The sequence below is a fragment of the Dasypus novemcinctus genome, chromosome 19, assembly GCF_030445035.2.
Source record: "Dasypus novemcinctus isolate mDasNov1 chromosome 19, mDasNov1.1.hap2, whole genome shotgun sequence".
NCBI classification, from domain to species: Eukaryota; Metazoa; Chordata; class Mammalia; order Cingulata; family Dasypodidae; genus Dasypus; species Dasypus novemcinctus.
The window spans coordinates 19,612,498-19,669,973 of NC_080691.1; the positions used below are offsets into that span (position 1 = coordinate 19,612,498).

The 57,476-nt window shown below is 43.3% G+C and overlaps 1 protein-coding gene across 3 annotated transcripts; it reads left to right on the forward strand.

Moving 5' to 3' along the window:
* The first annotated feature begins 363 nt into the window (after positions 1–363).
* ANAPC5 (anaphase promoting complex subunit 5) lies at positions 364–49,008 on the forward strand. Of its 3 annotated transcripts, none has more exons than XM_004475468.5 (17): positions 364–720; positions 3,800–3,879; positions 4,308–4,417; positions 5,264–5,456; positions 15,423–15,489; positions 18,188–18,289; positions 19,005–19,195; positions 23,689–23,770; positions 25,120–25,209; positions 26,701–26,882; positions 27,906–28,041; positions 33,558–33,632; positions 35,845–35,966; positions 37,215–37,322; positions 37,404–37,551; positions 48,005–48,167; positions 48,566–49,008. In XM_004475468.5, the coding sequence occupies exons 1-17, from the start codon at positions 514–516 to the stop codon at positions 48,775–48,777; spliced, it is 2,268 nt and encodes a 755-aa protein (XP_004475525.1). In that variant the 5' UTR covers positions 364–513; the 3' UTR covers positions 48,778–49,008. The 3 variants fall into 3 exon arrangements, with proteins under 3 accessions (XP_004475525.1, XP_071065884.1, XP_071065885.1); XM_071209783.1 differs by having other exon boundaries at positions 416–720; positions 4,308–5,132; XM_071209784.1 differs by lacking the exons at positions 364–720; positions 3,800–3,879; positions 4,308–4,417 and adding exons at positions 4,626–4,791; positions 4,922–5,132.
* The last annotated feature ends 8,468 nt before the right edge of the window (positions 49,009–57,476 follow it).

Sequence of the window (57,476 nt, forward strand, 5' to 3'; positions counted from 1 at the left end):
TTAAAAAAAAAAAAAGTTAAATGACTTTTGAGTTTAAAATTAATGTAATGAATGAAACACAAGATTTCAAGGTGCAAATTTAACTTCATTGCTTTTAAACACAATCATTAAAAAAAATTATTTTATAATTGTTTTCAAATTAAATGGAAAAAAAAAAAAAGGGCAGCGCCTCTGGCCCTTCAGCTCCGGCCCCCAAGTGTCACCAGGGCGAGTCCACGCCGCCCAGGTACCTCTTCTCCTCGGGCAAAAGTTTCTGTAGGGAATCAGTCTTTGGGAGCACTAACATTGCTCCACCCCTCACCGCACTTCTTGACATTTTCATTGGTCAATGCTCTCCTATGTGCTCCTCCTTGGGTGCTCTGATTGGCCGACGGCATGCGGCGCGCGCGAGACCCTTCCTTTCCTGGGATGCGGCGCGGGTAGGTGGAGGCCTAGAACGGGTCTCGTATTTTGCCGCGAGGTGGAACCTGGGCGTCGCGGGCGGTGGCCACCTGGGGTTTCCTCCCGGCCGCCATGGCCAGCGTCCACGAGAGCCTCTACTTCAACCCCATGATGACCAATGGGGTAGTCCATGCCAACGTGTTCGGCATCAAGGACTGGGTGACTCCGTATAAGATCGCGGTGCTGGTGCTGCTGAACGAAATGGGCCGCACGGGCGAGGGCGCCGTCAGCCTCCTGGAGCGGCGCAGGCTCAACCAGCTGCTCCTTCCGCTGCTGCAGGTGAGGCGCCCCCGCTGGCTCCCGCTGGCTCCCGCTCGTCCCGGCTCACTCAGCAAACCCTGACTGAGCCCCGGCGCTGTGTGCGACACCCGCCTGAGCCTGGGGACGGACTTCATCAGACACCCTCCCTGCCCTGGAGGACCAGCAGCTGACACTCATTGAGCACTTACAATCGGGCGAGCGCAGTGCACGCATTTTCTCAGATCCCCCATCCTCTGTACAACACACAGTGCTTAACGTTGGAGACACAATAGTAATAATAATGTCATAATAGTCATAATGACATCAGACTAAAAGCTAAGGTTGATTAGTAGGCACTTAACGACTGCTTACCACTTCCCAGTGTTGTCTTTAATTTTGCACACTTAGTTCCTAGCTCTTCCAATTAACTAGCGACTTTCTTAACCTCTTTGGATCGCAACTTTCTCTACTTAAAACAAATGCTTTCATTGGTTGGCCGTGTTCAGTTAGAAGCTCCATATAAAGCATTTCACGGTGCCTGGCACATAATGTATGCCCAATCAGTGTTAACTATTATTTTCATTATATTGGTTCCTGTAGGCCATATATCGGGAGTGGTTTTTCCATTTATTTGTGTGATGATGTGGTTGATGTTTCTCTCCTCCACTAGAGTGTAGCCTCCATAAATTGTCCTGTTTATGTTCACCCTTGCAGTCTCAAAGCCCCAAAAGTGCCTGGTAAATATGTGTGTGAGAAATGAAGTGTAATATGCCCTCCCAAAGGTGAATGGGTGTATTCAAGTGAATGGGGAGGATTTCTCAGAAGAGGTGCAGGGTGAAGGTGGGGTTTGAAGGAGGAGCAGTCGTCGGTTTTAAGAACAGTGGCAGCAGAGAGGAGGAGCTCAGGTCCTGGGCCCCCAAACAATGGGATTTGAAGAGGTACCCTTGGTAAAATTATTACCCAGACTTGCATTTCTGCAACTCCGTCTAGTTTATGAAGGGCTTTATTTTTATTCCATCATCTGTATTTGAGGGGGGTGGAGGGGGGTGGGCAGACATTGAGGCCCAAGAGTCTAAGTGACTTGCCCAGTTAGTTAAAGGGGCCATGGTCTCTAAACACTCTTAGTCCTGTCCCCATTTCTATTATTTTAAGTGCATTTCCACCTTATTCAAATAAAAGTCACAATACTAAAAATTTGGAAAATAGAGAAAGGAGCCAAAACAATAATTCTTGTGTCTTTGTGCTGTTTTTCCTGTCCGGAATTTTCTTTTCTGGTTCTTTGCCTGGCTATATACTATATGGTTTCCATAGAGTATATATAGAATTTGTTTAGAGATATTCCAACCAGACCTGAATTCCTTTGACTTATTGTTTGACTTTAAAAATTATTTTTTAAACAAAACTACATAGACAAAGATTCATCAAACACTTCAAATAATACAAAAATTGATAGAAGGAAATGTTATTGGTCTTCTGTAATCCCATTCCCTCCCGGAGATTATCACTGTTGATAATCATTGATTCAGCAACTATTTATTGAGTAACTGTTTGAAATGGATCTTTCTAGACCTTTTCCTATATGTGTGTGTTTGTGTATATAGATAGGTGCATATGATTATAGGTATGCATATATGTATGCTTTTAATTTAATCTGGCTTTGTTCATATAAATGCTGCTTACATTCCACAACTTGCTCCTTTCATTTAATATGTCCTGTAGATCTTTCCATGTTACTACTTTTGAACAGATCTGCTTCATTCTTCTTTTTTTTTTTTTTTAAAGATTTATTTATTTATTTAATTTCCCCCCCTCCCCCGGTTGTCTGTTCTTGGTGTCTATTTGTTGCGTCTTGTTTCTTTGTCCGCTTCTGTTGTCGTCAGCGGCATGGGAAGTGTGGGCGGCACCATTCCTGGGCAGGCTGCTCTTTCTTTTCACGCTGGGCGGCTCTCCTCATGGGCGCACTCCTTGCGCGTGGGGCGGGGGACACCCTTGCGTGGCACGGCACTCCTTGCGCGCATCAGCGCTGCGCATGGCCAGCTCCACACGGGTCAAGGAGGCCCGGGGTTTGAACCGCGGACCTCCCATGTGGTAGACGGACACCCTAACCACTGGGCCAAAGTCCGTTTCCCTGCTTCATTCTTCTTAACAGCTGCATTATATTCCACAGTAAGAATAAACATACCTTTTTTTTTTTAAGATTTATTTATTTACGGCCCTTGGTTGTCTGCTCTCTGTATCCATTCTGTGTTCTTCTGTGACTGCTTCTATCCTTATCAGCGGCACCGGGAATTTGTGTTTCTTTTTGTGTGTCAGCTCTCTTGTGTGTTAGCTCTCCGTGTGTGCGGCGCCATTCTTGGGCAGGCTGCACTTTCTTTCACACTGGGCGGCTCTCCTTATGGGGTGCACTCCTCATATGTGGGACTCCTCTACACGGGGCATACCCCTGTGTGGCAGGGCACTCCTTGCGCGCATCAGCGCTGCTCATGGGCCAGCTCCACATGGTCAAGGAGGCCCGGGGTTTGAATCGCGGACCTCCCATGTGGTAGACGGACGCCCTAACCACTGGGCCAAGTCTGTTTCCCTAAATACACCTTGATAGCTGAGGTTGCATACTCTGCTCTAACAGGACTTTCTAATGGACTTTGGCACAGTTTCCCTTGCAGGGTTTTGGGAAGGATCAAATGACATTATGGTTGTGAAAAATAAAACACCTGCATTTGTATTGTTTTACAGTTACAAAAGCACTTCACGGTTTTTTACTTAATCTTTGACACAAGCTAGGGGTATGGTTATTTCAGCTTCACTGATAAAAGAGACCAGGGCTCAGTTTCCTTTGCCATGCCTCCCAAACAGAAAAGGAAGGAAGCGTGGAGTGCTCTGACTATAAATGCTGTGCTTTTTTCCCCCCATTTAAAACTATCCCACCCACTAGATGAAAATGGTATGCCAATGTGAAGTGTTAATTTCGTTTTTCAGGTAGCTTTTTCCCTTCCTGATTTGAGATTTGGAATGATTGTTAAAGCAGAGCGGTTGACTAAGTGAATCATGTTTGCAATTCTTTCTCAGTCTCCAGTTTTTAAAAATTTATCCATAACCTCCCTCTCTTTTCTTTACCCAGGGCCCAGATATTACACTGTCAAAACTGTACAAGTTAATTGAGGAATCTTGCCCTCAGCTGGCAAATTCGGTACAGATCAGGTAAATTTCATTTTCTTCTTTTCTTTATGAAAAGATGCCAGAGTAGATGAAAATTTCAAAGGGCACATGGTAATTAATTATTGAAAAAATATGTCATTATTATTCTAGGTTTTTACCCAAGTATCTTGACTTTATATATATATATTTAATGAATAACATTAGACCTATTATGCACCATTTTTTTGGTCAAAATTTCTTAATATCTATGAATCTGCCTTGTTTTTAGTGATACTATTATAAATGTTTTGGTTAAGAAATGTGAGAATGACATTTTAAAATAATAAATTTATTTTATATACCACAATTTTATGTGAACCTCTGAATTGCTTTTAACATAGATTCATTTTAGATGATAATTGTGAAATATAAAATGTAAGAAGCTGTTCAAAGGGTGCTACTAAATTGTATACCTCAATTTTCTCATTCAGAATCAAACTTATGGCAGAAGGCGAGTTGAAGGATATGGAACAGTTTTTTGATGATCTTTCAGATTCTTTTTCTGGAACCGAACCAGAGGTTCACAAAACCAGTGTAGTAGGTATGAAACACTTCTAAGAAGAGCAGAGAGCATTTTCATTCACATCCATAGCTGTGTAAATCCCATGTATCATTACTCTGCTATATTTGTCAACAAGCACAGTGGAAGGGCTGGCTGTGTGATAGTTTACATTTATTGCCTTGCCATTTTGATCTCTGTTTAAATAATTGCCTTGTGCAAGAGCACCTTCTGTTTTTGTCTCCATTAGCTGGAGTTTTAGTCTGGTCCCTGGGAGCTTTTAGCGTTTCCCAGCTCCTGCTCACAGTCCTCTGGCCCACTTGACTGCATTGTTTTACTCTGCTCACTGTGAGAGTCACCAACCCGACATAGCACAGGGACGAGAATGAAGACCAATTATTGATGGGGGATGTAAGGTGAGAGCATACAAGACATTTCTGGACACTCTTCCATTAGCTTTATATCATGCTCCTGTCCATCTGGTGGTTTTGCATGGTAACTTTTATGTTATTCAATATCAGTTACTTATTGGTCTTTATGTGCCAGGCTCTGGGCTTACCAGCTAGACACAGACCTTACTTTTATGAAGATTACATTCTGATGGGGAAGCCAGATGATAAAAAGTCAACAAATAAGACAATCTCAGGTAGTTAACACCTGGAGGCTGTGATGGTTAATGATGCTGTCATGAGGGTGGGAGGACTGAGCTTTGCATCAGAAGAAACCAACTCATAAAGGACGGCAAAGAACATTCCAGGTAGAGAGAACAGCAACTGGAAGTGTCTCGTTTTTATTCTTTTGAAGGAAATATAGTGACAAACAGTCACTGCCATTGTGTTGCCTGGATTTCACTTAATGACTTGACCTTGTCTGTGTCTTACTTTGTAGGCTTGTTTCTGCGCCACATGATCTTGGCCTATAGTAAGCTTTCTTTCAGCCAAGTGTTTAAACTGTACACTGCCCTTCAGCAGTACTTCCAAAATGGTGAGAAAAAGACAGTGGAAGATACTGATATGGAACTAACCAGTCGGGAAGAGGGTGAAAGAAAAATGGAAAAGGAAGAACTTGACCTATCTGTCAGGTAACTTCTTTTTTTCTGACGGGGGTCCCTTTCTTGTCCCATAGCATTGTTTCAAGCCCAGTTAAATCCTCATTCCATTCTCTACCCTGCTCTATGCTCCCAGAAGTTGACCCATATGAGCTGCATTGGTGGGCTCCTTCCCCTCGACTTCTGATTGGCCAGTGAGAGGCACTGGCAGGAAATCTGGAGTGCAGAGAGTGAGGTCAGGGTGTTGATTGGCCAGCTGCCTTTCTTCAGGGACCTGGTTGGCTGGCTGCACCTGGTAGTGCTGCGGCTCGCTCTGCACAGCTCTGGGGTCTGATTACTAGGAAGGGGTCTTCCAGGCCTAGGGTGTAAAGGACTCCACAGCCCTTAGCACCATAATGTCCCTTACGGCTTCCCTATTCTCTGCCTCTCTTTTGTATAGTGTCTTTTATTTAACTCTTCTCAAATTACCCAATTCATACATCCGAGTGAATTAAAATTGATCCAGTCATTGAGAACTTATTGAGTGCCTGCTAAGGTCTCCACAAAACTCACACCTCGTTGTTCCTCCCTCCCCTTCACTCGTCTCCAGCCCTTCAGCAGATGGGGCAGCTCTTCCTCTAGAGTATATTTGGAATTTGTTCATTTCTCTCCATTGCCGCTGCTAGCCCATTGTCTAAGCATCAGATCTCTTCCCTGGGTGACTGCTCTGGCCTCCTCACCAGTCTCCTTGCCTGCACTCAGTTGTTCTTCACGCAGTATCAGTTGAACTTTTAAACATGTAAATCCTGTCGTGGCGCACTTCACGCCAAACCCTCCGGCAGCTCTCCTTGGGCTTTAGACAGAAATCCAGGTTTGCTGTGCCTTGGTGCCTGTGAGACCTGGCCCCCTCTTCTTCTCTGGCCCCTTTCTCATGAACTTGCCCGTTCATTCACAGCCGTCCAGCTGCTTTGGTTTTCTTTCAGTTTCTGGAATGCTCCAAGCTAATCTCTGCCTCAGGTCACCTGGAGTGCTCTTCACCTAGCTTGCTGTTAGGATCTCAGCTCCAGAGTCCTCAGACAGCCCTTCCCCAATCTGAATAGCCCCCACCCCAAATACCTCCAGCTTCTTTATTTCCTTCATAGCTGTCATCACCAAGTAGCCTTTTAAATGTATTTACTCGTGTCTGCCTGTTTCCTCTGTGTTGGCATCCTTTGAGAGCTAAGCCTCTTCTCTGTCTTATTTCCCTGCGTTATCTCTAGTGCTTCGTACGTGCTCCCTGGTAATCTGCTGTGCTCCTTCAGTTTGTGTGGGATGAGTGAATGCAGGGAGTCAAAGTTCGTAGCCTTTTGCCCACGCTGGTCGCTGTCTCACTTCCCCTCTCCCCACCTGCTGTTACCCAGTAAACTCCTCAGGCTTGGGGGTAAAACATTTTTGTGTGTGTGTTTGTATAAATAGTATTCATATTCCCTGTCCATAAATCGATCGTTACAGTACAGCGTGTTCAGAGCCAGGAGAAGTAAGCCCCCTGCCCTAAGTGGGCTCGCCAGTCCCGCCGAGGCAGGTGGTATAACATCGTTGTGTATACCCTGGGAATGCTTCCCTGCGGTTCCAACGAGTGCCGTTGTCCTGCTTTTGAAGAAAGGATTTGTTCAGCACAAAATGGGGGCAAGATTATAGAAACATGGAGTTCTTCCAAAAACCTAGTTATTTACAGTTGCTTACCATGCTTCTTATTAGTGGAAAAGTAGTACATTGTAGTACATTGTGGGGTTGAGTCTGGCCCTGGGGTCAGACCACTGGGTTCGAGGACCAGCTCCTTCCCGTTTTATTTTTATTTATTTATTTATTTGTTTGTTTATTTATTTATTTATTTATTTCTCTCCCCTTCTCCCCCCCACCCTGGTTGTCTGTTCTCTGTGTCTCTTTGGTGCGTCTTCTTTGTCCACTTCTGTTGTCAGCGGCACGGGAATCTGTGTTTCTTTTTGTTGCGTCATCTTGTTGTGTCAGCGCTCCGTGTGTGCGGCACCGTTCCTGGGCAGGCTGCACTTTGATTCGCGCTGGGCGACTCTCCTTACGGGGCGCACTCCTTGTGCGTGGGGCACCCGTACTCGGGGGACACCCCTGCGTGGCACAGCACTCCTTGCGCGCATCAGCACTGCTCATGGACCAGTTGCACACGGGTCAAGACCCGGGGTTTGAACCCTGGACCTCCCATGTGGTAGGCGGACGCCCTAACCACTGGGCCAAGCCCGCCGCCTCCTTCCCTTATTACCTGTGAGGCCATGAGCAAGTTTCTCACACTCAGTGCTTTGGTTTCCTCATCTGCAAAAGGGGATCAGGCCATCTCCTCGGAGGGTCGTTGCGAGAATGAAATGATAAATTCCTATAAAGTATTTAGAACAGTGCCTGCTCTGGAGAACATGTTCAGCAAGTGTTAGGTATTGTCATCGTCTATTTTCTTGTCTAGCTAATTCTTGAAGGAACATGTCTACGACAGTGTGGCTCTTGTCCCTCTATATGCTTAGGTAGCAAACAGTCACTTCTTCAGAAATATGTTGTAATTTGGACTTCTTTTATTTTGGTTTGATTTCTCCTATATTAATTTTGTTTTAATTCAGCTTATCTGCATCTTTTTGGGGTTTTTAATCTATTTTAAGAATTCATTTGTGTTTAATCTGGTATATTTAACTGTAAAAATAAATGGTTTTGGAAAATAGTGTACATTTAGTGAATGGAATTTCATCAAATTAAGAAATATATCATTTAAATGTAATTTTACCTCATATTTTTCAGGATATATTTACAAACATTTTTAAAAAGGAATTTTTAAAAAGGAAATTTTTGTTTTTTCCTTTTTTGGTCTTGTCCATTGTTCTACTGTATTATAAGAAGCCTCTTTCTTCTTTCTCTTTCTTTTTTCCTTTCTTCCTTTTTTTTCTCTATTTCTTTTCCTCTTTCTCTTTTTTTAGCTATTAGAATGCTTTTAGCTTTCTTTTTTTCAGGGAAAGTATTTTTCTTGCTCTGGAAATTCCTACTAAAATTAGAATATTACAGTAAGTAATATTTCATAGCTTGCAAATATCTCATCCAACAATGGAATTATACCTATTTAAAAATGTGTACCTGGGAGCAGATGTAGCTCAAGTGGTTGAGTGCCTGCTTCCCATGTATGAGGTCCTGGGTTCAGTCCCTGGTACTGCCTTAAAAAAAAAGGAAAGTGGGTACCCAGTTGTTGATTTAGAAGGGAAGAAATAATCAACAAATTTTTGCCAAGTGTTTTGTTGTTGTTGATTTAACCCAGTGACAGAGGAGGAATATCTGTGAAATTTTGCTTCAGCTTTCAGTGGCTTGCTATGGCAATGTGAGCCCAGACAGCGCTGTAAGATTACACCTCGTGCGTTTGCAGTGGAGGCAGCTAGACTGTGAGCTGCTTGAACTACTCTGTTTTCCAAAGGCGCTAACAAAAGTGGAAATCCTCTGATATTTCTTCACTTCCCAGTGATTTAATATAAATCTCCCACGCTCTTACTGTGTGCCAGGCACTATGCTAGGTGCTGTGCTCTCAGTGAAGAAGACAGAGCCCCTGCCCTCACAGAGCCATGTGGGAGGGACAGATAGTGGAGAGGTAGGAAATTAATAAGTCACGTCACTTCAGAGAGGGATCAGCGAGCAGAGGAATGAAATGGGGCCCAGGGATCAAGAGTGCCAGGCATGGGCTGCTGTTGCCTCTCCAGACTGAGGGCTGGGCGAGGAGCCAGCTCAGAAGGGCTGCTCGAGAGCGTTCCTGCCGGAGGGCATGGCAGACGCAGAGCTCCCAAGTCACGGCCAAGTTGACGCATTGGAGGGACAGAGAGGAGGAGGAGCCTGTGGCCTGCGCACAAGAGGTTGGGGAGGACAGCAGGGTCCGGGTCACCCCTTCTGGTCTCACTCCACAAACAGGTCCAGGTCCTTACGGCCTCGGTTGGTGGTTACTAACCCTTTTCCCCTGCTTTTGTCACCCCAGCTTAACAGTCTTCAGCAGTCCCACGAATTCTCCTCCAGGTGGCATTTGAGACCTCCTGCAATTGACCTTTCTGACCTGGTCTACTGCTTCTCAGCAGCCAGGTCTGCTCATCTCCTGCCAGCATGCCACGCCTTTTCCCATTCTGTGTCGTTTTCCTTTCCAGGAATGCCACCTTCCTTCCTCCTCATTTTTCTCCAGTCCTTCCCAACTTTCAAATGCCTGAAATGATCGCTCCTTTTTCTGAGTACAGACTTCATATTCATATTGGCATTTATCTTTTGCTGTCGTCTTTTCATTTAGGCTGGTCTTAGCCTTCTTAAAGACTCTCTGCCCAATAAGGTGTTATTTTTCCTCCCAGGATCTAGACTGGTGTTTTATACGTTAAAAATGCTCACAAAATCTTTGTTGATTGACCGTATACTATATTTTAAAATTTTGACTATGGCAGTATAGCTTTTCAGGGGAATTTCCAGGTTCCTTTTGAGAATGTGTTGAATGCCATGGACTCTCTCCCCATTAAAAATGCACAGCCACACAAACGTGTGCATGTGATTTTAAAAGGTTCACAGACTCCTTAAGGCCTACCCACGGACTGCAGGTTAAGGTCCCTTAACGTAATAAGTCTACAGTTTTGTTTCAGCTGATAACTGGATGTATAAGCAGAGTATAGGGGAGTGGATGTGACTCAAACAGTTGAGTGCCTGCCTCCCACATACGGGGTCCTGGGTTCAGTTCCCAGTGCTTCCTAAAAAAACAAAAAAAGCAAACAACAGGCAAAACAAACGAAAAAACAACTCAGGGAAGCCGATGTGGCTCAGTGGTTGAATGCCGACTTCCTGCATATGACTTCCTGGGTTGAATTTCTAGTCTCCAGTACCTCAAAAAAAAAAATTATTGATAGTGTTTAAAAAAAAAATATATATATATTCTAACTCTCTTCCTAAATTGAATACCTTTTATATGGTTTTTTTTTTTTTTGAGTTACTCTTATCTGTGTTCCTGAGGCCCTGAGGATGCAAAGAGTGGTGTCAGTAAAGGATGAGTTGGACCATGATAATTTTACTTGCTCTTCCTACACTTGGAGACGTCAACCATGGCTGCTACTATGGAAGCCATAGGCAGTTTAAAAACAATTTTTTAAAAAAGTAGTTTTATTGAGTTATATTCACATATCTAAAGTGTATAATCAACAGCTTTTAGTGTAATCACAGTGTTGTGCATTTATCACCACAGAAAATTTTAAAACAATTTCATTATTCCAAAAAGAAAAACTCCATAACCCTTAGCAGTCTCCTCTCAATCCCTCTATCCTTCCCCAGCCCTACATAATCACTAATTTAATTCCATCGTTATAAATTGATTTATGTTTACATTTTATATAAATGGAATCATATAATATGTAGTATTTTGTGTCTGGTTTCTTTCACTTTAGCATAACGTTTGTGTGGATTTTTGTTTTGTTTTGTTTTTTGTTTTGCCTGATATTAACATCTTGTAACATTTACATATGTTTGCTCAGTTTCAGAGAAAAACAGTCTTATATATGCAATTATTACCCATATTCATATTTCACTTATTCATGTTTCACAATGCTATACGTTCCATGTTACATTTTTTGCTTTCCTTCTAATAATATACATGACCTTAGACTTACCCTTTCAACCATTGTCATACCCCAAAAATAGCATTGCTAGTTATAAACACTATGAATTGCTTTTACCTTTTCTCTTCATTTCCAAAGATGAACAACCTTTTTACCAATTCTGTATAAGTTAACCCTCAGCTTTCCATTCTCTAACCTCAGTTTATTTTCTGATGACCTATGTTCTAGTTATTCTATGAGTTTACACAGTATATTTAGTTCATTATAGTGCAATAATACAGGATTTGTCCTTTTGTATCTGGCTTGCTTCACTCAGCATAACACGTCCTCCAGGTTCATCCGTGTTGTCATATGCTTCACCACTTCATTTCTTCTTAAAACTATGTAATTAAAAAAAATTCTATGAGTATATATACAACCCCAAAAATCCCCTTACCCACATTCAAATGTATATTTCAGTACTGTTAATTACCTTCACAATGTTGTGCTACCATGACCACCATCCATTAACAAAACTTTTCCATCATCCCAAATAGAAACTGTGCAATTTAAGCATTAACTCTCCATTCCCTACCCCTACACCATCCCCTGGTAACCTATATTCTAGATTTTAACTCTATGAATTTACTTGCTCTAATTATTTCATATCTGTGAGCTCATATAATATTTGTCTCTTTGAGTCTGGCTTATTTCACTCAGCGTGATGTCCTCACGGTTCATCCGTGTTGTTGCATGTAACAGAACTTCATTCCTTTTTTACAGCTGAGTAATATTCCATTATGTGTATTTACCACATTTGGTTTATCTGTTCATCAGCTGATGGACACTTGGATCGCTTCCTTCTTTTGGCAATTATGAAAAATGTCACTATAAACATTAATGTGCAAATGTTTGTTCAAATCCCTGCTTTCGATTCTTTTGGGTATATACCTAAAAGTGACATTGCTGGATCATATAGAAATTTTGTTTTTAGCTTTGTGAGGAACTGCCAAACTGTGCCATGGCGGTTGCCCCATTTTACATTCCTCCCAGCAGTTAATGAGTATTCCTATTTCTCCACACTCTCTGCAACCCTTGTAATTTTCTATTTTTTTTAATGGTGGCCTTTCCAGTGGATATGAAATGGTGTCTCATTGTGGTTTTGATTTGTATTTCCCTCATGGCTAAGAATGTTGAGCATCTTTTTCATGTTCATTTGTGCATTTTAGAATTGGATTCTTTGTCTTTTTGTTGTTGAATTGTAGAATTTCATTATATATTCTAGATATTAAACACTAGATGTATTTTCCAAATATCTTCTCTTATTCTGTAGGTTGTTTTACTTTCCTGGTAAAGTACTTTGATGCACTAAAGTTTTTAATTTTGATGAGGTCCCATTTATCTATTTTTTCTTTTGTTGCTTATGCTGCCAGTATAAAGTCTGAGAAGCCATTGCCTAATCCAGTAGGTCCTTATGATGTTTTTCTATATTTTCTTCTGGCAGTTTTGTCGTTCTGGTTCTCATATTTAGGTCTCTCATCACTTTGAGTTGATTTTTATGTATTATGTGAGATAGGGGTTCCACCTTTGTTCATTTGCATATAGACTCCTAGTTTTCCAGCACCTTTTGTTGAAGAGACTATTCTTTTCCAATTGTGTAGACTTAGTACCCTTGTCAAAAATCAGTTGACTGTAAATGTGAGGGTGCCATAGCCAAATTTGATCTTCTTTTACAGTAACTATATTTCCCTTCATTTGTAGCTTTTTTATTTTGCATGATACTGATGTTTTCTTTATCTTTTATGAACTCTTGCTCCTATGTCCTTTATTATAAGCTACCTCAAATCCTTTTTTTTGGAAAGGGTTTTTATATAAATAATGCATTTGATAACAACGAGTGTCATAAACTTCAGAGAAGATTGAGACTAGTAGTGGTGTGCCCACTTTCATCCATATTCTCATTTGTCCATAGATTTTTTTGTGTACAACCATATTTAGTTTAAGCTGTAGACTTACTTTGTTTAAAGGACATTTTAAGAGGAGAGGACTTCTTACCTGTTTTCCCTTTGGGAATTTGGTCCTGTAAATTTTTTTCCATTTCCCTGTAGGTCCCTGTTGCATCACTGACCTCTGTTTGGCCTGGGTCCGGGCTGGCTATTGGCAGTGCTCCAGTAGTTGCAGAGTCTGATACATGGCCTTGGGGATTATTAGATAATTTGTTTCTGGAACAAAACCAAGAAAATATTAGAGCAGATCTTACCAAAGTGTTCCCTCTAGAACAGTAGTGCCTCTTGAGAGATGTGAGGAGAGGATTCTTTGGTCTAATCAGCTTGATAGCAAAGGTAAACAAAATTTCTTTCTGTTACATTTCTTTAATGTGCATTATGAATCTCCAAAAAGCGTAGAGGATACAGCTTTTCCCAAATTATTCAACCTCGGAAGCATTTTTCCCCCTTAGAATACCTGCTTATATATTGTTCAAGTGAACAATTCGAGAACTGCTGTATTAGACCCACAGTGCCTAAAGAAGGTTCTTTGTGAGTAAATATTGATTTTTATACTTATAATAATCCTATTTAGAGAAATGTTTTTTTTCAGGCTCATATGGCAAAAGGATATCATTCAAATTTTGCTCTCAAAATAAGATTTTTTTTTATGAGACACTCTAAGTTTTTTTTTTTCCTCTCCCCTTCCCCCCTCCCCCAGTTGTCTGCTCTCTGTGTCCATTCACTGTGTGTTCTTCTGTGACCACTTCTATTCTTATCAGCAGCACCGGGAGTCTGTGTTTCTTTTTGTTGTGTCATCTTGTTGTGTCAGCTCTCCCTGTGTGCGGCACCATTCTTGGGCAGGCTGCACTTTCTTTCGCACTGGGCAGCTCTCCTTACGGTCGCACTCCTTGTGTGTGGGGCTCCCCTATGCGGGGACACCCCTGAATGGCATGGCACTCCTTGCACACATCAGCACTGCACATGGACCAGTTCCACACAGGTCAGGGAGGCCTGGGGTTTGAACCGCAGACCCCCCATGTGGTAGGCGGATGCCCTATCCATTGGGCTAAGTCTGCTTCCCTCAAAATAAGATTTTATATTTATCCATATATAGATTTCTTAAGTCTAGGTTTATATTAATACATTTCTTATTAATTGGTTCTGTGTAATCTAAACTTCTAGGTAAATGTTATTTCTTAGATGAAGCCTCTTTTTCCTTCTCTTGAATACAGCACCATGTTGTGTTTGTAGCAAGGAGAGAGAAACTTCATTCATTCCACAAACCGTGAGTGCCTGCTGTGTGTGTGGGCACAGTACTAGGTATTGGCATATAAGTGCAAGGAAGGACCGACAAATGTGGTAAAGCATAGGTGCTATGATAAGCATCTCTAGGAGACAGATGGAGCTCTAATAAGAGACGTCAGAAAAAGTTCATGGAGGATGTGACACTTGAGTGAGTCTTGAAAGACGGATGGTGGGAAGCAGATTTGGCTCAATTGATAGAGCATCCACCTACCATATGGGAGGTCCAGGGTTCAAACCCAGGGCCTCCTAACCTGTGTGGTGAGCTGGCCCACACGCAGTGCTGCCGCGCACAAGGAGTGCCATGCCACGCAGAGGTGTCCCCCACATAGGAGTGTCCCACGTGCAAGGAGTGCGCCCTGCAAAGAGAGCTGCACCCCACACGAAAAAAGCATAGCCCACCCAGGAATGGCGCTGCATACACGGAGAGCTGACGCAGCAAGATGACACAACAAAAAATCAACACAGTTTCCCAGTACCACAAGACAGCAATACAAGTGGCCACACAGCAAATGGACACAGAGAGCAGACAACGGGGGAGGGGAGTAAGGGGAGAGAAATAAATAAAAATAAATCTTCAAAAAAAAAAAAGGATGGTATGCTGAGAAAGCTGCAGAAGCATCTTGGCATGAAAGGAGACCCGCAAGGGGTTCATCAGAGCTGGAGCCAAGGTGAGAAAGAGAAGGCAAAGGAGAGAGGGAGGCCGCTCAGGAAGGGTCACACCTGCCCCGCTGAGCAGTGTGGCCTGAATTCTGGAACTTGGTGGGCTCTCCTTGGCTTTAAATCAAGGCTGGCATGATGGATTTGCATTTGAGCAAAACCATGCTGGAAGCTGTGTAGAGAATCTGGATCTTCATTGTCCATAATTGTATTGTGGCAGTTCATTTAATATCACTTTCATTTTATTTATTTATTTTTAAGATTTCTTTTATTTATTTCTCTTCCCTTCCCCCCGTTGTCTGTTCTCTGTGTCCATTCACTGTGTAACATCACTTTCTAAATATGTCTTTTCTGTTTCTGAGAGGAGAGAATTAATTTTACAAGTTTTGAACTCTTCTGATATAAGAATCTATTAGATTTTGTAAATGTTACCATTTTTACTATTGCTTAATTTTCCACTATTTTAATTTTTTTTTTTTTCCTAGGGAAGAAGAGGTATCTTGCAGTGGGCCTCTATCCCAAAAACAAGCAGAATTTTTTCTTTCTCAGCAGGTATGTAATTCTGTAGTTTCTTGTGAACTCATTTTTAGCCTGTGGAATTATAAACATCTCTTATGTCATTAGGTTTGTTAATGAATCTGCAGTGTCATCCCTTACTCTTAGTCCTCTTTTTTTCACTAAATTGCAGTGGTAGCAAGGGGTCCCTTTTTATGCTGAGTGATTTTATTCTTCTATTGAGGTTACAAGGCAGCTTCATTTAGTGGTTGTAGTCGCTAATATACTTCAAAGACATGTAATTTAGCAGACTTGCTTCTCCTCCCTTAATATTTTATTATGGACATTTTCAAATGTGAAGAACAGTTGAGAAGCATTGTGCAGTAAATACCCACACACCCATTGCCTTAATTTGACAATTGATATTTTGTGATCTTTATCTCATAGTATTGCCCTCTAGCTATCCATTGTTTGTCATCTTATTTTTGGATACGTTTCAAAGTATTGAAGATATAAGTATACTTCACTCCACACACTACTTGCTGCTGCTTTTGAGCTATACTTTTTCATTTTCTCACTAATGTAAGCTGAACATTTTTCTCCTATGTTATTTACAGCATACAATTTTGATAGTTTGCTCTACCTTTCTAGCTTTCCCTAATTTTGTTATTAATTTACCTTCTGCAGAAAGATGTAATGTTGAGTTTCAGATACAAGTGATAGAGTTACTTCTGAAGTTGAATTTGAAATAGGTTAGAAAACCTGTTAAGACAAGTGCTTAACTATAGAGGAAACACTAAGCCGGATCCTCTCCTTACCCTTACACCTCCTTTCAGTGCAGATGGATTGAAGTCTTAAATAAAAATGTATAAAACTGTAATTAGACTAGAAGAAAATACTTTGGATGGGGAAAGACATTCTGAACATAAAAGCCGTGGAAAAAAGATCATTTGATTTTTCAGTATGAAAATTAAAAATGTCTGCATGTCGGAACATGCTCTTACAAATATAAAAGGCAAATAATAAAATGGGAAAAAAATTTGCAATAAATATAACAATCAAAGCGTTAATATCTTTGCTATAAAAATCTTATTTTCAAAGAGTTTGATGATGAAAGGAAGTTTACAATATGTTAAATAAAAAGGGCAGGAAGTAAAATTATATATCATTATAATTAATTTTGTTAAACATATGTGTACACACACATACATAAACACAAAGAGATTAATATATACACTAGAGTATTGTGGGTTTTTTTGTTTGTTTGATTTTTAGGAGGTACCAGGGATTGAACCTAGGACCTTGTACATGGGAAGCAGGTGCTCAACCTCAACCACTGAGCTATGTCTGCTCTCCAGTGAGAGTTGATTTTTTTTCGTTTGTTTATTTTGTTTTTAGGAAATACTGGGGATTGAACCTGGGACCTTATACATGGGAAGTAGGTGCTCAACCACTTGAGCTACATCTGCTCCCCCACTGGAGTATTAGTGTTATTTCTCAGTGGTGGGATTACTGATGAGTTTTGTTTTCTTCTGTATGCTTTTATGTACTTTTGGAATTTTGTACGTAATATAATTAAAATATAATTAGAGGGAAGCGGCTGTGGCTCAATCAATTGGGCTCCCATCTACCCTATGGGAGGCCCTGGGTTCACTTCCCGGGGCCTCCTTGTGAAGGCAGCCTCGCCCACACTCTGTGGAGAGCCGCCAGCCTGCAAGCACTGCGGAGGGCCCACTCAGCAAGGTGACACAACAAAAAGGGAGCAAGCAAAATGCAGAAGAATGCGCAGCAAATGGACACAGAGAATAGACAGCAAGCAAGCCACAAGGGGGAGGGGGATTGAAAAATAACAACAGACACAGCACCATGCACAGTGAATGGACACAGAAAGCAGACAGCAAGCGAAAAGCCATGGGGGGCAGGGGATAAAAAAGATTGAATTAGAAGTTATTACTTTCAAGGAAAATTTGTCTAGGTAAAACTAGAGTAAAATGTCTGTAAACCAGTTAAGTACTCTCCTTCAGTTTGGAACTAGTTTTCACCATATTTTATATAACCTTTGCTGATCTCATCCATATGAATCAGATAATTAGGGGTGGGGCAGGACAGTTGGATGCCATAAGGCCCTCTGCGGATGCTAGAAATAAAGGGTTCACAAAACATACCACCTGACTTTGAGGAGCTTATAGGCTGGGGGTCAGGTTGGCAGTTTTAATGAAGTGTGATAATTATTGTAGGGATGCTAAGTACAGGGGTTTTGTAATGGCATCTAGGGGCTTCTAGTCTAGAATTCATAAATGTCACTGAAGTCTAAGTTGCGACCTGAAGGATGAGCAGGAGTTTGCTAGGCCTGGGAGGCGTGAGTAGATGGGCAGTGATGGTTGGGAGGCTTGGTATTCCAGAAAGAGGATGCAATGTTATGTTCGAGAGGAGATGGTATGTGCTGAGTTTGGCATTGATTTGGTCTTTCTAGAATGAGGGTCAGTGAGCTAAGCTGGTGAGATACAGGGCTAAACCATGAAGGGTTGAGCCTCTGAAGAAAAAATAATCAGGTGATGCTATAAAATTTTTATAAAATGAAATCAATTTTATTGATACATTAATAAAGCACACAATCCATCCAAAGTGTACAGTCAGTGGAATTTGGTATTTGGTTGTGCATTCATCCCTTCAGTCAGGTGATGTTATTTAGTATTTATTTCCGTATCTTTAGTGTCCATTTCTTTGTGTACTGAGTTGTCATTTTAAATTTCAGGCTTCCTTGTTAAAGAATGATGAGACCAAAGCTCTTACTCCAGCTTCTTTGCAGAAAGAATTGAACAACTTGTTGAAATTTAATCCTGATTTTGCTGAAGCGGTGAGTCTTTCCCAGAATTAGTTGCTGAGTTGGAGGAAAATGCCAGGGTTACTTTTTCTCTTGACGAGCCATACAAATAAGTATTGGTTAATTGGTTCAGGTTGTAAAGCATCATCCCTTGGGCCATATTTCTTTACTTTGTTGATGTTCTCGTTCACTTTATCATCTCTCTGATGATGTGAATTTTGGACCATAGGTGATAGAATAGAGTAGACTGATTTTAACAATACCTGGATTTGATGTCTGACTTTATCTACAGGTAGAAATATAACTCTTCTGCTCCTTAGTAATTAGAATGTTCCTATTTGGAGGGCAGTTTAATTTAGTGATTCAAACAAAACGAAAATAGTTTCAAAATAGAAGATGACTAGTAAACTAGTAAAAGTTTCACTGTTTTAACCTGGACCTACAGAAAAATTAATTTTGTAACTTGTATATGAATTCAGGTTTGAAAATCTTGGTTTGTACTCCCAGTGTTCCTTAGTACCTGGACCGAGCCCCACCTCCACCCCTCCTCACTTCTCACCCACGGGTCCTAATACCACCAGTGATGTAGTATATATGTATCTGGAGAACAGCTATATATTGCAGGGAAAAGATGAAGTTTAACTGTGGCCATCATTTTAGAAGGGTGTTTGCAGCCAGTGGAAAACTCTGCCCTTGTCTTCACAGTGGGAGGCATACATTTAAACATGTTATTTGTCTCTCGTTTTAGCATTATCTCAGCTACTTAAACAACCTCCGGGTCCAAGACGTTTTCAGTTCCACACATAGCCTCCTTCATTATTTCGACCGCCTGATTCTGACTGGAGCCGAGAGCAAAAGTAACGGCGAGGAGGGCTCTGGGCGCAGCTTGCGGTACGCGGCCCTGAACCTCGCGGCCCTGCACTGCCGCTTCGGGCACTAGTAAGTTCAGAGAGTTTTCTCCCTGTAGAAACTGAAGAAACGAACTCAAATGGCACGAGGGATTATTTTTCTAAAAAAAGGAGGAAAAAAGGAGGGTGGGAAGGGAGGAAAAGAAGGAAATAAAAAGAGAGGGGGCAGAGAGAGAGAGAAGCCCTTCAACCTGGGCCTGTCAATAACTTATGAGAGGGAGCCTCTTTGCACTGGGACAAGTTTGTTGAAACCTCCTACCTCAGTTGCCTGCCCCCTGGTGTCACCATTTAGGATAACTCTTCAAATGCATGCCTTTTGCTTTCATTACTTCTAAGAACAACAACAGCCTTTGAGGTAAAAGGAAATTAGGTCATTAGGCCAGAGCTTCCCAAAAGGGTTTTCAGAGTTTAGTAATGGGGATGCAGAAGCTATTTTTCGCATTTTAAAAAGCCACAAGGAAGTTGTGCCTTTCCTGGATAACAGACTGAATGGACTTCCTAACTGTCACATGGTTTTGCTTTTGGATGAAATTCAGGCAGCTCAGTTAGGTGACTCTGGTTTATTCCTTGTGGTTCAGACATACCTAGGTTTTTAATGAATGAAAGTAGGAAACTTGATCAATTATTACCTAGTAAGTAGAAGTAAGTGGTTCAAAACTCAAAACATGGAGACTCCTTGGGGAACAATTAAATAATGTGAACAATGGTGCTAAGGTGGAACATTAATTGAGAGAGCCTCCCTGGCCCCTGTGGCTTTGTCCCCGTGGATCAAAAATGTGGTCTCTGCTGTAGGCCCTTTTGAGTAGAGACCTAAGGGTATATTCTTGGAAGTATAGTGTCCAAAGGAAAAGGATCGAGACTTCTACCCCTTTCTGTATTGGCCAGGCAATACTTGGGGAATTCCATTCATTTCTGGTTGTCACATTTTAAAAGGGACATTGACAAGCTTGAACTTGTAGAGAGAACAGTCTCCAGGGTATGGAAGGCATTCAAAGCCGTGTCATATAAAGAATGTGGGAAGGGTATGAGAGTGCTGAGCCTGAATTATGAATGATTTAGCCTGGCCCATCTTTGCCATGTTCATGTGAAAGGGGCTTTGACTGAGGCAAGGAAGGAGGGAGAAGGAGCCAGGCCAAGGGCAGTGAGCTCGTGTTCTGAGCCACATGAAACCTGGGGAGATGGTGGAAAACCCAGTCACACTTCCATTGGAAGTGGGAGGTGGTAGTTTGATGTTTTATGCACTGAATCTGTCTTCTGTTCTCTGTTGCAAATAAATGTCTCATCTCTGAAAAAAATAAAAGTGTGTGTGTGGGTGGTTTCTGAGATTGATGGCCGGTTTGGGTCAAGAGCTGGTAAGGGTAGGTTGAAGGGCAAAATAGTTCTGCTTATAAGGAGGAGGTTTTCCTACAAGAACCACCTGAGAAAGGTGTCAGTGGATTGCGCAGGCCTAGATCAGGGATGCCATTTGATTGTGTTGTGCCAGAATGTCTGAGGCCTCTCCAAACTGTGATTTTGTGAGGTTCCATAATATCTTTTTTTGGTGTGTCGCTCCACTGCGCAGGGGCCTGCGCCTCTCTGCGCCGTGCGGGGGGCCTGTGCCTCACCGTGCAGGTCTGGAACATCCTTTTTTTTTTTTTAACCAGGAAGTCCTGGGGATGAAACCGGGTCCTCCATATGGTAAACGGAGCTCAAATGCTTGAGCCACAGCTGCTTCCCCATATCTTTTATTTTATTTTTCTAAAGATTTATTTTTTATTTCTCTCCCTCCCTTCCCCCCCATTGTCTGCTCTCTCTGTCCATTCACTGTGTGTTCTTCTGTGTCCACTCTTGCATTCGTGTCAGTGGCACTGGGAATCTGTGTCTTTTTATTTATTTATTTATTTATTTATTTATCTGTCTCTCCCCCCCCCCCCACCGTGGTTGTCTGTTCTCTGTGTCCATTTGTTGCATCTTCTTTGTCCGCTTCTGTTGTTGTCAGCGGCACCGGAATCTGTGTTTCTCTTTGCTGTGTCATCTTGTTGTGTCAACTCTCCATGTGTGCGGCACCATTCCTGGGCAGGCTGCACTTTCTTTCGCGCTGGGTGGCTCTCCTTACGGGGCGCACTCCTTGTGCTTGGGGCTCCTCTACGGGGGGGACATCCCTGCGTGGCAGGGCACTCCTTGCGCGCATCAGCACTGTGCATCGGCCAGCTGCACACTGGTCAAGGGCCCGGGGTTTGAACCGTGGACCTCCCATGTGGTAGACGGACGCCCTAACCACTGGGCCAAGTCTGCCACCCTGTGTCTTTTTCTGTTGAGTCATCTTGCTGCGTCAGCTCTCCATGTGTGCAGTGCCATTCCTGGACAGGCTGCACTTTTTTCACACAGGGCGGCTCTCCTTGCGGGACACACTCCTTGCACATGGGGTGTCCCCCGCGTGGCATGGCACTCCTTGCGCACATCAGCACTGCGCGTGGGTCAGCTCACCACACGGGTCAGGAGGCCCTGGGTTTGAACCCTGGACCTCCTATATGGTAGGCGGGACGCTGTGTCAGTTGAGCCAAATCTGCTTCCCCCATATCTTTTAATAACTGCTGTTTTTTATCTGCCTACCTTTTATAATCTCTTAATCAGGGCCTTCCGTTTTTTTTTTTTCTTTGCATTTTTTATGTGCTTATAATAAATAGCAATGCAATTTGTAACACTTACCAGTAACCTATTTCTGTGTTAAAAGCAGCTTCTCCTGGGGAGTGGATATATCTCAGTGGTTGAGTACCTGCTTCCCATGTACGAGGTCCTGGGTTCAATCTCCAGCATCTCCTTAAAAAACAAAAAACAAAAAAACAGCTTCTCTTAGAGTTTGGAAATTTGTATATAGCCTACTAGATAGATCCAAATCATCTTTCGATGTACAAAATTTCCTTTGTTTTTACAGCATTATCAATGGCTTGGCAGCTAGTTGCAGGGAATACAAATGAAGAAAGGTGAAGTTTTATTGATGTGCTTATTCTTCTTACCTCCTGCTACATGCTGGGCCAGGCTTCTTTGTGTCTGGTCCTGGATCTATCGGCCTGTGTAAATTTTTGTCACTTAGCTTATAGGAATTGTGGAGAATTTTTCCAAAATCTTCATGGTTGTTTATTGACCATCACCAGTATACGAGGCACTGTTTTAGCTGCTAGGCATACAGCAGGGGCAAAAGGAAAATTGCCTCTTCTCATGGAGCTTACGTTATAGCTGGGGAGATGTAAATATAATTATAGCAAGTCAGGTAGGGTAGATGAGGAAAAGGGGTTAGAGAGTGATGGAGTGCTGTTTCTGTCCTGAGGAACACTTCCTCCAGCTATAGGCACAGATCTCTCACTTCCTCGATTCCTTCACATCTCTGTTTAGTTGTTATCTTCGCAGAGATCAGGGAGGGCTGACCTGCTACTTTAAGCAGAGTCGTGAAGGTGAGGGAGGGAGTGATCATTGCATGTATCTTGGGAAAGAGTGTTCAAGGCAGGGAGAGCAGCAAGTGCAAAGGCCCTGAGGCAGGAGTTTATTTGGCATGCTGGAGTGGCTGAAGTACTATAAATGAGGAATAGTGGAGAATGACGTCAGAGAGATGGCAGGGATTGGACATTTAGGGTCCTGGAGGCCTAGGAAAGGACTCATTTCCTCTGAGTGACGGAGGAAGCCATTGTTATGAGGCTATGATCTTCCTGCTCTGGCATTTTGAACACAGTAGACAGCCAGTACATTTCAGTTCTTATAACCAGTTTGCTTCTTGCTCATTTACTGAACACTTTCATAGAAGATTTTCTGATTAACAGTGATGGAAAACTGTAAGATCCCTCAGGGGTTTACCTGACTTCCTTGAAGTTTCCACATTGGTGATTTACCCTTTCCTCTTACCTGGGAAAAATAATCTCTTTCATCCTGTTTCGGTGTACTGTCTATATAGTTCTCCTGGGAACCTTTTCCTAAACAACATTATTTGGTCATCAGATGTTTAATAAAGTTAATTCAGCAATGTTTACTGAGGTCTATATGAGAAGATATGCTTCCTGCCCTCAAGTAGCTTATATTCTGGTATACTGCATTAGCCCAGTACTAAAAAGGATTCAAAAGGAATGTAAAATAGGTAAAAAGGTATCTGGTTTCTTTATATGAGCAAACAGTTTTTGAGAAACAATTCCGCTCTCTCCAATTAAAATGACTTATGTGGGGCCATTGCTAGTGTTGGAAGAAAATTCTTTATGCAAGTTAACAAGTGGTACCCTCAGAATTTCTGGTCCTATTTTGAGGTCCCCAGTGAACCAGCGCTTATAATTAAGCCTCGACTTGTACAGTGTGGATAGCATTGCTGTGGAAGCATCCTGAAGAGCTCAGCAGGGCTGTTTGTTGGACTTCACAGAAGTTGTGAGGTTGGGGGAGACATTCCAGATGGGGGAGACCTTGTAAGCCTGCCTCTGGCTGAATGGTGTGCAGCTACTTGCCACTGCCCCTGCCGACGCATGATTGTCATTGCTAATCGGATATTAACGTTCAGTCTGTCGTTAGTCAACAGGCAGAGCTCGCCCTGCAGGAAGCAATTAGGATTGCCCAGGAGTCCAACGACCACGTGTGTCTCCAGCACTGCTTGGTGAGGCCACCCTTCTGCCTGGGAGTTGTGCTTGTGGGTTGAGCTGGCCTTGGGAGGGCCCATTTGAATCAGGGTGTTTTGTCCTTGGAGCAGAGGACCTTGGTGGCAAAGAGGGACTAGTTAGGTGGTCATAGGAATTAAGGAAGAGCACCCTGTATTTTTTTACCTTTCTTAATTCGTGGCATCTGTTCTGCTTTGGGGACATTTCTTGTCCACACATCTTAACACAACTTGCCATGCAAAAGAGTAAACCCTTACCTACCATATTTACAAAAAGGATTAGGCTACACCTGGTAACTAGGTGAGACACTTTCCTGTAAAAGCATCATCATCAAACATGAATAGAACAAAACTCATTTTAACAGTCATCTGGGAATCTCTCCTTCTCAGTTAAAGACCATATTTAATTTATGCTTTTTTTCTGGAACAGTTGCCACTCACTGCTGTCAGCAGTAATAATGATCAATGACTTGTTTATTTCAGTCTGACAGCTTTAATATATTTGTAACTGAGAGTTAAGAATTAACAAATGAGTATGATCACTAATTTGTTACGTAGATGTTTTTTCTTATTTTTCCTATGTACTATAGAATAGCCGGAGGTTAATACCTGAAACTACTAAAACTAGCTAGAGTGGTCTCACCCCAGTGGTTACTATAGACTAGTTTCACCCTTGTATTATACCTGCTATTGCGATGGTCATTCTAAGCGAGCTACGCCCTTGTGTACACACTATTACCCTGTGTATACACTTACTATGGTGATGGTAACCACTCCACCCTCCCCTGTTTGAATCCATAAAAACCCTAAAATCCTGAAAATCAGGGAGGCAGTTTGGGACCATTAGGTCACTGTCTCCTTTGCTTGCGCAAACTCTCTTTAAACTCCCGTGTCTCAGGAATTGGTTATTTTATTTTATTTTATTTTATTTTTAAAGAAGCTTTAGATTCCATAAATGATACATCTAAAATATAGAGGGATTCCCATATTCCCTGCCTCCTTCCTCTCCCCAGGAATTGGTCTTTAAAGTGTATCAGGAAGAAAGAACTTTCTTTTGCTTGGAATCATGTTTGATAACATAAAATTTCCTGTTTTGCCATTTTTAAGTCTATGCTTCCATTTTTAAGTAGTATATTATACTTAAAACATATATATTCATAGTGTTGTGCTACCATCACTGCCATCAGTTACCAAGACATTTTCATGACCCCGAACAGAAACTCTATACCTATTAAGCAAACTCCCTACCTCGGTAGTTCTTGATTTTTTCTCATGACCACACTGATATTTCAAAAGACCATTAGCCAGTATCATTGTTGTGATATTTTTTGGTGGTTTCTCTTAACCAGAGCTGGCTCTATGTGCTGGGGCAGAAGAGGTCCGATAGCTATGTTCTCCTGGAGCACTCGGTGAAGAAAGCAGTACATTTTGGGCTACCGGTAAGGCTCCTCTTCCCGTGAGATCGTTTAAAGAAATGGTTTTAAGCCTTTGTCTCTGTTTTCACTCAACTTTGGAGTAAACCAATAATAGATTTAGAGTGGGTATTTCAAGGTGTGGTTTTATTCTTGCTTGTTTCATGTAGCCTTAATTATTAGTATATTCTTTTTGATAGGTTCTTCCCCACTCCCTTTATCCTGACAACCCCTGCGGAAGTTGTGCTTACCATTTGACGAGAGCTTTGTGAAGTTTACTGATGAGTAGCTTAGCACAGATTCACTTAGAAAAATTTTAGGCAAGACTTACTTTTAAACCATGGGTTGGCAAACTGCAGCCTGTGGGCTGGATCTGGCTTGCTGCCTGTTTATTCATGGCCCTCAAGCCAAGAGTAGTTTTTACATTTTCAAATGGTTGGAAAAAATAAAAAAAGATGTGACAGAGGCTGAAAATGGCTTGCAAAGCCTAAATTTTTTACTGGCTGGCCCTTTACAGAAATAGATTGCTGATCCCTGTTTTAAACAAGGAAACAGTAAATCTGACGGGCAGGTCTGCCGTTGCTCATTTTGAATGGCAGGGGAAGACCTTAATTATAGTCTTCAGTGACTGAACCTTTGGAACAGATGCTGAGGGTATTGAAAAGACATTGTCCCCATTTGAAGTAGTAATTGCTGTTAGAGTCTAGATCACTGTGGCATGAAGTACCTTCTTCCGTCCCAAAAAAACTTCCTGAAAATGGACGATAGGCTGTGGGGTTGCTTAAACATTCTGTCTCATAAAATTGGCTATAAAGTCCAGAAAATTGAAAGTAATTGTGAGTGATAATTTCATGTGTTTTCTTTTAAAATAAGGGGGAAATCTCTATAGATTGTCCATTCGGCTCACTTCTGGGAAAGGAAACTTAGCTGTATTGAATTGATAATAATGATGAAAGAGAGGTGGCTTCTCGAAATCAGTGACACTGCTGAAATAGTTTTAGTTATACATTTAAACTGCCTTATTTTAGTTGAGGTTTCATTCTTGAAAATTATACCAGAAGTTAATGAAAAAAAATAATTCATTGCTCATAATAGGCATGACTTTTTGATCTCCTGCTAGGGTTTGGCACTGTGTTGAACACGTATTATTTATTTAATCCTTACAATAATTCTTCATGCTAGGCTCGATGCCCATTTTACAGATGATGAAGCGGAGGCTTGGCTAAGGAGCTAAATGACTGGCCCCATGTCGCCCAAGAAATGGCAGAGGCAGCATTTAAGTCCAGGCCTGTCCAGCTCCAAAGCCCTGGCTCTTTCTAGCATCTGTACCATCAGCCTCTATTTTAGCCCCAACTTCTCAGGAACATGTCTCATAGGTTAAAGCCAGTATCAGGCTCTAGGTGCTTTTCTTGAAAATCAGTGCTGTCACTGCAGATGCTGAAATGCAACGTCTGCCAAATTCCTGAAGAGCCAAAAAAACCCCAAAACCTGTAATGTAATTAATCTCTGTCCGCTTAGTACCTCGCATCCCTGGGCATCCAGTCCCTAGTTCAGCAGAGAGCGTTCGCTGGGAAGACAGCACACAAGCTGATGGATGCCCTGAAGGACTCCGACCTCCTGCACTGGAAGCACAGCCTGTCGGAGCTCATCGATATCAGCATCGCGCAGAAGACGGCCATCTGGAGGCTCTACGGCCGCAGGTGGGTCTTCCAGCAGAGGGTCAGGGCTGCGCGGCCCCGTGAGGCCTGCCACACCTACGCAGAAGCCAGTATACTGGTTCTAAGAAAGGCCAGATGGATACCTGCTCCCTCCTCCCTCACCCCCGCCCCCTTTGGAGGATGTTCGTGCTAGGGATGAAATAAAATACTTTCTAGTTTAAAAGCGTTTTGCATATTGCACAGACTTTGCCATGTTTTCCCCATGCATGTTCTCTCCTCTGCTCCATGCAGTACCTGGTGGGCTATCTATATTTTAGGATGAATAAACCAAGATGGATACATCTGATCTGCCCAAGATCACAACCGTATTAACGAGGGACAGAGCCAGCCCGCAAAGCAGGCCGCATGACTTCAAGTTCCGGGCTCTGTGCTTTGACCTCTTTCTGTTTGCCAGAGGTGCACTCTGTAGTTGTCCCTGAACCCCAAATGTGCTGTGTAAAAGAAGTTGCTTCCCTGTTAACTCTGTGTTTTCTCTGGAAAATCTCCAGCTTCGTGGTGGTTTTTCCATTTAGCCTCCTTGAGCTTGGAAGTAACCCTCTGGAACAGCTTTTAAATTCTGGATCTCTGTCTCTACTTCACCTCCCACCTAGCACATTTACTATTTCTAGGAATTCCATATTGAAAGGAAGTACCTATTTTACCAGCCTTGTTTTTGTACTTCAGATAAGCTTTTGGCACGGCGTGGGCTGAAACAGCTGTAGATGCTGGCTGCTGCTCCCACTGCTAGATCAGCTGGTGCCAGCATGGCACTGGGGCTGAATTTACCCATGAAACCTAATTGACATACAGTGACCACATGGGAAGGCGGGGGTGGTGGGGGGCCCTGGGGGGCTCAGAGTCCAGTTGTGCCATGGCCACCGCACATTTCCCCATAGGCCGCACGTCCAGGAGAGTGGGCCTTGGCAGGCTGCTGCTCCCACAAAGCCAGAGCCTGGCGAGGGGCTCAGTTGGCTTGAGTCTCCACTGCAGACCACTGTAGGGCAGCCCTGTTCCCTCCTCCCACAGCACCATGGCACTTCAGCAAGCCCAGATGTTGCTGAGCATGAACAGCCTGGAGTCGGTTACCGCAGGCGTGCAGCAGAACAACACGGAGTCATTCGCTGTCGCTCTCTGCCACCTTGCAGAGCTCCACGCAGAGCAGGTAGGCGGGTGACCAAGCCGCCGTGCTGCTGGGGCAACGGAGCTCTGCCCATGTTTTCCCTGGTGCTTGCCCCTCGTGTCTTGGACAGGTCTGGTGTGGACGTGGCTGCAAGAATGAAATCCACCAGTGGAAGTGGACTGAGTGTGGGGTCTGCAAAGCTCCTTGAATTTGGGCTCCCTTTTTGGCATCAATGAAGGGAATAAGAGAGTCAGTCACTGCTATGTAACAAATGGAACCAAAAGGAGGCTTTCAGAAGGTGGTCTAGGTGTCTGTGTGTTTATAGGGGTGGGACCCCATAACAAAAGACAAGAACTAAAATGGTAGTGCCCACGCCAGACCTGTGTTTGCTGCTTCATGTGTGTTACATGCCTGACTCCTTATAGTGGCCGTGAGGTCAGCTTCATCGTCTCCATCCCTCTGTCACGGAACCAGAAACTGAGATCCAGGGAGGCAAGACCTCGGCCCACAGCCAGGCACTGTCAGAGCCAGGGCTCTGGCCCAAGCCTCACTGACTCCAGAGAAGGGCAGTGGGAATTGGATATAATCTTGGATTACAGCCCAAGTCATTTTCCATGATTCCGCATAGGAGGGATTGATTAAAGGTCTCTCAGGGTCCTCTGAGCTTTTTCTCCCCTTTACTCAAAGATATCTTCTTTCTTGGGATTCCTCTTTTATTCAAAGCCCTCTGTCTCACCAAACACTGCCTTGCCTATAAATAAGTTCCCTCAATCATATTACTTTTCTCTACCTTTTTGCTGTATCTGTTATTGTTAGCTTGCATCTTTAAAAAAATATATATATTTTTATCTCAAGGCAAGGTTACAAGTTACTCAGTTAATACAAGATAATAACTACAGTAACAGTAGATCTGCTTTGGTCAGCGGTTATACCCCCCCTTATTATCGTTCACTTCTCAGTGATGAGGGTTTTAGGACAGTGTCCATTCTGACTGCTTCAGGCTGAGAAGGAACATTTAGTTTACATCTTAACACTCAGTTTTCCGTAACTTGCAGCCTAAAGATCTTTGGATGGTTTCCACCCCTTTCAGAAGAGTAGTAAGCATACTCTAGAATTTTATGACCTTAAGTAGTTGTGGAAAACTAAGGGTACAGAAGGCTTTGGGCTCTGGGATGAGCTATAGTTGATGATTTCCACATGTGATTTCATCAGCTGCTTTTTCCCTGTGGCTGAGAAGGATCATCCAAGCTTTCTAACATCAAAGCATCAAACAAGCTCAGACTTGCTCTTTGCTTTCCTCTAGGAATGTTACATGTTCATCTCTTTTGTTTTTTCCATAATTGATGGCACTGAAACAGCTTTAAGGTGGCCCTTTTTCCTCTACTAGATACCATGGTTGAGTGGAACATTTTGGTAAATCCATTGATGAACATTTCTAGTTTTAGAGAATCAATTACTATATATATATCATAAAATTTGCTATTTTGGGCCATTTTTTTTTTTTTTTAAAGATTTATTTATTTATTTAATTTCCCCCCCTCCCCTGGTTGTCTGTTCTTGGTGTCTATTTGCTGCGTCTTGTTTCTTTGTCTGCTTTTGTTTCTTTGTCCGCTTCTGTTGTCGTCAGCGGCACGGGAAGTGTGGGTGGTGCCATTCCTGGGCAGGCTGCTCTTTCTTTTTCACGCTGGGCGGCTTTCCTCATGGGCGCACTCCTTGTGCGTGGGGGCTCCCCCACACGGGGGACACCCTTGCGTGGCACGGCACTCCTTGCGCGCATCAGCACTGCGCATGGCCAGCTCCACACGGGTTAAGGAGGCCCGGGGTTTGAACCGCAGACCTCCCATATGGTAGATGGACGCCCTAACCACTGGGCCAAAGTCCGTTTCCCATTTTGGGCCATTTTTAAGCATACAATTCAGTGGTGTTAATTACATTGATCATATGTGTTATCATCACTACCATCCATTATTAAAACATTTTATTCACTTAAAACAGAAACTGTACCTATGAAGCATTAATTTCCCCTCGTCTCTAGTAAATTCTGATTGACTTTGTAGGTATTTGCTTATTCTAGATAGTTCATGTGAGTGGAATCATGTAATACCTGTCTGGCTTATTTTACTCAACATGGTAAATTCCAGGTTCATTCACATTGCCACATGGATCAGAACTTCATCCCTTCTCAAGGCTATTAATATTCCGTTGTAGAAATAGGCGAAATGTTAGTCCATTTATTTGTTGATGGACATTTGTGTTGTTTCCACCTTTTGGCTGTTATGAATAATTGACATATGCATGTCTCTTTGAGTCCCTCTTTACTGTTTTTTTTCCTGCATTACATAGAATAGTTTTTTGTTTTGTTTTTTAAAGATTTTTTAAAAAATTTCTTTTCCCTTCTCCCCCCCCCCATTGTCTGCTTTCTGTGTCCATTTGCTATGTGATCTTCTGTGTCTGTTTGTATTCTTGTCAGAGGCAAAGGGAATCTATGTCTAGTTTTGTTGCGTCATCTTGCTGCATCAGCTCTCCATATGCACAGCGCCACTCCTGAGCAGGCCGCACCCCTTTTGCGCTGGCTGGCTCTCCCTAGGGGGCGCACCCCTTGCATGTGGGGCTCCCCTGCGCTGGGGACACCCATGCATGGCACGACACTCCCTGCGTGCATCAGCACTGCACATAGACCATCCCATCACACAGGTCAGGAGGTCCAGTTCGAACCCTGGACCTCCCATTGTGGTAGGCGGACGCCCCATCCATTGGGCCAAATCCGCTTCCCTGTAGGACAGTTTTTAATTTTATACGCCTTAGACCTGTACCTGTGAAATTAAGCTTGGACAACCTACAGTGTAACTGCATCATGAGTTTCTGTTTGCTCTTTTATTTCCTTTATGTGTAATTTGAATTGTGTTCTGAAACTGATTTCCAAGAAAATTGGATGCTGCACTTTGTCTTATGGTAGGCCAGTGATTGGGGCTTGAAGGTGCCTACAAGAAGTTTTGTAGGACCCTGAGCCACTGTTTCTGTGCTTCCTCCTGCCACTTGGGGGAGACAGTAAAGTCTTTCCGGAAAATCCCAGCTCTTTTTACTCTTTCCGTTTAATTCTAGTTCATCTCATATCATTCCTCTTCCAGCCTCAGAAATGGTAGGTCAGGAAAGGGAGGTTTTGGGGGACACTGAGGTGTGTGCACTGTTCTCTCTGCTTGGCCTGAAGGTATGACAGGCTGCCTAAATCCACACACTTACCTCTCCGTGGCACTCATGAAATAATTGGCATGAACTGGCTAGTTAAAAGCAGAAAAATAAAGAGATGAATGATCTTATCATGATTCAATGTAGTTTTCATTTACGCACTTGGGATAAAAGTTCACTTGAGGTCTACATGAGCTTCTGTGTAGACAGAAGATACATTCCCTAATTAAAGGATAGGGACAATTTGGGGATCAATAAGACAAAGATAAGCTTCACAGTAACATAACAATGTAAAAAAAAAAATGGAACAGGTATGCGCAGAAATAGTATAAGTGACCAATAAACATGAAACATACTTCAATCTAATCATCAAAGAAATTCCAGTTGAAACAGGAAATAGGTAGTTCCACAGTCAAAAAGGAAGAGATGCTCAGTCCTGGGGGAGGAGAAGGCCTTAGAGAGCTGCGTGAAAGCACTTCCAGAGGGCAAGTTAGGAATCTACATTCAAGGGCTTCAGATGCTTATTGTTTGGTCTAGCAATTCTCCCTCTCAGGTTTTATCCTCAGGAAGTCATTGGACAAAAGGCAAAAAGAGATATTCACTGTGACATTTTTTAAATGGAAAAAAATTGGAAACAACGCACATATCCAACACTAGGAGATTATTTGGGTGTGCCATAATTTATTTACTTCATGGAGTACTATGATGATAAAGATTTGCATTTTATGGCACTGGAAGGATTCATTCTTTCAAAAATATTTATTGAATGGCTGCCATATAGTAATTTTATAGGCTATGTACAAAAGTTGTATGTATAGCTATTTAGGGAATATTTATATTTTTTATGTTTATGTGCATTAAAAAGTTTAGAAGGAGAGATACTAAAATGTTAAACTGATTTTCTTTGATGGGACTAAAAGTAATTTGTCTTTTTGTGTATTTTATAAGTTGCTTCAGAGTGGGCATGTATTGCATGTGCAATTTTTAAAAGTTTTAAAAATCAGACTAGGGAAGTGGATGTGCCTCAAGTGATTGGGCTCCCGTCTACCATATGGGAGGTCCAGGGTTTGATTCCCAGGGCCTCCTGGTGAAGGCAGGCTGGCCCACGCGGGAGTGCTGGTGCAGCCAAATGACACAACAAAATAGAGACACAGGGGAGACAATCAGAGACACAGCAGACGAGGGAGCCAAGGTGGTGCAAGAGATTGGGTGCCTCTCTCCCACTCTAGAAGGTCCCAGGACCAGTTCCTGGTGCTGCCTAGAGAAAAAAGACAAGCAGACACAGAAGAACTCACAGCGTATGGACGCAGAGAGCAGACAATGGGATGGGGTGGGGGAAGGTGTAGAAATAAATAAATCTTTAATAAAAAAAAAAATCAAACTATATTTGACCCTAGAAAGAATAACCCCTTGAAGTGTGACAGTCTAGGCCTGGAGTTTTCCAGGTTGTTGCATCAGAACAGGTGGATCATGCCAACGTTCTTTTTTTTCTTTTTCTTTTTTTTTTTTTTAAAGATTTATTTATTTATTTAATCCCCCCCCCTCCCCGGTTGTCTGCTCTCTCTATTTGCTGCATCTTGTTTCTTTGTCCGCTTCTGTTGTTGTCAGCGGCACGGGAAGTGTGGGTGGCGCCATTCCTGGGCAGGCTGCACTTTCTTTTGCGCTGGGCAGCTCTCCTTACGGGGTGCACTCCTTGCGCGTGGGGCTCCTCTATGCGGGGGACACCCCTGCGTGGCAGGGCACTCCTTGCGCGCATCAGCACTGCGCATGGGCCAGCTCCACACGGGTCAAAGAGGCCCGGGGTTTGAACCGCAGACCTCCCATGTGGTAGATGGAAGCCCTAACCACTGGGCCAAGTCCGTTTCCCCATGCCAACATTCTTGCGTGTGGTGCAGCCAATTAAAAAAAAAATTATTTTGGTAACATACAGATGCCATAAAATTGGTTATTTTAACCATTTTTAAATGTACAGTTCAGTGGCATTAATTACACCCACAATATTGTGCTGTGGTCACCACCATCCATTACCAAATCTTTTCATCACCCAAAACAGAAACTCTACCCATCAAGCAATCACTCCCCTATCCCTGTCCCCCAGCCCTGTCATCCACTTTCTGCCCCTAGGAATTTGTTCATGTAAGTGGCATCATGTATCTGTCCTTTGGTGTCTGGCTTCCTTCACTTGTCATGTCTTCAAGGTTTGTCCATGTTGCAGCATGTATCAGAGCTTCATTCCTTTTTACGGTTGAGTAATGTTCTGTTGTACAGTTACACCACTTTTTGTTTACCCATTCGTCTGTCAGCAGACACTCAGGTTGTCAGCGGCGCGGTTTTGACACAGGTGCTAATCAAATGGTGTCTTTCTCTTTTAGGGCTGTTTTGCTGCAGCTGCTGAAGTGTTAAAGCACCTGAAGGAACGATTCCCACCCAATAGCCAGCATGCCCAGGTAACTGCCCGCACCCTTCTGAAAGACCACTTTTACTATGTGCATTGAGGTCACGTGGAAGGGTGAGCAACACCTGGGCTCACATATGAAAGCCGAGGAATAAGCTCTGAGGAGAGATTTAAAGTAGGGTGCTTTTTTCCTCTTGCCTTCACAGTTTTAAGTTAGTATCTCTTCTATCGCTAACTGTATGGGAATAGGAAAAGAACTCATAGTCCTTGGGTAGATTAAGAATTATGTCTCAGTTTTGTTATTCTGCTCTCACTTGGCAATTCTAATCTTTTCCTCCCAAAATTGAATAACTTCTTGGGAACATGTTCTACCCAGGGAAAATGAACTGTATAAAGCAGTCCAAGATCCTCTTTTCCTCATTACACTGATTTCCATTTCTGATGGTGCCAAGAAAGCTGTTTGAGGGGGCCCCCTTTTCTGCCTTCCCTTACCAATTGTCATCTTCAGTAGATTTGGGAATTTGAACTTATCAGAGGCCCCTGGCCTGGGAATCTCCCAGTGCTGGTCCCTGAAGCTCTCATTCCCCTGGGTCGTTGGTGCCGCTCGTTAACTATGGCAGGAGAGCCCCCTGCACAAGAGCTGTGCTGGGATCATGCCTGCCTTCCAGGGGGCTGTGGTCTAGAGTCAAAGGACCAGACGGAAAGACAATAAGCAGGCAAAACGGATGGCAGAAAACAAACCCAGGGTCGCTGTGGGAAGGAAGACTCCACAGTGGTTTTGTGGAAGCACTAATGCAATGGGACAGTTTCAGTTACAGTTCTAGATAGTTTTTATTTTTTTATTTTTTTATTTTTTTTTAAAGATTTATTTATTTTATTTAATTCCCCCCCCTCCCCTGGTTGTCTGTTCTTGGTGTCTGTTTGCTGCGTCTTGTTTCTTTGTCCGCTTCTGTTGTCGTCAGCGGCACCCGCTTCTGTTGTCGTCAGCGGCACGGGAAGTGTGGGCGGCGCCATTCCTGGGCAGGCTGCTCTTTCTTTTCACGCTGGGCGGCTTTCCTCACGGGCGCACTCCTTGCGCGTGGGGCTCCCCCACGCGGGGGACACCCTTGCGTGGCACGGCACTCCTTGCGTGCATCAGCACTGCGCATGGCCAGCTCCACACGGGTCAAGGAGGCCCGGGGTTTGAACCGCGGACCTCCCATATGGTAGACGGACGCCCTAACCACTGGGCCAAAGTCCGTTTCCCTCTAGATAGTTTTTAGAAAGGGGCATGATAAAAAAAAGACTCAATTTAATTACAGTTCACAGAAGAAACACGTGTGGCCAGTAAATATACAGCAACATGTTAAACCTGACTGATGATCAGAGAAAACAGAACATTGATGAGATATTTCAGAGCCATCAAATTGGTGAAAGCAAAATATGTGATGGAAATACCAAGCTCCGGGAAGGAGGCACAGCAGGAGCTGTCCCAGCTGCTGGTGGGGAGTGTAGATTTATAGAACCCATTTGAAGAACAAATGGGCAGTGGATTAAAGAGGGAGCTGCACATGTCCTTCAACCCAGCAGTTCCACTGACAGCCGTCTCCTGCAGTACACAGAAGACCCTTGCCCATGGAGAGATGTGTGAGCGTACTAAGTGCAGCATTGTCTGTAGGAGTGAAAAATCAGGTCCTCCCTAGATACCCATTGACAGAATAGAGAAATTGTTGCTTACTCATGTAATTGAAAACCATTCAGCAGTGAAAATGAATGAACTTGAACCACTTGTATTAACACATGTCAATTGCAGAAAAATAATATTGCGCTAAAAAGCAAGTTGGCAAAAGGACAAAAGTTGCATAAATAATGATTTTTTTAAATACAAAGCTTACAAACATAAAATAGTTTCATGTATTTCTGGATTAACTGCATGTTTTAAAAGAGTAAACATAGGCATGAGAATGAAAGCACCAAATTAAGTGCTTTCTTTGGAATTCATGAAAGAAACAAGGGAGATTTCAATATTATCTAATAGTATCTGAAGTAAACATAGCAAAATGTGATGGACAGAGTTAGAGATTGGTGCACTTGTGTTTGCTGTTTTATCCTCTGTGCTTTTTCACATGCATGAAATATTTCCAAAAAAACTTTTGAATATAAAAAGGAAAAGAATGCGGAAGAATAGCTGAAGGATATTTGCTGAACAAGCCAAAATATCTACATGTCTCTATTGAATAATAAGGTGAACATTTGCCATTTTACTTAATTTTTTTTCTTTTTAGTTATGGATGCTGTGTGATCAGAAAATACAGTTTGACAGAGCAATGAATGATGGCAAATATCATTTGGCTGATTCACTTGTTGCCGGAATCACAGCTCTTAATAGCATAGAGGGTGTATATAGGTAAGAAACTTTGAAAACTCCAATCCCAGAAGGAAGTAATTTTTAAATGGCTTTATTTATTTTAGCTTTGGAAAAAACTGTTTATTATTGGAAATAAATACAGATAGGCAAAATAAAATTAATATCACCCAGAGAGATTCACTAGCATTCTAGAATCTATAATTGCAGAATTTTTTCTTACATGCATGTACATGTGAATGTGTGTATATGTTTGACCATCTGCATGAGTCAGCCAAGGGGGCACTGATGCAAAATACCAGAAATCTGTTGCCTTTTATAGAAGGTATTTATTTGGGGTAGAAGCTTACAATTTCAAGGTCCTAAAGAGCACAACTCAAGGTACCATGAGAGGTACTTTCTCACCCAAGTCAGTTGCCATGTGTTGAAGCAGGATGGCAGGCGGTCTCTGCCTCATCTCTCTTTCCTTCTTTTTTTTTTATCCTCCTCCACCCTCTGTTTCTGCTCTCAGTGTCCATTCGCTGTGTGTTCTTCTATGTCTATTGCATTTTTATTAGGCAGCTCCAGGAACCCATCCTAGGACCTTCCAGAGTGGGAGAGAGGCGGTCTTCTTCCTTCTTCTTAAGGCTTCGTTAGCCCAGCTTCTTCCAGTCTCAGCTGTACCCTGGCATAGGGCTCCTCTCTCTTCCCGGGGCTTGTTTTTTCCCAGCTCAGCTGCTCTGTTCTTTTCACTACGTCAGCTGTCAACTATCATGAATAGCCTATCCCTCTTCCTGGGTCCTCTGCTGTGTCTCTGGAGCTGGCTCTTTTCCTCTGTGCATCTTCTTCTGTGTGTCTACTTCTGTGTGTCTCCTTGATTGGGTGTCCTTTTATATAGCCCACGAAAGGGGCGGGGACTCAAACTGAGTTATACTCTACTGACATGAGCAGATCAAAGCCCTAATACAATTTAATCAAAGACAACTCAGCTGAATCTAATACAATCAAAGGGTATCAAAACCAGAGGAACCGACCAGTTTGCAAACATACTTCTCTTTTTGGAATTCATAAATACTCAAGCTGCCATACATGTATATACAAACACATGGTTATAGATACACATGCATTCATACACACACATATATGGTATTTTTTTTCTTATAACCAACCTTCTATTCGGTGGAGTTCTTCCCCTTGGAAGATTTGCAGTCTAATTGAGGAGATAGCTGTTCTAACTCTGGAAGCGACTCGAGTTACAATACTTACAAAACGTGGGCATAACCACTGGTGGCTATTTTGTTTCTATTACAGAAAAGCAGTTGTACTACAGGCTCAGAACCAAATGTCAGAGGCACACAAACTTCTACAAAAGCTGTTGATTCGCTGTCAGAAAATCAAGAACACAGAAATGGTGATTAGGTAAGCGTGGTCTAACTCGCCTCTGGTGCCAGCATTGCTCCGGGTTGGAGGTTTCATCGCAGGTCCCCCCTTTGCGCTCAGTGTCCTGCTGGCCGTGGCGAAGCTGTACTGGCGCTCCTCCTCCCCGACCATCGCACTGCCCGTGCTCCTGCAGGCGCTGGCCCTCTCCAAGGAGTACCGCTTACAGTACCTGGCCTCCGAAACAGTGCTGAACCTGGCTTTTGCCCAGGTAAGCCGACCTCTGTTTTTTTGCACCTATTTGTGCTGAACAACTGGTGAGTCAAGTGCTACTTTTTGGTTTGAAAAAATATCACAATGAACTTTTACACCTTGCCATTGATGTCTCGAAACATAGCCTCCGAGTGAAAAGCCCTCTCAGGAAGTCTGTGCAGTTGTGACCCTGGTGACAAGCTGGCACCTCCCAGTGGCACTCGCTTTCCCGAGTTGCTTGCTTAGTAAGGGGGCCTCACGTCTCAGGGAGGAGGCTTGCACCATGTAGCGGGTGAGCTGGCACCCAGCGGGGCTCAGTTTAACAAGGGGGGCAGATGAAGAAACAAGGAAGTTGTGTGTGCATTGGAAGGTTGGGGAAGTCGAATTGGGTTTTATGTTTGTTTTCTGTCTCCCCAAGTAGAATGTAAATGCCACGAAGGAAGGAAATCTGTGTTTTTTCTCTGCTGTATTCCTTGGTGCCTAGTAGGACCTGACACAAAACAGGCTTTCAGTAAACACTTCTTGAATGAAGTTGAACTCACTGGAAGAATTTGTTAACTAAAGCAGAGGCTGCAAAATCTGCCTGTGTGTTAGAATCACTTGGAGAGTTTTAAGAGAAATAGGCAAAGTGGGCCTTGCCTCAGACACAGTGAGTCAGAATTTGGTTCCTATTGGCCCCCCCAGTGATTGTTTGTTGTTTTTTGTTGTTGTTTTCTTTTGTCATGAATCAGGTAGGTGATTTTTTTTTTTAATTTGAGAAGTTGTGAGTTTGCAAAACAATGCATACCTTACAGGATTCCGTATGTTCCCCTCCACCACCGCCTTCCATTGTTGTGACACATTCGTTAACTGATGAAAGAACATCGTCATAATGTTACTGCTGTCTATAGCCCATAGCTTATATTTGGTGTATTTTCCCACAAGCAATCCTATTATTAACGTCATGTATTAGTATTGTACATTTGTTATGGTTCATGAGAGAGCGTTCTCATATTTGTACTGTTAACCACAGTCTTCACTCACCATGGGGTTCACTGTGTTATATGGTCCCCTGCCACCCTCAGTGGCTCTCAGCTTCTGCACCAAGCTGTGCTGTCATCAGCTCAGTCCGTTTCAGAACTCCTTTATTACTCTAAAAGGAAGACTCCCATACCTGCTATATACACCCCCTTAACACTGGTACGTTACCTTCTTTGTCATTGCTGCAAAAATAGTACAATATTCCTGTCAACTGTAGTCTATACGTGAAATTAGTTGTATTTTTCCATGTATCTGCATGTGCTCAACACCTTGGAATAGAAGAACATTCTTGTATTTGTATTAGTAACCACAATCATCATCCACCACTGCAATCACTATGTTATACAGTCCCTAGATTATCTTCTAGCTTTCTTCAATTGACATTAACCTCCCTAACTACCCCATTATACTCCCTATAATGTGTTACCACCAACTGTTTCCCCAAATTTACAATCTGCCTTGTTTAAACAGTTACATATATTCAGCATCAGCTCCCCCTTTTTTTTTTTTTTTTTAAAGATTTATTTATTTTTATTTAATTCCCCCCCTCCCCTGGTTGTCTGTTCTCGGTGTCTATTTGCTGCGTCTTGTTTCTTTGTCCGCTTCTGTTGTCGTCAGCGGCACGGGAAGTGTGGGCGGCGCCATTCCTGGGCAGGCTGCTTTTTCTTTCGCGCTGGGCGGCTCTCCTTACCGGGTGCACTCCTTGCGCATGGGGCTCCCCTACGCGGGGGACACCCCTGCGTGGCAGGGCACTCCTTGCGCGCATCAGCACTGCGCATGGGCCAGCTCCACACGGGTCAAGGAGGCCTGGGGTTTGAACCGCGGACCTCCCATGTGGTAGACGGACGCCCTAACCACTGGGCCAAAGTCCGTTTCCCAGCTCCCCCTTTTCAATGCACATTCTCCCTCTTAGTAACCTACACTCCATGGGTTTACTCATTGTATTTAGTTCATATTAGTGAGACCATACAATATTTGTCCTCTTGTGTCTGTCTTATTTCACTCAACATAATGACCTCAGGGTTCCTCCCTGCTGTAGTATACATCCTCCCTTCATTTCTTCTTACAGCTGAATAGAATCCCATGATATGTATTTGCCACTTTTTGTTTATCTGTTTGTCAGTTGATGGACACTTGGGTAGTTTCCATCTTTTGGCAATTGTGAATAATGCCACTGTGAACATTGATGTGCAAATTTTTTAAAATAATGACTGTTCTGTAAGGTGTGAAATATATCATTGTTCTTTCCCTAATACCTAGTGATGTTGAGCATGTTTTCACATGCTTTTGGCTACTTGTATTTTTTGTTTGGAAAAATGTCTGTTCAAGTCTTCTGCCCATTTTTAAATTAGGTTGCTTATCTTCTTGTCATTGAGTTGCATGATCTCTTTATAAAACATGGACATCAAACCCTTATCAGATACGTGGTTTCTGAAAATTTTCTCCTATGGAGTAGACTGCCTTTTCACCTTCTTAACAGTTATTTGAAGCACAAAATTGTTCAGTTTTGAGGAGGTTCCATTTATCTTTTTTTTTTAAAGATTTATTTATTTATTTCTCTCCCTGTCCCCCCCCCCCAGTTGTCTGTTCTCTGTGTCTATTTGCTGCGTGTTCTTCTTTGTCTGCTTCTGTTGTCAGCGGCACAGCAATCTGTGTTTCTTTTTTGTTGTGTCAGCTCTCCATGTGGGCGGCGCCATTCTTGGGCAGACTGCATTTTGTTTCGCGCTGGGTGGCTTTCCTTACGGGTGCACTCCTTGTGCATGGGGCCCCCCTACGCGGGGGACACACCTGCGTGGCACAGCACTCCTTGCGCGCATCAGCACTGCGCATGGGCCAGCTGCACACGGGTCAAGGAGGCCGGGGTTTGAACCGCGGACCTCCCATGTGGTAGACGGACGCCCTAACCACTGGGGCAAGTCTGCTTCCGTATTTTTTCTTTTTGTTGCTTATGCTTTGGGTGTAATGTTTAAGAAGCCACCATCTATCACAAGATCTTGAAGATGCTTCCCTACATTTTCTAGGAGTTTTTTGGTTCTGGCTTTTATATTTAGGTGCTTGATCCATTTTGAGTTAAATTTTATGATTTTGTGTAGCTATGGATATCCAGTTTTCCTGTCACCATTTGTCCAATAGACTGTTATGACCCAGCTGGATGGGTTTGACAGATGTCGAAAATCACTTGACTGTAGAGACAAGGATCTATTTCTGAATTGCAGTTTGAGTCTATTGGTCAATATGTCTATCTTTATGCCATTACCATGCTGTTTTTACCAGGGTAGCTAAGTAATATGCTTTTGTTAAAAAACTAATTTTATTGATATATGTTAATAAAGCATACAGTCCATCCCAAGTGTACAATCAGTGGTATTTGGTATAATCACATAGGTGTACATTCATCAGTTCAATCATTAGCCTACTGAGCCATATCATTTCCCCCTGATTTGGATTTTTTGTTTGATTGCTTGTTGTTTTTTTGTTTTTAGGAGGTACTGGAACTAAACCCTGAACCTCCCATGTGGGAAGCAGGTGCTCAATCTCTTGAACCACATCTGCTCCCCTCTAATGTGTTTCTTTTTTTTTTTAAGATTGATTTTATTTGTTTCTCCCCATTCCCTTTTTGTTTTTCACTTGCTCTGTCTGTTCATCTTCCTTGTTTCTTTTTTTGTTTTTAAAGATTTATTTTTTATTTATTTCTCTCCCCTTCCCACCCCCCACCCAGTTGTCAGCTCTCTGTGTCCATTCGCTGTGTGTTCTTCTGTGACCGCTTCTATCCTTATCAACGGCATTGGGAATCTGTTTCTTTTTTTTTTTTTTTATTGACTTTTTAATAATACTACATTAAAAATATATATGTGAGGTCCCATTCAACCCCACCCCCCACCCCCCCTCCCCCCCCCCCAACAACACTCGTTCCCATCATCATGACACATCCATTGGATTTGGTAAGTACATCTTTGGGCACCTCTGCACCTCATAGACAATGGTTCACATCATGGCCCATACTCTCCTCCATTCCATCCAGTGGGCCCTGTGAGGATTTACAATGTCCGGTGATTACCTCTGAAGCACCATCCAGGGCAGCTCCATGTCCCAAAGACGCCTCCACCTCTCATCTCTTCCTGCCTTTCCCCATACCCATTGTCCACCATGTCCACTTTTCCCAATCCAATGCCACCTCTTCTATGTGGACGTTGGATTGGTTGTGTCCATTGCACCTCTATGTCAAGAGGAGGCTCAGATTCCACATGGATGCTGGATGCAATCCTCCCATTTTCAGTTGTAATCACTCTAGGCTCCATGGTGTGGTGATTGTCCTTCTTCAACTCCCATCTTAGCTGAGTGTGGTAAGTCCAATAGATCAGATTGTAGGTGCTGGAGTCTGTTGAGGCTCAGGACCTGGCTATCACCTTGTCAGTCCAGAGATTCAAATCCCCTAAATATATCTTAAACCCCAACATTAACTGCACCTCCAGCACATTAGCATGAAAGTCTTATGAAGGGAGATCCCATCTGAGTCCAGATTCATCACACATAAACACCATTTCCAAAGAGGGGCCATCTGCCCTGGTAGTTAACCCCATCGGCCATGACCATAACTCCCATGGGTCTCTTAGCCCTCAAAGGAACCAATATCTGGGAGTTGTATCTGCTTTATCTGTCTCTCTGACTCTGCTCAGTTGTGCATGAGGGCAATCCTTCTGCCAGCCTCCAGACTCTTTTTTAGAAACTCGTAGCCATATAAACTCATTTCTCCTTTTCATTTCCCCCTTACTTTAGGTCAAACAGCATTTTAAAGTCATGGTATTTTATGTAGACGTGGATATTCTGCTGATCCGCATTGAACCTTCCGTATAAGGTCATTTTCCAGTTGCATCATCAGTTGGTAGTTGATAGTGGTCCCTCGTTGCCAGGGAGGCTCATCCCCGGGTGTCATGTCCCACGCTGGGGGGAAGGCATTGCATTTACATGCTGAGTTTGGCTTCGAGACTGGCCACATTTGAGTAACATGAAGGCTGACAGGAGGAAATTCCCAGGCACAATGTTGCTCTAGGCCTTGGGCAATCTGTTTCTTTTTGTTGTGTCATCTTGTTGTGTCAGCTCTCCATGTGTGCAGTGCCATTCTTGGGCAGGCTGCACTTCCTTTCGTACTGGGTGGCTCTCCTTATGGGGCGCACTCCTTGCACGTGGGGCTCCCCTACGTGGGGGACACCGCTGTGTGACAGGGCACTCTTTGCACACATCAGCATTGCACATGGGCCAGCCCCACACAGGTCAAGGAGGCCTGGGGTTTGAACCGCGGACCTCCCATGTGGTAGGCGGATGGCCTATCTGTTGGGCCAAGTCCGCTTCTCCTTCCTTGTTTCTTTAGGAGGCACCAGGAGCCGAACCCAGGACCTCTGATGTGGGGGGTAGGTACCTAATCACTTGAGCCACCTTTGCTCCCTGCTTTGTTGTGTCTTGTGTCACGTTTTTCTTCCGTGCGTCTCTTGTTGCATCATCTTGTTGCGTCAGCTCACCATCTTCTTTAGGAGTCATCAGGAACCTCTGCTCCCTGCTTTGTCATGTCTTGCATTATGTTTTTTCTTCTTGGTCTCTTGTTGTGTCAGCTTGCTGCATCTGCCTGTCACACCAGTCTGCTGTCTTCTTTAGGATCTGAAGCATTGACCCCCCATGTGGTAGGTGGGAGCCCTGTCGCCTGAGCCACATCTGCTTCCCTCTGATATGTTTGTGTTTTTTTTTCGTTATCTTGCTGCGCCAGCTCTCCACGGTGCAGGCAAGCTTGCCTTCACCAGGAGGCCGCAGGAATCATACCTGAGGCCTCACATGTGGTAGATGGGAACCCAGTCACTCGAGGCACATCTGCCTCCCCTTTGATATGTTGGTTTTTTGTTTTTTTTTTTATAATTAATTTTTTTAAAAAAATATTACATTCAAAAAATATGAGGTCCCATTCAACCCCACCGACCCCACCCCCCACTCCCCCCACAGCAACACTCTCCCCCATCATCATGACACATCCATTGTACCTGGTAAGTACATCTCTGGGCATCGCTGCACCCCATAGTCAATGGTCCACATCATAGCCCACACTCGCCAACATTCCATCCAGTGGGCCCTGGGGGGATCTACAATGTCCCGTAGTTGTCCGTGAAGCAACACCCAGGACAACTCCACGTCCTGAAAACGCCTCCCCATCTCATCTCTTCCTCCCATTCCCCGCACCCAGTAGCCACCATGGCCACCCTTCCCACACCAATGCCACATTTTCTCTGTGGACATTGGATTGGTTGTGTCCATTGCACATCTATGTCAAGTGGGGGCTTAGATTCCACATGGATACTGGATGCATGATATGTTTTTGATCTCATCTATTGTGTCTTTCATTCCCATAAGCTCTGTTATTTTTCTGTTCAGGTTCTTAAATTCTTCTTTGTGCTTGCCCAGTGTTTTCTTGATGTCCTTTATCTCTTTAGCCATATATTCTTTTAACCTGTTGATTCAATTTAGGAGAGTAGTATGAACCTCTTTGACTAGTTTTCTCAAATCTTGTATCTCCCCTGGGGCTTATTCCTTCACTTGAGCCATTTTGTCCATTTTCTTAGTATGGCTTGTAATTTTTTGCTGATGTCTGTGCATCTGATTATGACGGTGACTTTACTCTTACGCTCAGTTTTTCTCTAACGCATCGGGATTTAGTGGTGGAAGGCTGCATGTTACTGCTGTTCTTTGATTCTTTTTTTTTTTTTTTTATTTCTCTCCCCTTCCCTTTCCCCACCCCCCAGTTGTCTGCTCTCTGTGTCCATTTGCTGTGTGTTCTTCTGTGTCTGCTTGTGTTCTTGTCAGGGGCACTGGGAATCTGTGTTTCTTTTTGTTGCATCATCTTGCTATGTCAGCTCTCCGTGTGTGCAGTGCCACTCCTGTGCAGGCTGCACTTTTTCATGCAGGGCGGCTCTCCTTACGGGGCGCACTCCTTTCATGTGGGGCTCCTCTATGCAGGGGACACCCCTGCGTGGCACAGCACTCCTTGTGCACATCACAGTGTGTATGGGCCAGCTCACTACATGGGTCAGGAGGCCCTGGGTTTGAACCATGGGCCTCCCTTGTGATAGGCAGACACTCTATCCATTGAGCCAAATCTGCTTCCCCATTCTTTGATTCCTTTTTTTTTTTTTTTTAAGATTTATTTTTATTTATTAAATTCCCCTCCCCTCCCCCGGTTGTCTGTTTTCTATGTCTTTTTTTGCTGCGTCTTGTTTCTTTGTCTGCTTCTGTTGTCATCAGCGGCACAGGAAGTGTGGGCGGCGCCATTCCTCGGCAGGCTGCTCCCTTCTTCGTGCTGGGCGGCTCTCCTTATGGGTGCACTCCTTGTGCGTGGGGCTCCCCTACGCGGGGGACACCCCTGCGTGGCAGGGCACTCCTTGCACGCATCAGCACTGCGCATGGGCCAGCTCCACACGGTCAAGGAGGCCCGGGGCTTGAACCGCGGACCTCCCATGTGGTAGACGGACGCCCTAACCACTGGGCCAAAGTCCGTTTCCCCCATTCTTTGATTCTTGATTCAACCTTTAAGACTTTAAGATTGTCCCTATTTAGTTGGCCAAATCCGGGCCAAGGACCCAGTAATGGGTTTCTGACCCATTTCCAGGGGCCTTTGGAAGGAGGCTATATAAAGGTTGGAAAAAGCCTCCCTTATTTACTTTTAATTTCCTTACATGCACTTCCTTGGTCTGCCAGCAGATGGTGCTCTTTGGTAGCCCTTTCAGTTCAGAGCCTGACTGGCATGTGTGTTTGCTGCAACACAGACTGCAATTGTGTGACAGAGGATCCTGCCTCAGGGCCGTTCAGAGCCTGGGAGATCCAACTCTCTCAGAGGCAGTTCTGCAACCTTAACCAGTACCCCCTCTTCCCAGTTAAGAAATAATTCCACTCCCTTCTGTGCCCTCAACGACCAGTCCCAGTCAGTAGGGGAGCTGATTAAGGAGGTTGGATCTCTTTAGTCCTGTGCCAGGACAAACAATGGCGCAGCCTTTTCCAGCCTGGAAGGGCTCCTGGCACACTGCAGACCAAATTTATTGGCCAAAAGCTGTATCAGCCTTAGGTTTCATCCCCCTCTCTCCCCTTTCCTGGGGAGGTGGACCCCTGAAGCCCCCTCTGTCCATAGCTGCTGGCAGAGGCCAGAGAATTCAAATGTGTCTGCTCTGGGGGGGAGGCGGGGAGGCACCTGCAACTGCAGCTTTAACTCCGTTTTCCATCGAGATTCTTTTCCTTTGCTCCCCTCTCTTCTGGGTGGTGTCCAGCCTTCCCATGGTGTGCTAAACCCTAGGGGATTTTTTCCCAGACCATGTCTGCCTGTCCTCTAGCTCTTTTCCTGGGAGAGAAGTGAGTCCTCTGTCTCTCTAATCCTCCATCAGAAGTCCAGTTCTACCACTTTTACGTAGCCTTTATCTTGGTTCAGCACTCGACCTGGCACTGTAGTCCTTTACCTGTTTTCTGGAGCTTTGAGGAGGCTGTTTCTGCCAGTTTTTGCGGTCAGAGTTTTTGTAGTGGGACGGGACTCCGAAGAATCCATCCTGATTGGGGCAGACCTACCATATACTTTTTATTTTTTTCTTTTTTGGTCTTAAAAATTTTATTAGAGTTGTTGTGAGCTTACAAAACAACAATGCATAGTGGGAAGAATTCCCATACATGACCCCACCACCACCATTTTTCACTGTTATAGAACATTTGTTACAAATTATGAAAGAACATCATCAAAATATTATTGTTAGCTATGGCCCAAAGCTTATGTTTGGTGTTTTTTCCCCATAAACCACCCTGTTATTAACACCATGTATTAGTATTGTGCATTTGTCATAAGTCCTGAGAAAACACTCCTTTCGTACTGTTCCTACACAGTCCATCCTCTACCATACATTTCACTATATTAGTCCCATGCTTTGTCCCCTCCTTCCAGAGGGAAGTGGCTCTCTTGTTTTGGCACAGAGTCGTGCTGTCATCACCTCAGTCAATTTTAGAATATTTTCCTTACTCCAGGGGGAAAAATCCCATACCACACTATTGTTGACCCTTAACGTTTGATATAGTACCTTCTTTGCCATTGATGCAAGTAGGTTACAATATTGCTCTTAACTATAGTCCATACGTTACATTACTTATATTTTTCCGTGTAGCACCATATTCTTCACACCTTGTAATAGTGGTGTACATTTGTACTAGTTCAAAGAAGAACCTTCTTATATTTGTCCTATTAACAGTTCTCATCTACCAGAGTTCACTATGTTATACAGTCCCTAAAATATTCTCTAGCTTTTACATCCTTGGGCTGCCCTTTTCAGCCACAATCACATAGATAAATCAGCAGCGTTAGTTCTATTCACTATAACGTGTTACCATCAACTCTATTTCCACACATTTCTAATCATCCTAACTAAAAATTCTACATGCGTTAAGCATCAGTACCCCTTTTCAGCCCCATGTTATCTCTAGGAACCTGTGCTCTAGATATTAACGCCATGCGCTTACTCATTGTATTTAGTTCATATTAATGAGACTGTATTTGTGCCTTTGTTTCTGGCTTATGTCACTCAACATAATGTCCTCAAGGTTCATCCATGTTGTCATGTGTGTCCCAATTTCATTTCTTCTTACAGCAGCATAGCGTTCCATCGTATGTGTATACCACATTTTTTCTCCATTAATATTTTTTAGTTGGTGGACACTTGAGTTGTTTCCAACTTTTGGCACTTGTAACGCAGCTATGAACATCATGTGCAAATGTCAGTTCATGTCCCTGTTTTCAGTTTTTCTGAATATATTCCTGGTAAGAGACAACCTAAGTTCTGGTTTTGTAGGCCATGCAAATGGCATTATTCCTCTCTTGTCCTGTACAGCTGCACTTCAGAAATGCTTTAATCCCATGTCCAGTTGAGCCAGGTCTTGGAGTTGTCCTTTTCTGTCTCTTACCCAGGAAGAGTCTTTACCTATCAGGAATGGTGGGCATGACCATGGAGGACTATAATTAGCCCCTGCGATGACCGGACATTGAGTGGCCGCTGCTGCAATGGCCTTACGCCCCGGCGTCCCTGCGCCTGCTCCGCAGGCCTACTACCAGATACTTCTGAGTTATTTTCCTGGTGGCTACCCTTTCCCCAGTAATTCTTACACGGCTGGTTTAACCCTTCAGAATCATCAATCTTAAGGATATCCACGTTGGATCTTTTTCTAAAGACAGAAACCTTTCTGTAGTGTGAATAATTACTTCCAGATACATCTGTCATAGTTTAAATCAAATTGTCACACATCCCGTTTTCTAGATTGGTGCCAAATGGAATGTAGTACGTGTCAGGGAGAAGGTAATGCCAGCGATGGCCATTTTGGGGAGAACAGCTAGAAACAAGCAGCAAGCTCTGGTTGTGCGTATGTACAGTGCCGTGATGTTTCTTTTTCAGCTCATCCTTGGAATCCCTGAACAGGCCCTGAGTCTTCTCCACATGGCTATCGAGCCCATCTTGGCTGACGGGGCCGTCCTGGACAAAGGCTGCGCCATGTTCTTGGTGGCCAAGTGCCAGGTGGCTTCAGCAGCTTCCTATGATCCACTAAAGAAGGCAGAAGGTGGGAAGCCTTACAGATCTCTTAGGAAATACTGTGCCAGGAAGCTCCTAAAATTTAGGGGAAGAAAAGACCTTAAATTTGGGACAACATTTAAGTTCAGAGTTTTCCCAAACATGTTAACATTTCATTACAGCATTTAAAGTTCTCTCAACTGCGTGCTTGGAAGAAGGGTTGAGGGCAAATGAGTGGTCATTTTAACCCTAAAGAGCCAGGTGCCAGTTTAGAAATCAGGACTAAAGACCTTTTTTCAAACCTCACCCTAGTGTATTTTTTTTTCTCTCAGTAGAATATAAACTCTCCAGTGAAAGTTAAGCCAATAAAACTAGATATCAAGGTTGAAAACTACACATAAGGTATTGCCTTAAATGTGTGTGGTATCTTTCTCTGCTTTCCGTCAGCTCTGGAGGCTGCCATTGAGAACCTGAATGAAGCCAGGAGCTATTTTGCAAAGGTTGACTGCAAAGAGCAAATCAGAGACGTCGTTTACTTCCAGGCCAGGCTCTACCACAGCCTGGGGAGGACCCAGGAGAGGAACCGGTGTGCGATGCTCTTCCGGCAGCTGCACCAGGAGCTGCCCTCTCCTGGGGTGTCCCTGATCAATCATCTGTAGTGAGGGCACTGCCAGCTGGTGACCTTGGACTTGTGCTCACTCTCTTCCTCCATGTAAATCATGTGTTTGTAACACCCCGTCTACCTTGGCAAAAAATCGCATTCTGATTAGCTTGTTTTACTTTGTTGTTAGAAAGTATTTACTTGTTTTGTACCCTGTCCCCTGTTTCTCTCCTTTTGAAGCAAATGACACCAAATTTTGTTAATAAACAGCCCTTTTGCTAACAAGTTAGTGCAAGTGTCAAGGACTTTTTTAGATGTCTCTATCAGAAATTGTGCACACCCTCCATCATGCTGTAAATTTGTTTGGCACATGCTCCCATGAGCGCTCTTTTGGGTACTGGTAGCTCTAAGAGGTCAGTGCAGGTGTTTATGAGGCTTGGGTTTTCCTTCGGAAGTTCACTGCTTTGAGGGGGTAAATCCGTGTGTGCAGATTGCCTTTGGGTGCTCACAAGCAGTGTCAGAACCTGACTGCAGATTAAGAAGGAAGAGACATTTTTACTATTTTTCGACCAATGTCAAGAAGCATATTTCAGTCATTTTCTGGATGTTGGTGGTGTTATATCTACTGCCTGGATAGATTTTTCCTGTATAACCATATAAATGAAGGATGCTAATAACTTAAGTCTAGGGATTCATGATTATAAATTAAATGGTCAAAAGCTCCAAGGTATGTGGATGCTATGACTCAAGTATACACTGTAGATGGTTTGTATATCTCAACCCATAATCAAGCAGAAGCTAGTTACCACTTTGTTCATCAATTTATCTTCTCCACAAGTGTTCACAGAATAATTCCTGTATCTCAAGTCTAAAATGCAGCTGATCCCAGACAGCCCTGACAAAGCACAAGGAGCCAAACATATTTTGTAGCTTCTGTCTGCTCTTTCTCTGTTAAATTTAAACTTCCTGATGGGAAATAATTGATCTCCAGAGTGCTTTGAAATAGGGTAAAACATCTCCCCCCACCCTTCAGGATCTGTTTGCTGGCCAAAGACAGCTGCTTTGGATACAAGAGGCACCCGCTGTAGAAAGAGGGACAGTAATTGGTTTGTTGGTATTTAAAATCTTTCCTTAATATGAAATACATGTGTTTGGTAAAAATTAAATAACAAGAAAAGCTCCATAGTGAAAAGTAATTCTCCCAGGAAAGTTCAATAACATTTAATTTTCTACATGTAAATATTTCTGAAGCTTCAGTTTGTTTTATTCTTCCAACTGTTTTCTCCCATCTGATGCTAATTAAAAAAAAATTTTTATTGTGACAAATACACAACTCAAAAATTCAGCAGTATTGATAACATTCTCAAATTTTGTTACCATCAACAATATCCATTACCCCAACTTCTTCATCATCTCAAACCCAAACTCTGCACCCATTAAGCAATAACTCCCTCTTCCCCTCCATCCCCCTACCCCTTATAATCTACTCTCTGATGCCGTTTTTTAATCAATGTATTTAAAGGAAGACCCTTCCATTCCAAGAAATGACCTTAACCACTCCACTTCAGCTCAAGACAGTTCAAGAGATGGGGCAAGTTGCTCAGCTGTCCCCAAAGATGACAACAGAGAAACCAGAAAACAGAAAACCTGACCAGGACCAGTGTGGCAGTTTGAGATTATTTATGAATTCTGAAAAGAGAGATTTTGTTTGTAAACTGATACCTTTGATTGTACTAGATTCAGCTGAGAAGTCTTTGATTAAATTGTGTTAAGATTAGGGCTTTGATTCAACCACAGCAGTAGGGCGTGAGTCAGGATTGGGTCCCCGCCCCCTTGGTAGATATAAATGGGCACTCACTCAAGAAGACACAGAAGAAGATACATGGGAAAAGAGAGAGAGCTCTATAGATGCCAGAGGGGAGAACTTGTGATCCTGTGGCCCTGGGAAGAAAGATGAGCCCTATGCCAGCCTTCAGCTGAGATTGAAAGAAGCTGGGCCCGTGGAGCCTTAAGAAGAAGGAAGGAGAGACAGGCAGAGACCGCCTGCCATCTTGCTTCAACATGGGGCAGCTGACTCAGGTGAGAAAGCATTTCTTATGCTACCTTGAATTGTGCTCTTTAGGGCCTTGTAACTGGAAGCTTTTCCCCAAGTAAATACCCTTTATAAAAGCCAGCAAATTTCTGGTACTTTGTATCAGCGCCCCTTTGGCTGACTAATAAAACCGGCTATATAATTTGTGCAAAATGAAAACTCAAAGTCTCTGTTAAAAAAATTATTAAAAATGTCAGACCATAGAGAGCAAGCGCAGGGTCTTCTGGGCCTGTGATTGTGCCGCTGCACAGGTTGCACACCCACAAAGCTACTGGCTGCCCCTGATGTCCACTTGTGCGTTCACCCTGGCAGGGAGGGAAAACCTGAATCCAAAGCTAATCAGAGGGGTCTGTAGTCCCTTGTCATCTGTGATGGATTTGTTGGCTGGGGCTCATCTTCTCCAGGAAGGGATACTGGGTTGATTAGAAAGTGGAAACATCAGAGTGACCCCAAAACTCAGAACTGTCTAGGTTATAGCTAACTGACTTTTTTCCTGGTGGAGCATTTGGTGGAAGGAGTCAGAGTCAGACGGGTGTAATTAGAGTGGTTTAATGAAAGCGTGTAAGAATTGATGGCCTGGTTGGGTGGGGAAAAGTTTTGGTGAGGAGGGAATTGAAGCTTGGTAACCAGTGGGCATCCAGGTCTGTAGCAGAGAGCGTCAGGGAGCATCAGCACCAGGGGTGGGGGGTGGGGGTGGGAGGGGTGGCAGGTGCGATGCCCTGAGCCAGTGGCTCAGAGTCCTGGGGACTTCCCGGCAGGTTTGGTGTTGAGTGTTTCCAGCCCTGGGGCTGATGGGAACAAAGAACTTAACATTTATAGAATGCCTTGTTATAAGTTTTGTACATATACGACCACATGTAAATCTTTTTTTTTTTTTTGTGATTCCAATTTCATGTGCTTCACAGGTTTTTTTTTTAATATTTTTTCCCCCAAATTCTCAATTTATTAATTTTTTAAAAAGATATTACATTAAAAAAATATAAGGTCCCCATTCACCCCCACCGCCCCCACACATGTAAATCTTCACAGCAATCCTAGAGTAGCAGTTTGATATTATTGATGAATTTCAAACAGAAATATTGGATTATCTTTATAAACTGGTCTTTTCCTCTGGGCATATTAGATTATATTGGATTGTGCCAGTAGGGCATTGAGTCCCCGCCCTTTGGTAGGTGGGGACTTGGATAAAAGACATGGCAAAGGACAGAGTTGAGGGTTTTTAACGTTGGAGTTTGAAGCTGAAGTCTTAAGCTGGAGCCCCAGGAAATAAGCACATAGAGGGAAGAGAAGCAAACCCTGGGAAGAGAGAAACCCTGAGCTTGGAGAGAAGCAAGTCCTGGGAAGAGAGAAGCCCTGGGAAGAGAGAAACCCTGAGCTTTAGAGAAGCAAGACCTGGGAAGAGAGGAACCCGGGAAGTCTGAACCCTTGCAGGTGTTGGCAGCCATCTTGCTCCAACACGTGAAAATAGACTTTGATGAGGGAAGTAACTTATGCTTTATGGCCCGGTATCTGCACATTCCTATTGCAAATAAATAACCCTTTATAAAAACCATCCAATTTCTGGTATTTTGTATCAGCACCGCTTTGGCTGACTAATACACCTAGGTAGGCAGTATCAATCCCATTTATCAGACGAAGAAACTAAGGCACAAGAAGGTGAAGTCACTTGCCCAAGGTCACTCAGCTTTTAAGAGACAGGGCAGGGATTCCAGCTAGCTGGTGCATTACTCTAAAGCTGTCTGTTCCTAGAGTTTTGAAAAGTACTATACTTTTATGTGAACATTTGTTTTCAGTTTGTTGAACACATAATTGATACTATTCTTTGTCGTTTATCTGGTGCCCAACAGGGGCCAGCCATTGAGCTAAGCGCATTCACACTGGTCCATCATCTCTAGTGCTGTGAGCCAAGTGCCATTCCCATTTCACAGGTGAGGAAATCGAGCCCCAGAGGTGTCCTTCCCCAGCCCCCCCTGCCTCGGAAAGACCAGAGGCAGGTTCAGCCTTGAGTGTGAGAACCCCAAAGCCTGCACGCCTCTTGCCACCAGGCTGCCTTGTGTTCCCCAGTAGAACTTGAGTATTTCTACTTGTTCAGCGTTTTGAATTTTGTCCTGATGTTTTTGGGTAATTATTTCCATTCTCACAGATGTATGCAAAGACTATGAAGAGCCTCTGCTCCCATGTCCCCTCTAACTTCTCCTTTTATGATGATGTTTATGTTTGAGCCTAATGAACAAACTAGGCTGAACTGCTTGTTGAAGAAAAAGTTCTCAGGGTCTTTTCTTTCTTTCTTGTCTGTTTTTCTACTGTCCTGTTGAATGGGAAAGAATATAGCAAGTAAATTATACTGATGTGATTAATCTGTGATCTCTACCTGGATATTCAAAGTTTGGGAGGCAGAACATTCCAGAGAACAAGTATGTATGGAGCACGGAACATTTCAGAAAGGAAGGACAGCAGCTTGGCAAGCACTTGCAGTGCTGTCCTAGTGCGTGAGATAATTTTCAAGTCTTCCTTTTCAGTCCCCTCCCTTGTAATGTTCAAGTTTTCTTTAAAAATAAGCTCCAGATGCCCTGTTTACTTATTTTCTTGGCAATCTGTGTTGTCAAGACAACAGGATCTGTTTGCCTAGAATAAGATTTTCCTGGTGCTCTTGGAGGAGGAAACTCAAAAAGCAAAGCTCATTCTTCTCTTGATATCTCTAAGAAGAAAATGGTTTCCCTGAGTGGGATGATTCCTCTCCGAGGGGGCTAAATGTCAGTGAAAGGCGATGTGATGTTCTCTGCTTTATTCTAATTCACTGTAATAAGAAAGGCACATTGAGGGGGATTCTAGCTCTGTGCTAATAGTTGGCGTCATGGAGCTAAGTAAGCTCTTTCCACTCGTTCTCGTATTTAGACCTCCGGCCGTGGCTGTCAGGCAGGTACTGTTGTTATTCTCATTTAACAGATGGTGAAACCAAACCAGGGGAAAGCAACTCCCTTGCCCAAGGCCACACAGCTGGTAACGAGTGAAGCTGCATTTAACTGGGTTTGTGTGACTCCAAAGCCACATATTCTCAACCACCATGCTGAGCTACACGAACGTTTGGGACGTGGAACCCCCTCGGCTCCAGGAATTCATAGCGCTATTGATCAGTCAGACGTATGAGTGGAGAGTAAAAAATGAAGATGTGATGGCCTGAGCATCAAATAATCAGGACGGTCCTTGGTCAGAGAGGGGAGAGGTCAAGGAGGACCTGGGCATGGGATTTCAAGGAATTCTTCCAGGAAGTGAATCATGGGCCTTTTTGTGGGCTCCTTCTGATTTTCTTATTTAATTGGCTTCTAGCTTCTCACACCTGTGTGTATATCTCAGCTTCTGTTCTATATGTATATATTGACTGGTAGCTACAGTGTTCCATTAGGACAGCAATTTATTATTTCAAAAAATTTTTTAATTGCCTTTTTTTTTTTAAAGATACATAGCTCACTTAAAATTTTACATTAAAAAATATGAAGTTCCCATATACCCCACTCCCCACCCCCCCAACTCCTCCCACATCAGCAATCTCTCTCATCAGTGTGGCACATTCATTGCATTTGATGAATACATTTTGGAGCACTGCTGCACAGCATGGATTATAGTTTGCATTGTAATTTATACTCTCCCCCAGTCCATTCAGTGGGTTATGGCAGGATATATAATGTTCTGCATCTGTCCCTGCAATATCATTCAGGACAACTCCAAGTCCCAAAAATGCCCCCATATCACACCTCTTTTTCCCTCTCCCTGCCCTCAGCAACTCCTGTGGCCACTGTCTCACATCAATGATACAATTTCTTCCATTGCTAGAGTCACAATAATTCTATAGTAGAAAACCAGTAAGTCCACTCTAATCCATATTTTATTCCTCTATCCTGAGGACTCTGGGATGGTGGTGTCCACTCCACCTCTAAATCGAGAGAGTGCTTAGCCCACATGGCTGAGGATGGTCAACCACCACACCAGGGAACTGGGAGAGTCTACAGCTGCAAGCAGGAGAATCCCATCCACTGTGACTCATGATATGCTTTCACCATTTCCATTCATTCCCAAAGATTCACAAACAACCTTTTTATCAGTTCTGTACAGATTAACCCTCACCTATCCATTCTTTCCTATTTTCTGCTGACATATATATATATATATATATTTGTTTTTTAACAAATCAATTTTATTGATACATATTAATAAAGCATACAATTGATCCAAAGTGTACAATCAGTGGTATTTAATATAATCAAATAGTTGTGCATTCATCACTTCAATCATTATTACAGCATTTTCATTATTTCAATAATAAAAACAGCAAAGTGGGTGTGGCTCAAGCGATTGAGCTCCTGCCTACCACATGGGAGGTCTGTGTTCGGTTCCTGGTGTCTCCTGAAAAAGACATGCAAGACGGCAAGCTGATGCAATGGGTGGCACAGAGAGATGACAAAACAAGGTGACACAACAAGAGACATGGAGGAAAACATAATGAGAGGCACAACAAAGCAGGGAGTGGAGGTGACTCAAGTGATGAGGCTCCTCCCTCCCACATGGGAAGACCCAGGATAGGTTCCTGGTGTCTCCGGAAAAAAAAAAAAAAAAGACCAGCACACAACAAACAGACACGGCAAATGCAAACAACGAGGGGGTGGGGGTAAATAGCTGAATAAAATAAATCTTTTTTAAAAAAAAACACGAAATTCTTCACCTCTCAATCTCTCTGTTTCCCCTGCTGTACATAGCTCCTATTTCTGGCTATTCTCGCACAATTATTTATTTATTTAGCAGTTTTACCGAGATACATTCACATACCATACAATCTATCTAAAGTGTATAATCAGTGACATTTAGTATAATCACAATGTGCATTCACTGTCACAAATAAAATATCTTTATAAATTGATTTATACTTCCATTTGATAGAAATGGACTCATATAATATGTTACACAATATATTTAGTTCATAGTAACTCAATCATACAGTATTTATCCGTTGTGTCTGGCTTACTTCACTCAATATAATGTCCTCCAGGTTCATCCATGTTGTCATATGCTTTACAACTTCATTTCTTCTTACAGCTGTACTTCTTATAGTATTCCATTGTGTGAATAGACCACAGTTTGTTTATCCATTTATTGGTTGATGGACACCTGGTTTGTTTCCAGTTTTTGGCAATTGTGAATAACACTGCTATGAACATCGGTGTGCAGATGTCTGTTCGTGTCACTCTTCTGGGTATATACCCAGTAGCGGTTTTGCAGGGTCATGTGGCAAGTCTATATTCAGCTTCTTTAGGAACTGCCAATCAGTCCTCCACAGCGGCTGTACCATTCTATATTCCCACCAACAGTGAATAAGCATTTTTGTTTTTCCACATCCTCTCCAACACCTGTAGTTCTCTGTCTTTTTAATAGTGGCCATTCTGATAGGTGTGCAATGATATCTCATTGTAGTTTTGATTTGCATTTCTCTAGTCATTAGTGATGATGAACATTTTTTCATGTGTTCTTTTGCCATTTGTATTTCTTTGGACAAATGTCTTTTCAACTCTTTTGCCCATTTTTTAATTGAGTTTTATTGTTGAGTTGTAACATCTCTTTATATATCATGGATATTTAACCTTTATTGGATGTGGGATGTCCAAATATTTTCTCCCATTGAGTCAGCTGGCTTTTCACCCTTTTGACAAAGTCCTTTGAGGTGCCAAAGTGTTTAATTTTGAGGAAGTCCCATTTATCTATTTTTTCTTTTGTTGCTCGTGCTTTGAGTGTAAGGGTTAAGAAACTACCACCTACCACAAGATCTTGAATTTGTTTTCTTACATTTTCTTGTAGGAGTTTTATGATTGTTGCTTCTATATTTAGATCCTTGATCCATTTTGAGTTAATATTTGTGTAAGGTGTGAGATAAGCTGCTTCTTTCTTTCTTTTGGATATGAATATCCAGTTCTCCCAGTACCATTTGTTGAACAGACTGTTCTCACACAGCTGGGAGGACTGGACAGCCTTGTCAAAAATCACTTGACAGTCGACGTGAGGATCTGTTTCTGAGTTCTCAATTGGGTTCCATTGGTCAATGTGCCTGTCTTTATAAACCAGGATGCATTTTATTTATCCACCCCTCTGTTGGTCACAGAATGGGTTTTCCCAGACGCTGACTGTTACAAACAGATGCCTCACGCTGAGTAAGTGAAGGGAGTGGTCATCTTCCTGCAACGCCTAAGGCCCCTGCAGGCCTGGAACTACCAGAGCCGCTGGCCAGCGAGGGCTGGAAATCCATCCCATTAGCAAGGGGGCTTTTGAGACTTTGATTTACTTCGGCGCTTGACTCTCCTCTCCACTCTTGATTCTAATCAGGCTGCTTGACAGGGTCAGTGGGACATCCCGTCGGGTGCAGGAGAAACTCTCGGTCCAGTTCCGGGACTGCCCCATCCCGCCACCCCGCAGCGCAGTTACCCAGTGGGGAAACCTAACTGTGGGCTCCAGCTACGCCGGGCACCAAAGGTCGGGAGAATGTACGAAAAGAAAGTGGTTTTCACGGGAAAAATGCGAACATCGTTGGATTCACCGAAGTCCGGGGCGTCAGGATGGAGTGGGAGGTGCACGCCGTCCCCCAGCCTCGAGGGCCGGCGCTGAGCTGTGGTCGGTCGGGGGGC

Bases quoted from the DNA above. Each gene is read 5' to 3' on its own strand.
- ANAPC5 (XM_004475468.5), top strand. From the start codon at position 514: ATGGCCAGCGTCCACGAGAGCCTCTACTTCAACCCCATGATGACCAAT. The intron at 15,490-18,187 runs GTATGTAATTCT...TTTAAATTTCAG, and splicing joins AATTTTTTCTTTCTCAGCAG to GCTTCCTTGTTAAAGAATGA. The intron at 18,290-19,004 runs GTGAGTCTTTCC...CTCTCGTTTTAG, and splicing joins ATCCTGATTTTGCTGAAGCG to CATTATCTCAGCTACTTAAA.